The sequence below is a fragment of the Centruroides vittatus genome, unplaced genomic scaffold, assembly GCF_030686945.1.
Source record: "Centruroides vittatus isolate TY-2023 unplaced genomic scaffold, ASM3068694v2 contig_663, whole genome shotgun sequence".
Taxonomy (NCBI): domain Eukaryota; kingdom Metazoa; phylum Arthropoda; class Arachnida; order Scorpiones; family Buthidae; genus Centruroides; species Centruroides vittatus.
In genome coordinates this window covers 5,454-66,401 of record NW_027122416.1, presented here as the reverse complement: position 1 = coordinate 66,401, position 60,948 = coordinate 5,454, and the positions used below count along the sequence as shown (strand labels likewise).

At 31.7% G+C, this 60,948-nt stretch overlaps 1 protein-coding gene across 2 annotated transcripts; it reads left to right on the top strand.

Annotated features, from left to right (window-relative positions):
* Nucleotides 1-20,303: 20,303 nt before the first annotated feature.
* Nucleotides 20,304-36,258, top strand: LOC136980071 (52 kDa repressor of the inhibitor of the protein kinase). Of its 2 annotated transcripts, none has more exons than XM_067276114.1 (5): nt 20,304-20,440; nt 25,630-25,800; nt 25,890-26,145; nt 35,758-35,882; nt 35,952-36,258. In XM_067276114.1, exons 2-5 carry the CDS (start codon nt 25,676-25,678, stop codon nt 36,175-36,177), a joined length of 732 nt encoding a protein of 243 aa, XP_067132215.1. In that variant the 5' UTR covers nt 20,304-20,440; nt 25,630-25,675; the 3' UTR covers nt 36,178-36,258. The 2 variants fall into 2 exon arrangements, with proteins under 2 accessions (XP_067132215.1, XP_067132216.1); XM_067276115.1 differs by having other exon boundaries at nt 20,311-20,440; nt 25,633-25,800.
* Nucleotides 36,259-60,948: the final 24,690 nt, after the last annotated feature.

Below are 60,948 nucleotides of genomic sequence, written 5' to 3'. Positions count from 1 at the left end.
TTGTTTGGTAGTGAAGTGGCTCACTAAGCAGCTTGGTAGACAGCATCTTCAGCTTGAAGATGGAGGTATGTGGGCGGTATCTGTATTTTGGGCAAAATATGTTAGTTTGGAGGAAAATACAGACACTTGAGCCGACAAGAAGGGATATTTTGGATCTATCTGGGTAGATATTAATGTCTGCATGGTTATCCATGAAGGAAGCAGATGACACCAAATGTAACTTGGGGATAACCTTGTTTACAGACTGATGATCAGAGATAGGGTAATTGCATATGAACAGCCGTAGATAGGAGTAGAGATAGTTGTTGAGCCTCGATGCTTGTAGTTCTGATGTAGTAGTTTAGAGCCTTTTCTACAATACATAGTGGCAAAGGAAGGAGCTCCGCTAGTATCAGAGAAGCATTAGTAGAAACAGTTCTGCAGCACTTTGAAATCCTGATGGCAAACTGTCTTTGAAGAGAGAGTAATTTACTTGCTACTGAATTTTTACTAGTTACTTAACCCCAGCTAGAAGCCGCGTAAAGTAGCATTGGCTGTATTGTCCCATTATATAGAGTTTTACAAGCTATATGATTTAGTCCCCGGATGCACCTAGCACATTTTAGCAGCGTGTAGTTTATTTTCTTGGCCTTAGCCAAGATATAATCAATATGGCAACGGAATGTGGTTTCTCTCTATTCTCTCGTTTTATTTTCTATGACGTTTCTGTTTACACGTGCACTAGCTAGTCGATCTGTCAGTTTTTTGAGTCCTTTTGTGAAAATTAAAATTAATATAAAAATGAATATTATGACGTTGATTAATGACAATAATAATAATAATAATAAAAAGATTGTTAATAATTAAAAAATAAAGTTCTTAAAATAAATTGTTCATTCGAATTCATTCAATTTTTATATTTTTAAATTTGTTCACATTAAAGTGTATAAATAATAGAACATATTAATTAACTAATTAATAATTATATATTTTGGACCTAAGGTTTTTAGTGTTTTATAAAAAATTTGTTTTTTTTTATTAAAATCTTTCTATAAAATCATGCCTAAATATTACGTAAGATAGGGAAGGGGAGGGGTATCAAAGAAAATATTACGGTTTCTTACACAGGGGTGGGTGGGGGTCTAGAGAAGCCGAAGTCGCCTTTACGTAATTTATGGATAGCCCCTTACGTGTTTTGGTAGTACGTCACTCACACGTCAGAATGACGAAAACGGTACGCGGTCCTGTTTTTGAAATTTCTCACTTGTCAGTTTAATCACGTGACTTCGCTAAAGATTCCAAGTGCGTATTCTTAATTTTTGGCTCTTATTTATGATTTTCTGACACGATAAAATGACAAAGAAAAGCCGACTCTAAAACATTTAATTGTGTCAGGAACACTGCCACTAAAACACGTCTAAACGTAGGGGGGAAAAAAGTGCTTGGTTTTCTAATCGAATACTCCAGTTAATTTCTAAACACGTAACTGGTACAGCGAGGGGAGCCAAGTTTTGCGTGTTTGCGTGGCCCTTTTCAAGGTTGGCTACAATATATAGAAGGACATCGAACTGGTTCTGTTTCCCCGGCAATTCTTTAATATCGAGGTCAATATGGCGATTTTTTTTTATCTCATCCCGCATTTTAAAATTCTTAAACGTGCCCAAATTTCACTCCCCTACTCCATCTTCTCATTATAATGATGACTTCCCGTCGTGTGATAGAAAATAAATAGGAGTTTAACTGGTTATATAAGTGATTAAAAAAAAGACAAAGAAATTCAATATTTATTGTTAAATAATAAAAAATAAATGATTTTTTAGTTATAAATATTGCTCAACATTCGGGCGTATACGTTAGCTAATGAATTTATTCAATACACAATTCTTAAAAATAAAGTATAATTATCATTCAAATTATTATGTTATTATTATTAAAAATATTTTTTATTCGTTACAAAATCGCTGAAGCATCGAAAATAACGTTTTGTAATTTGTTTAATTTCCGGTGACGTAATCTTTGCGGATTGCATCTAATTATTTTCGCGAAAGGAAGTTGTACACGGTTTGATTAATTATCTTTTGTTTGTTATCCGTTATATCACCGTAATCTGGTTAGAAATACGTTAATAGCAAGTACGTTACTGGCAAATAATCATTATTGCGTAACGGAAATGACAATACTCTTGTTTAGATATTTTTAAAATATTATAATTTATTTTAATAAATTACCATCAGTTGGTGAAATTTAACATTTTCTCAATAGCTAGTGACAATTTTACAACAATTGGTAAAATGTATAATTTTTCAACAGCTGGTAAAACGTACAAATTTTCAACAATTAATTAAATTAAAACCTTCAAACAGCTGGTGAAATTCACATCTTTTCAACAATCGATTAAACAGCTGGTGAAATTCACATCTTTTCAACAATCGATTAAACAGCTGGTGAAATTCACATCTTTTCAACAATCGATTAAACAGCTGGTGAAATTCACATCTTTTCAACAATCGATTAAACAGCTGGTGAAATTCACATCTTTTCAACAATCGATTAAACAGCTGGTGAAATTCACATCTTTTCAACAATCGATTAAACAGCTGGTGAAATTCACATCTTTTCAACAATCGATTAAACAGCTGGTGAAATTCACATCTTTTCAACAATCGATTAAACAGCTGGTGAAATTTACATCTTTTCAACAATCGATTAAACAGCTGGTGAAATTCACATCTTTTCAACAATCGATTAAACAGCTGGTGAAATTCACATCTTTTCAACAATCGATTAAACAGCTGGTGAAATTTACATCTTTTCAACAATCGATTAAACAGCTGGTGAAATTCACATCTTTTCAACAATCGATTAAACAGCTGGTGAAATTCACATCTTTTCAACAATCGATTAAACAGCTGGTGAAATTCACAGCTTTAAAGATGAGATTTTAAATGTAAATCGTGATAAAAACAGAAACTTTTTTCTATTTTTATACTAAAAATCTATATTTTGCGTGCAGGAAATTACATATTTATCTATTTTACGTGCGTTTTAAACCATAAACGATATTTATTTTTATTCGATGGACGATTTTACAGGAAGTAATTTTTAGAAAATACAATGTTATATGATCTACCGATTTACATTGGAGGTTGCTTTCATAGAAACTTTTATAAAATGAATTCCGTATAACCGGATACAGTAAATAATAATTTTATTCTCGCTGACTGCCAAACGTGTCAAAGTGGTTTGTTGTTTGTATACGTAGCAAAATATGAGAATTTTTCGTTGTAACTCACAACTCACGACCTCATTAGCAAAGGATACGAAGATGATAACTTAGAAGCTTTTTAATTATGCCATTTTGGGCTTCTACTATTCAAATCTTGGTTAAAATAGCTTACTAACTGGCTGTATTTGTAATAAAGCTATCTTTAAAACCTGCTCGTGCGCGATTGCTTTAATATTGGTAAAAAAATTAATATACCCGAGCACGAATGTATTTTTGATACAGAAAATTAGAAGTATTAAATTTCATCAGCTGTTCACTACTGTAAATTCTACAACTTCTATCATTGTAATAATTATTTTATAATTTGTATAGAATAATTATATACAATATAATAGTATACAAGTTATTTCTCGAATATTCAGCTTTTAAAAGGAGTTAAATGTAAGGTATGTGCAATAAAAATAACTTGCATTTTTTCACTTAACTGCTTGTAAACTTTTAGTTAAACTTCGTAGAAGTGAAATTAATCATTTTTGAATAATTTGGACCTATTCCAGCGTAACAGCACGGGAGCAGACATAGTTAATTTTTATGAAGTCACACTAGCATCGAGAAAAAAGATTAATTGAGTCAACGAGAAGGAAATATGGAGAAATTATGACAAGTTCATACTTAGTAGAGAAGATCTGTGGAATTTAATAAATCGAAAATCTTTTAGATGCCAACCTTGACCCAGAAAAACTCGTTATTCTAGATGACATCTTAAAGATTCTCGTCCAGGAAAAAAATATTTGATCGAGTATCTCGTAAAACATTTTTCTTAACGAGTGAGTTACGTTCGTGAGAGAAACGTAAACAGGAAGAAACGGTTAATAAATAAACAAAATTATTAAAATATGCGGGAAAAGTTTTTGAGGTGCGGTATATTTTCGCGCATATTTTAACTTTACGGGTAAAATATGCACGAGTTACTTATTAGAATTGTCCTACTTATCCAAAAATGATATTCACTGATGAAGACAACAGGTCATATTTCTAGTTCTTAATGACAAAAGACAAGACAAGACGGTTAGGTTGACACAAAATTAGGCAACAGAAAATCGTCTACCACACAAGAGAACATAACATTACGCGCTATAAAATCACCTACAGTATGAGAACAACAATAGGTGACAAGTCATTAGCTACAACACAAGTTTTATGTTACACTGTGAAGAAGACACAAAGAAATAACAATAAATGATTTTAGAAGCATCTACAATCAGAAGACGAAGCAACTCGTTGTTCGTAACACGTGACTAAAAGTGACTTCTATAACGTAATTTCATCTGGGACACTAATACAAACTTGGCGAATCTGACAAACGAATAAAGAAGCAAAGTTATCCAACAATAGTTACCTATTGTTCTACTATTCGTGTCCATTGTGGAGCGTTACGAAAACGAAACTGAATTTATGTTACGGATTTTCTCTCACGAACGATAACATAAACTAGCCAAAGTTTTTACGGTCCTAGATCGATATCGGTTACGGACAAAAGATATATTCTTATATAGAATCCGTAACGAGCAATAACCCAAGGATATAGGGCAAAACAATGGCCGCCTCGTCACGAACAATGTAACAAAACTCGATTTTAACCATGTGCGCTTTTTTTCTGTAATGTTCTGATTTATAAAACGCTGTTATCTATCAGATCGTAACTTTCGAGAATTTTGATTTGTAAGATGATTATAGTCATTATTTTCCTACCGTTCCTACGTAATTCGAGTGTTTTAACCGATTCCCCCATTTGTGTGGGATGGTAGAATTTGTTTAATCCTGAAATCTACCACTTATTGTGATTTATGATCTCTTCGATAAGGTATTTTTCTTATAGAATATTGACTTATTTGTAAGTAAGAAGTGGTTATGCCCCGGGGCAACTTTTCCAGAAATCTATGTAATAAATATGTTAATGGATCGACTGGACGCACCCAAAAAATCAACTTTCGAGTGGTTTGTTAACGTGTCGCGTTGAAATTCTTGATAGAAAAGTTGTTTGTGTGAAAAGTCAGGTTCTCTTTTCATAAATGAGAAATCTTTCAACTTAATTAAACTTCCTTTTAAGTCCAAAACAACATTTTTTTGTGTCTCCTTCCTAAGATACATCTCTTGAATTTCTTTAATTTCTCAGGGGAAAAGGAAGATTTTAGTACTTTTCTTCACCAGAACAAATTTTATATCTGAAGAGACTTTTAAGAATAAAAAAAAATGTATTTTAAAGCAATTCTCTTAAAAATTTAAATTATTTCCTATTACAATTGGAATTTTTTACAAATATGTCTTGAAAATTAACTGGTAAAATTTACAACTTTCATCAGCTGTTTTAAAAGTTGTAAATTTCATCAGCTGTTTTAAAAGTTGTAAATTTCATCAGCTGTTTTAAAAGTTGTAAATTTCATCAGCTGTTTTAAAAGTTGTAAATTTCATCAGCTGTTTTAAAAGTTGTAAATTTCATCAGCTGTTTTAAAAGTTGTAAATTTCATCAGCTGTTTTAAAAGTTGTAAATTTCATCAGCTGTTTTAAAAGTTGTAAATTTCATCAGCTGTTTTAAAAGTTGTAAATTTCATCAGCTGTTTTAAAAGTTGTAAATTTCATCAGCTGTTTTAAAAGTTGTAAATTTCATCAGCTGTTTTAAAAGTTGTAAATTTCATCAGCTGTTTTAAAAGTTGTAAATTTCATCAGCTGTTTTAAAAGTTGTAAATTTCATCAGCTGTTTTAAAAGTTGTAAATTTCATCAGCTGTTTTAAAAGTTGTAAATTTCATCAGCTGTTTTAAAAGTTGTAAATTTCATCAGCTGTTTTAGAAGTTGTAAATTTCATCAGCTGTTTTAAAACTTGTAAATTTCATCAGCTGTTTTAAAAGTTGTAAATTTCATCAGCTGTTTTAAAACTTGTAAATTTCATCAGCCGTTTTAAAACTTGTAAATTTCACTAACTGCTTTGGTTAATCTTCAATTTAAGGGATTTTTTTAATTTACTTTTTGCATTCTTAATTTATTCCTTATATTCCGAAAAATAATTTTACAAGTGGACTTCCCCTACATAATTTCTGTATAATATAAACGTTGGTGTCATACAAGAAACAATTAATTTTCTTGTAACCTATATGTCTATTATACAATGTCTATTTGTGCTTCTACAAAGCCCACGTTTATAAATATTTTTCGATTTTAATTGTGGAAAGTAGAGCACGTGTCAAATTTACAACAGGGAGAACCCCGTCGAGTGGTCGTTATCTCTCCTATCAACCTTAAAAAGGACCTTTTCTGTATGCTAACTGTTTGCTTACGATTTATATTCAACAAGTAATTTACATTGTGAAAATGCTAAAACTTCAAATTTGATTGTCTGAAGCACTCTCTAATTGCAAAGACATTTATTGTAGACATTCTAAGAGTAATCTTTCTTGCACTTGTACTCGAAATTTTATTGCACAATATCTACAGTATGTTCATAAAGATTTATATTTAAATATATATATATATATATATTTTGACTCGTGGTTATGGAAATTGGAGCACGTATCTGAGGATTGTTTCAACGAGGAGACCCTCACAATGTGTCATTATCTGTCCTATCGATCTTAAAAAAGATCGTAAAAAGACATTGTCTGAATGCTGATTATTCGCTTATAATTTATATTCTGTGTACTGTGTACTTTTTGAAAATATGAAAATGTCAAATTAAAAATTGCCTGAAGGGACCATTTAATTGCAAGGACTTCTACATTTTTTTGGATTTTTATGTGTAGCTGTCAAGAATAGTCTCAGACATAAAATAATTATAATTTGCGAAAGGATTTGGCCTTTTTATCTGCAATTAAAAAGGTTATAAAGGGGAAAACTGTGGTAAATACGTGTTTAAAATCATTTATCCTCTCTGGAAATCATAAAGTGTGATTATTTTTATGGATTTTTTAGAGAAATATTTCTAGAAAAAAATATTTATCCAAAATATAAGGATTAAGTCACATCTGAGCAGAAATTTTGACCTCCAAAGCTTGAAGACTAAGATTAATGTATGATTTCCCTTCAAGTCGCAATTTAGGGGAGGTTCTAATCAATGTTAACGTATCTTTCTTGTTGATTTTAACATTAAAATCTCAGTTTAGTCTCTAGAACGACCCCGAGGACCTTCAGAAATGATGGCATTAAAGAATCTAAAAGTAATCCGGATTTTCGAGTGTTGTCGAGATGACAGGGTCATCCGGTGTTTTGTATTCTTAACAATGCTATTATTCATGGAAAAAATCATAATTAAGACATTATTTATAAGTATAACCTCGAAAAAATAGTACCTTTGGGCGAATTTTTTTATATAACGAAGCATTCCCGTTTATAAGAATATGTTCTAATTTACAAAAATCTCCCTCATGCTGCAGTAGGTAAACATTGAAAGTTGTTTGTCGGTCAATCGAGGTTGCAAAATAGCCGATTATCCAGTTTTTATTCTTTTCGAAAGTGACAAAACTATTTGTTCTATTTAGGACCGGTTTATCGATAACGGATTTTTCGCCTACTTTCACACATTGTGTAATTTCCAGTGTCTATACCCCGTAATAACGTCGTTTTGCAAAGTTAGCCAGTGGCTAACTTTGCAAAACGACGTTATTACGGGGCCTAGACACTGGAAATTACGCAACGTACACCACACGAAACAGGGAGAAAAATCTTTCTAATTTTTGGTAATTTTTCGAGTAGAGGTGCAGATGTTTCCTAGTTCCTGCGGTGGGGTTCCACTCTTCGATGTGTAGAACACAGAACAGGAAAAGACTGATAACCCCATAAATTTGGTAGTTTTCCAAATAGACAACGTGCAGATGTTTCCTTGTTCCTGTGGCCAAAGATAAGATAAACGACTGGAAGGTCGTCTCTGATAAACACGCAAGAATTTCTTATACAGGACTTTCTACTCGATTTATAAAAATAATTCTTTTACTAAATTATGTTTTCATAGATTTAATTTATTATTTAGAAGAAAAAAAACCGGATTATAAAAATTAAAATAGTTTCTAGGGTCGTGAACCAGCTGAAAAATCCTGTTAATGTTTACATTGATGCGTAGATTAATGATGATTAAATTGCAGCGGTAAAGTGGTTCTTGAATCAATGAATTAACATTTGATTTATTAAATTATTTATAACACACTTTTATAAGTCATAAATCACTTATAGAATTTTAATAATTCTTTCTGATCCTGTTATGAAACTGTGTTACTTTCAAATTAATTAAGTTCATGTATAATTTATATATTTGTCTAAAATAATTACTTTAATATGTTGTTTCGTTTGAAATTAGGTACAAGAAGGTCAAACTTAATATATATATTTAATATTTTTTTAACTATTTCAATAATAACTAAGTAGCTAATTATTATGTTAAAATAATTAATTACTTTTAGGATTAAAATATCACGCGGTTAACTTAAATTAATTGCATAATTAATTAAAATACGTAAAGTAACACGTGGTTTTAATTTAATCGATTTAACTACGAACCACGTGGATTTAAGCTGAAATTGAGTATTTTTTTATTTAAATGTGATCAATTACGTTTCGATTGTTACGTAATAATGCTACAGTTAATCACATTTAACAGTTAAAAGTTAAATGAAATCAGTTACAGAATTAATGCTGTAATTGATTATAATTAAGAAATTTAAAGCCTTTAGAAAATTACATAAGAATTTTTCGTCTGTTTTTACAGAATTCAAATTAATTACAGGATCAGAGCGTAACAATTCAATTTAAAAACGTATTAAATAGTAATTTAATAACATTTATAAGCGAATTAGTTAGGGATGACTCGTAATTCAAAATGTGTCATGTTCCGTCACAGTTAAAGTATTGGATCACTTTCGCAGAGATGAAGACAAATAGAAAAATGAAGGCAACAGGGTTACGTGATTGAGGACGTTTCGCCTGGAGTCACGTTAAACAACCAGTTTGTTTCGAAAAACAAAGGTTGAAACAGCGGAACAGTTTTGTAAAGATGCCAGATGTGTCTGCTAAAGAATCCGGTCATTAGTTGTCTGCCAGCAACGATCGTGTCGACTTTTAACCCCCGACAACTTAATTGTTGTTCGCTTCGTTATAACGATGTCGTAAACAAACTGTGTCGACTCTCGAAGTTACGCTTTCTTGATTAACGTGTTGGCCTGAGAGGTTGGTAGATCGACACTGTTACAGTGTCATGCGCGTAACCATTCAAAGTACAAAAAAAATTACAATTCTGTAGGTATTCTTCGCCAATTTTCTGTTGAAAATACACTATATTTGGTAGTATGTTCACTCTTCTCTTAACGAAGATCGTGTACTAATTAATATGAGCAGACCTGACACTTGTACAGATTGAATTTGGACCCTACAAAAATGTTTAAAGGTCTAACTAAACAACTAGTGTCCTTACGGAATAATTAATTTTATGTAATGTTTTAGGGGTGTCAGCGCCTTAACCACACGGCAATGGGCTCTGATTCAAAGTGTAGTACGTTGCAGCATTAAAACTGAGGATCCATATTCATCTTTATGGTACTTCCTTAAAGTTTAAATATGGTTTTATCCATTAAACTGGCGTTATCTATCAAAATTGAGCTTTCGATCCGAACATGATTACGTTGCTTATACAGACGGAGCGTGACTTCACGGACGAATAAACCTCTTATACGCGAAGTAAACCGAGCGTGAAATGTTTTTTATATGTAATAATTGCGCTGTTATTGTTATATAAAAAATAAATACCGATAAAAGCAATAAAGGACGTATTAAGAAATTCGAAAATCGAACTCTAAATCTCTCGTTTTTTACAATTTTCCTCGTTGTGTTTTTAAATCGGTGACAAGTAGTATAACGGGATGCTAAGATTAGTTTTCGAGTGAACTTGTACGAAACTTTAATGAAAATTTTGGTCAAGGTTGGACGAGTTATTTATATATAAAGGAAAATGTGCCCTTCACGTGCGATTTTGTGATGGGTGTTAACTGGTGGTTCAAATATCGTAATTACGGCATTTCTTCGTGTCTGCCGCATTAAACGAATGGGGGGATGAACTCTGACCTTTGTACAAGTGTATTTTTTTTTTATCAACTTTCATCTTCGCTTTTATTCTAGTAAAACCATTTTTATCTACGAAAGAAATTTTCCTTACAAAAATGCATTTTTATCCAAGAAAATCATTTTGATCTGTAAAATAAAGCGCTTGAATATGCCGACGTCGATTAAAATCCGTTTTGATACGTGCAAAAATATAATTTTATGCACGAAAATTGCTTTTCTACTCGCAAAAATACGTTTGTTTTTCTTCGTAAAGATGGGTTTTGGCTTAAATAAAAATACACTTTTTACCCATAAAAAGTGAATATTTGCTTTAAAAAAACCTACTAAAAGTACCGTAACGTAGCATTTGCACCTCTCCCTTCTATGATATCATTTATGCAAACTTATAAACAATCAAATGGGCCGATTTTTATACTAGATTCGTATCACTGTTACCATCGATCAAGATCCTAAAGTATTAACCTAGATTAGATAATATTATCACTTACGGAGTATCAAATTCTACAAAGCGGCATTCTCTACTTTCGCTATCATTCATAAGGTACTTACGTGTTAAAACTGATAGGGTGGTTTCGCCTTGTTAATCGCAGCATGTTCCGTTCGCCAGTTGCACTGGTCAGCCTCCAATCGCTGCTTATACCCCTTCCCGCAAATTTCCGGTTGTAAGTGACGTGACAAACAGATTTTTGCACCGGACGGTTAATAGAGACTTACACGAACTGCGAGGACGTTCGTTAGTACCTATCTTTCCCTAAGGGCTGCGGAAAACTGGAGCACCTTGATAACCTTAAAGTTTTACCTGATAGGCTCCGTCTGTCTAATCACCACACCCTTGCACCGCTTGGCATGACCACACCTGTTCCAATCGCTTCTATCAACAGATAAAAAGGAAAATTATGTATATAAATCACTGCTATCCTTTTACTTCGCTCCGAATTGATGAAGAGTACCCTCTAGAATCTCTTGGTGTAACAATTAATTATGAAGTTTTATGTGCCACCCCGCTGAGCTTTGTATAGTTTGCTGAATCCTTGAGCTTAATCCTGTTAAATTTTTTTCATAATTTATACTTTATGGCCGAGCTTCCTCATTGGGCACCATTTCTAAGAAATTAACAATACCAACTCGAATAATTTATCCTTTTCTTTTTAATTTTAAAATTGTTCGGAAATGGCGGACAGTTTTTCCATTATAAGAGTAACTAAAGGTGATTAATGTATACAAATGGGTGGGTTAGATATTGTTTTAACGAACTTAACCGGGGTCGAGCCGATATTTAAATTATCTAGAACAACTCTAGGAGTTTTTCAAGTTAAAATTTTACAATGTTTAATCCATTTTCGTGTCTTTATCATTAAATTTTTAGACACCGAATTAAATTTATTTGAGAAAAAGATGAACTTTGTGGCTTTCGATACGTCTGCAGCTTCATAAATTCTCATCCTCGCGAACCATTCGCTTCATCAACGTCATAAATTAAAGCATTTTTTTCCATTTTATGCCCGAAAATCTTTAAAATTTTTACGCATTTTGGTTTATTATACCCTTTTTAACGTATAAAACTCCTCTTTATTTGAATTCGGAGACTTTGAAACGTCGAGAAATGCAAAACATTCGGGTTTTTTTTCTGTGTGTATGGATCTAGCGTGTGGGGGAGGCACGATTCTGTTCACTCTGTTTGAAGCTTAATAACTCCTATGCTTTTTGTCGAAATTTTCTCAAATTTTGCATGGAGATTTTTGTGTTAGGAGGGTCGATGCTATTAAATTTTGGAGGCTAAAGGTCGATGGGGTGGGGAGGTAGAGGGAATACGTGTAACGTATCTCGAGTGAGATCGGACTCGATGATTTTACTCGTTATAAGCATTTACAGTTTTTTTTTTTTTTTTTAAATATAAAACTCATCTCTATACATAAAATTAAGATTTTCGCCATTTTATAATAATTAATAATAGTAAAATATCACAACGGATGGCGCCACACAGAGTTTAAATTCTTTTGCCAGGAAAGTTACGAAACTCGTTGGTGTATTTTTTAAATGAGGTTTACATTTAGGATTTAATCTTTAATCATGAAATTTCCATTTAACAAAATTTGACCTAATATTTACAGTTAAAGATCGTTTAAAATGAATTCTCCCCATTTATTTTTAATAAAATTGAGGAATTTTCCTCAATGATAAACATTAGTTGCACGAACGAACCGAAACAAAAATAAGAAAGAGAATTTCCTTGGTTAATGAATATCCACGTTAAGTGATCTAAATCGTTATTTAATTGTAATTTTTAAAGAAAATTTCAAATCATTAACCATAATTTACAACAATAATTGAAGAATTATTTTTTATTAATTTGCATATTTATAAAAAAAAATTTAAATATAAAAAATTACGAAAATTGCTCGTGTTTCCTTCATTGATTACTTGATTACGCTCTAAATTTTTGGGCAAAAGTGGTTCACTTAACTGACTTTCGATCAACCCTGTATATAAATTGAATATATTGTAACGTATGCTTTTATTTTAATAACACTTCAAACTCTTTTATATTTTAAATTAATCTTAATGGGAAACAAAGTTCTGTTAATTATGATCGATGGACGTGATTCGTTTCCTCCCTGCGAGTTTTCGCTCTCGTTAATTATAATTTGATGAATTAATTAATTTTAATTAATGAAACCCGAAGGTGAATTGTCGAATATTTACTTTATATTCGAGATCCACTTTATATTCGTATAGGCCTACTTTGTAAATTTATAATGAAAAATGTCCTTGGTTAGGCAGATCATGCGAGACGATAAAAGGTTCGTGCTAGCCACACACGGGCCCCATCCCTCTTTAAAAGGTACCGAAAAACAACTTTAATTTATATCATAAAAGACAAAAATTTGGGGCCTCCTGTGTCGTGAGTTCAGACGAATCGTCCTGATGGATCATCGTCTATCTGCTTCTGGACTGTAGATAATTCATTTATACTTTTACAAAAATACGTTAATTTGAATTTTAAAACGTCTGTATTTGAAATTTAAATTAACGGTTACGGTTAGAAATCCGTTACCAACGTAATTTACATAAAAATGGAGACATTTATCTAAATTATAGGAAAATAAAATTAATTAATCATATGAAACTCGTTGTGCTAACAGACAGTTGCCTTGGTATGAATGTAAACTCGAAATCGTGTGTCTAAAAAATCGGGTTGACCTGTAAAAATACGTTTTTAGATCTGAGTAACTCTGTAATTGTTATTTTAATTGTCTAGCTACCATTGAATTTTCATTTTTTTTATGTAACTTTTAGGCGAGTTACATTATACATGTTACCAAGATGGATAATATTTATCGTAATAAATTATCATATCCTAATTATTTAGCTGCTTTGGCTTATTTTGGCTATTTGAAAATTGGTTTATGATTTTTTCTTTATTGTAAACTAAATTAAGAAGGTATAAATTTGTATTTTATATGTAAACTTTACATAATTTTTGCGATTAGTATTTTCCAACCTAAATTTTAATTATCAAAATATTTAGATTTACATTAAAATGTTATTTCTGCTTCTAAAAAATGTTTTAATCATTGAAAATAAAGGGGAAATTTGGAGCAATTTCTTTGCTCTCTTTTCCTGTCCTCTTACTTTCTCTATGGCTCCAGGCTAAAACTGCACAAGAGAGTCATTTGTGAAGTGAGAATAAAAGATTGTAAGAGGAAGAACATGTCCATTTTTTTCAATGACCTCGGGTTATCTAAAGCCTCTGTTGAATATTTCTCGACCTACTTCCATCAATATGTTCTAAAATGGCGTCCTCCATCGATATTAAACATTTGCCAGTTGTCAGAAGATTTTTAAGAAATCATTTCTATTTGGGTCGATAGTTTTCTTTGTTTTTCTTCTGTGTGTACTAAAGGTATTTACCCACCTGTAAAGAAATTGTCTGTAACGAAGAACAAACACCTAAAGAGCACTTAAACGATGTACATTCTCTTAGCGGTGATTAAAAACTTTCATTGTTTTAATCTGTTTCTTTTCATATACCAAGCAACTCACGCTTTGCCTACAACTACTTTATGATTTCACTAAATTCGAAAATATATTTCCGAGAACGTCCCGTTTTAACTGCTCGGTCCTTGAAATATAATAAAACAAACGTGACGCTAACGGGTCACACAGAATTGGTGATAAATCAAGTACTAGCCTAAGGCATTAGTTTATAAATTTTGTTTAAACTAGTTTAAAAATTGTAGTAATTTCAAACCAGACGGAATTAAATTTTTAAACTAATTATTCAAATTTAAGGTTCAGTTTTCACTCGTACAAATGCCATCATCTTAATTTACTATAAAGTAAAATTCCCACTTCTGTACGAAGCCCTGAAAGTCTCGTTCCATTTTCTTTTGCAGGAAAATAAGCGTAAATTTTTAACAAATGGGCTAAAATATAATTTATTTTCTATACATTATCAAAAAGATTCGTAGTAGGTTAATGTAAAGTAGTGTTAAAAGCAATATTTTAAGTGTAAGACACATTAAAAGATGCGCATTGACCTCCGCAAGGTAAAAACGTGTGACATTCTTCTAAAAATATCTATATTCACCTATTTTTTGAGCATAAGTGTATGCCGCAACATCAAAACAATATCAGAAAGGTTATCGTCGTAATGCTGGCATATTGTTAGTACTCACGAACCAGACAGTCACGTATTCAGTTTCCTCATATATTAGGAAAAATTGTTTTTTAATGCTACTCTACGCGAATATTTTTCTTTAAAATATTCATGACTCGTGGGCTTCTGGATCTTTAAACAACATTAAATACTTTCTAAACAAGGTTAATTATTTATTAAAAGTGTTTTTATACATTTTTTAAAAAGTGCAATCCTATTGGTTCGTTTGAAGAAAACCGTTAAATTAATTTTCAAAATTAACCAATAGTAATATATTTCTCTGACAGATCAAATATATTCCGTTTTAGTGATGTATTATTTTTTTTAAATTTGGCTAAATTTAAATACTTAAATTTAATTAATAATTAAAATTAATAAGATGAGAATTATTTTTAATTCTTTCGAAGAAAATGAAATATAATTAAGTCTACAGGTTTATGCTATTGTTAAAAACTATCAAAGGTATTTGCTTCTAGCAAATTTAAAATTGAAAAATTAAAATAAATTAATTGAAAAATTAAAAACAAGTTTTTGTCACGATATTTACAACTTATTTTTCAAAATTTGGCCAATTGACTAAAGAATTTGAGACGAAATTTTAATTCGGTCAATCAAAGCGAGTTTTGATTTTTAATTTTTAAATTTCAATTAAGCTCTGTTATTGGTTTATGAGGAATGAATAAATCGCAATATAATTGAAAAAAAATCATTTCAGTTTATTAATATTTAAATGACTTTGGCAAATTAAGAAAAACCTTTTATTAATAACTGGTTGATATCTGACAGATATAATCATTACTAGTCACTATAACATCTCAAGGATAAGTACCGTTATCCTTGAAATTTTCTTCTTCCTTATTCAGAGCGAGAATTTTGGAAATGAATAATGGCTGACTAATAACTTATTATTATATCTCCAAAAAATAATATATATATATATACATAAACAGAAATGTCATATATTCGAGTGTAGTTTACCGCTCTGGGGACCCGGGATCGAATCCCAACGAGCAGCTTTAAGAATTTTTCATGGGCAGTTCTTCCCGGATATATCGAGTTCCGTCCTTCCTCATCCACCCACCCTTATGGGCATGGGAAAAAAAGGCTCTCTTGGTGTCCATATTTTTTACAAATGTTTAAATCAAAATGGCTTCTACCTACTACAGGCATCTTAGGATCCATTGTTATGATCTTGATAGACAAATTTAATCATAAGATACTTGAGGATATAATAAGTGTCCACGGGTATTCTTAGATTCAATTGCAGTATTCTTACAGACAAATGGATTTTAGGATCCACTAGTCCGTAAAAATTCTAATATCCATTTGAATTTTAGAATCACTGGACTCTACTGTACACTAGATCCTGAGGAAAGTACTAGACTGAACCTTATGACTAGTGGAACATTATGATAAATAACAGTTATATTATTATATTTACATGACAGTCTTATCACTGAGTCTCTTAGGATTCAATACTACAATTATTAATTAGTCAAATTATTCTAAGTTACCAGTTGGGATTTTACCTTGAAAACTTAATTCAATTAATCAAGAGCAGTAAGAATTCTTTCCCTTATGAGTTAGACAATATCTATAACAAATATCATTTATTTTTCCTTATGAATCATTTTAAATGTGTGTAAAATTAGTTTTACTTAGAAATTACAATTAGACCTTGATCTAAAAATTAGATATAGAAAAAACCTAATAGTGTTACTGCTAAATTTGAAGATAAGAGATGATCGTCGACAGTTTCCTAACTAATTTACATAAGACCTATAACTGACCTAAAGCATAATTTAGATCAGCAACTTCATTATTTGTGTTGTTGCTGATCTTAATTATTCGCTGTATCATGCATAATTAATGGGGAATTACTCTACTGTTATTGTTACAAAAAGTATTTAATACCTTTAATAACAGCTTCACACCTCATGATCTACATAGGAGTGATGCAGAAGATATATAGGTTAATATTTTCTCTTCTTCTGTTCTAGTTTAGGAGGAACTTCATTGAAATGAATAATTACTGTGCATTGTAGCGGCTGCTTTTTTATTTTAAAAAATGAAAGTTTATAGCGCTTCCTGGTTTCTTTTGTTAAAAACATTAATAAATGTCCTAAATAATGGAATTTAAATTAGTGTTTGAAAGAATTAACTTCTTTGTAAATAAAATAACAATTGTTAGCGTGTGTGTATGCGTGTTTTTGTCTTTAAAAAATTACAATTTCTTGTTCACGGAATTGAAGTCTGGCTCGTTGCAAACATATTTATTTTCATTTTTTTTTTTAACTTTTACACCTTTACTTGAATAGAGACGAAGCTAGCGTAAAATACTTTCGTCATTCTTTCAACCATGAAATTTTCTAAGAAATCTTCTGTTAATTTTCGTGTAAAAATCTCATTAAGTTGTCGGATCTTCTTCAGAAAGGTTTGGATATCATTCTTTAAATCTAGAAATAAACTCAAAATTATTGTAATTTTTTTTTACTAAGCAGACAGCCTTGGATAAAGGAATTACACGTCTCGTTGACCTTAAGGATGTTGTATTAATTCAGCTTTGTTTAACTTACAACTCGCTGTATTATGTTAAATTCCCGTAACAGGAAAGTCCCCGTATCTTTTGTGTATTAGTAAATGGTATGTCTAATGCGCATCCTGAGTGTTTTTTAATTAATTGCTTGTGTTTTTCGAACGAGAAAAAAAAGCATTAGACAGGAGAAATGCGTATATAAACGCGTTGCGAATACATTAAAACGATTTCCTCACTCGAATGGGCACAATCTGCGGAAAACAATTAAATTAACAATTTTTCCATTCAACAAGTTAATTAAGACGTGAACAATTACACAGGTTTTTGAAATAAATAATTGGTTTCATTGAAAAGTGGAAGGTGTTGTTAACGTTTGATGTAATGCATATGCTTGGAACTTTAAATATGGCGTTTACGTAGGAATAAATTTTCTACGCTTCGTACGACTTTCGAATTTTCAGAATTACGTAACACGTGATTTCTGACCGTGTAACACTGTGTGAAAAGTTAACGAAACAGGAATATGAACGTAACATACACAAATTAAATATTTCTGTGTTTACCAAAATCTCGTATACGACCCTCGGAGTTAATAAATCTAATTCTAACCAAACTTGATTTGAAAAATGTTGAATTTCATAAGCTATCTCGAGCAGGTTTTTGTCAATTGGTTCGGTTAACTGTTTTAGTTTCTTGTTGAAATTCGGTGTTTTTTTAATTGTTAGTAGTGTGTCAGGCGTTATCGAGATGTTTCCTTTCATTACAGTGTGACATAAATTACATGTCAACGTGTAAGATTGTCATTCCATCAGAAACGTCTGGCCTCGAATCAAGTAAGAGTCTGTCCTTCTCTTTTATTTTATTTACTTTTCCGGCTATTATATATAACGGAGGGAAAGTATGGCGATCGGACAAAACGTGATCCCCCACATTTTTACATTTTGTACTCGGGGTCCTTGAAACATCAAGAAATCAAAAAATTTCAGGGAGTTTCTCTGTATGTGTGTGCCACGATTTTGTTCACCCTGTTTGAAGCTGAATAATTCCTGTGCTTTTGTGGCAAATTTCTGAAATTTTACATATTATGAAGATTGATAATATTAAATTTTGGTGATTAAAAGTCGAAAGGGTGGAAAGATAAAAGGGGGTCGTGTGTCGTATTTAGAGTAGGATCGGACTTAATGATGATTTTACTCGTTATTAGCATTTACAATTTTTTATAAAAACCTATCCCTACCCTCGGCGTTTTTCCATTTTATTATAGTAAAATACATAAAAAGTTGTTTAATAAAATATCGTAACAGATGGCGCCACCAAACGTTGCTGGGAAAGTTAAGCAACTCGTTACTGGATTTTTTTTATAGGTTATCGAGTGATCTTTCACATCCTAAGGTAAGTACTGTATTTAATGATAAAAAATGTTTTGTTATTTCTCATTTTAAACACAATTGCAGGCGTATTGAATGGCATGGTAATTTAAATAAACGTATGTTGAAGAGAGCAGAGAAGGCGAAACTTAAGCTGTTCAAGTAATACAACTTGCATTTATGCCAAATAAATAAGTGCATTTAAATATTTACGCTTTTCTAGACTAGAAAATTGGAATAAAAGCTGTAAAAAACCTCCAGAATTTCATTTAGAAGTAGAGATAAAGAAAGTTACCCAGTCCCTGATGTTGGTATTTCTGCCGAACAGCTATGTTATGCAAGAGAAGTGGATTTCCTTGGCTCCTTTAAGCCGTGTTTTCCGCCCAACACATTATAGATTCGGCAGGGAAACCAACATCGAGGGACAATTTTCTATTTGGAATAAACTTGATTCTACTTAATTTGCATTTTTCAGTTTACGTCTGTATATATGTATGTGATTACAGTATCAGTAACGAATCGATAATTACTGTACATGATATAATTTGACCTTCATGCAAGGATTAACAATATGTGCGAGGGATCTTGTCAAGCGGCGTAATGTGCAGCGAATCAATTAAAATTCATCGGAGGACCACTTAGAATCGAGGTCTAGGTCTTTACTCGCCCGTCGGATAACGCGCGATTTCATACACGTGTATGAAAACAAGTAGGTACACAACAAAATATGCAAATTCTCCTCTCAAAACTCGTCTTTGACCTTAATTATGTTCATTATAGATTAGCATGGCCCTTGATGAGGTTAGTCAATTCAATAAGGGATAGAAAGCGGCAGTCCGATCGGAAATTCCTCCCCGTGCAAACTAAGAGGACCTTTTCCCCATATCCGTCACGGGTCGGCCAGGCCCACAATGGCGGCACCCCGGTGATGAGGCAGATTGTTCGTGAAAGTTTCACGGAGTTGCTCGTCCCGATTCTATGGCTAGTCCTCCAGAATGGTAAGCCGATGCTTGAATCGCTTCCGCCATCCGGCCGTCGCACAGTGGAGTACGACTAGCAAAATGTTGGCCAAAATTCAAATTTTCGAAACGCCATCTGGTCACGATTTAACTGCTACTTAGAACTGCACAATAAGGGATTTATTTATTCATCACCACTATTTATAATTAGCTATTGCAAACAGTAATTAATCGTGATTCCACTCTAAAGTTTCGGAAATTACATCGGTTATCACGCTATTGGTTTGCTTGCTAAGCCGCTTGTAACATAGAAACAGCCATAATAATAACATTGATATACTGTACTCCTTAATTTATGAAGTTTACTTAACAAATATGTTCACGTTATATTAATAATGCATATAAGGTAAAACATAATTTAAAATTTTGACGGGAAATTAATTGTACTATATAAAATAGACATAATTAATATTGCAGCAGGCGGCGCTTGTATTGATTCGATTCAAAATGGAGGATAAATTCGTTCTATTTACTTTATGAAATGTTTACTTAATTCAACGTTAAATCACATGAAAAGCAGTCAAGTTAGATCTGATTCGGACGAAGAGACAGACGTAAGAAAGAAATATTCATATTTTTATAGATTATAACTTTGAATTTTGTAAAGATTCAGTTTATGAATTACTTATCATACAAATACACAAAAGTTTTGGTAGAAGTACATATGTATTATATACACACATTATAATCGTGGGCGTAGCCAGGAAGGGTCGTGGATGGGCACGGCTCCCCCAGTTAACCTGGTGCCTCTCCCCAGAAAATTACAGCCCCCCCAGTTAACCTGGTGTCCCTCCCCAGAAAACTATAGCTTCTACTAGGCCCCCCCATAACAAAAGCCTCCCTGGCTACGCCAATGATTATAATATATATGGCTATGCACACATATATACTATAATGTATATATATACACACACACATAATACAAGCAAAGCTTTGGGTACAAGTTATTAACCTAAAAGTAACTTGTACCCAAAAAATGTCAAAATTTCTTCAAAATAAAGCTAAAATCCCACTCTTTCATTTGAAAGTAATGTGAACAACTTTACATAAAAATAATAAACTTTACATTTATCTTCAGGAAGTAAATTTATATTTATATATTTTTTTATAATCTTAGGATACAGATAAGTGATTTTTGTAATTGTATTTTTCCTTATTATTCTATATGAGGAATTTAATTTGTTGTGCTTTTGATTTTATGAATTTGTTACACTTAAGAATGTTTACTATTGTCTTGCGTCATTTAGATTAAATATGGTTCGTTGGCGAGGTCTGATCTCGTCCGGATGCCGTCGATGTCCTGCCTCGGTTATACGAATGAAAAAAATGAAAGGAATTGTGAATCTAGGAGTGATGCCGCGAGCGATGTGACCCTCCATAATATTTGTTGTTTCTTTTGGTTTAGCTAGTCGCGTCCAAAAATTGTTCCTTAGTTTTGACTACAATAATTGTTAACAACCTTAAAATCTGTAAATTATACATATATTAGTAAACAGTTTCATTTTACAGTACTATGCTATAGTGTGCGGAATCAAACGATTGCATTAAATATGTCCGAAAATAGCATCGTGTTGACAATGGGTGTGTCGCCTTGTAAAGTGGTTTTACTGTGGCCGGATAAACAAAACAATGAATTGGACTATGTTTTGCCTTATCTGGCTGTATTAAAACCATATAACCATATTTGAAGTTTTGTATTTCGTAGAAATTCACTCCCGGACTGGTGGTTTCTTTCAAATTTTTTGTTTGTAGGAGGATAGTTTGCAAGCAAATAGATAGGGTGTTGCCAATACTTGGTAAGAGTTGATTTGTTCGTTAATCGTACCGATTAATCGTCGTGTGACAATTGTACAATAATTTGAATAATTGGTAAATAAATATTCTATTGAGAAAAGCATGATTGTTTTTAAATGTAAAATTATTAAATTAACATAAAAAGTGAATGACTGCTAAAAAATAAAATAACTATTAATAATGATAATTCAAGATAATCGTGACAACATATTTGATTCCATTAGAAACTGTTAGCAAATGATTTTGTATCTGTGTTTTCAGTCTGAAATTTTTATTCAAACAGAAAATTTCATTCACTCTCATTCAATTAGCCAATTACAATATCTGACTAATTAACTTTCAGTGCTCTCTGCATATTTTTGAAAAAATTGTTTGCTTTCAGGCAAGAAAAATGTTATTACATTGCCAATTATTTTATATTGTTTTCTTAAGTACTTTGAACTCAAAAGAATTCTGATTTGTGGAAGTAATTGTGATGTATTATTCTACACGTTTACTTTTTTACTTCATAAATTGTCAACAAGTAACAAAATAAAAATGACTGGAATTGAATTTGTATGTAATTTAATTTGTTAATTCGCTAAATTATCCTTTAAATGTACATGAATTAATGGTACCAAACAATAAATTTTATTTGAAATTGAGTACTTTTGCTTCCGAAGACATTTAGTTCTTTTATAAAAATTAAATATTAAAATGTCTAACATATTGAAAACTTCAAATATTAGATAAAACTATTTACACAATGATTTGAAATCATTTAAAATTAATAATTTATATTAAATATATTAGGAAATCTTTTGCGTCTTTAAAGTTTTATTCCGGATTGACCTGGAAAAACAAATTTTAATTATACTTTAAACATTAAAATTCATTTAAATTTTAATGTTTAAGTTGTAAATTTTCATATTAAGTGTTTGTGGATTGTGAATTGAAAGTGAACATCAAAGACCTTGAAAATAGTTTTCATATTTGTTTATGAAAATGATGGAACTGACTTAAAATGAAAAAATTTTCTAATTTTTCATCACTTGGGGGAGGAAAATCGCTTGTCTTTGGATATTTCTTCATGTATTAATATAAAAAAAAACTAAATATTTACTGTGTATTGTTTTTTAATATTTAATAAAAGTTTTTTCGTATCAAAATTCATTCTGTTTTTGATTTTTGTTTCTAAAATTTTTTTGTAAACGCTTAGAAATTCTATTTTAATAATACATTTATTAGTTTAAAAATATTTCATTATTTATACATTTTCTGTAAAATAATTATTTAATTTAAACAGTTTTTCTGTAGTGAAAACTTTAGTAAAAAGTCTTTTCTTCAAAAAAAGCTGTTTATTTTCGAATTCGTTCAGGAATTTGTTCGGCTTAATTCTGTATACAGTAGTAGTTATGATATTAACACACAAACCAACCAAAGCCGAATTTTCGGGCTGGAATCGGCTATATTAATAATAAATTATGAGATAATTTGGTATTAGAGGTAGGCATTAGGCACCATCTCTTGCTAAATTTAATAATTATAATTTAATTAAATAATTTAGAACAGACTGGAAAAAAAGAATCGGCCTGAAGCGGGACTCGAACCCACAACTTCTGCTCGCCGTGCACATGCGTTGCCAATTACGCTACCCGGACCTCCGGTCCAATCTCCTCTTCCGGTAAATATAAGCTTACATTACGACCGTCGACGGCCATTACAATACATTTATCGGTCGGTTTATTTTTTTAATATATCGGGTTGACTGTTGACGTTTGTTTATATTAACACATTCTTAACTTATATAATTTATATATAATAACATAATTCACAAATTTATTTATTTATTTATTTATTAAGAATTTTCAAAACAGCTACAAAAAATTGAATCTGATTAAATATTTTTTGAAGATGATAATGAATTCTAAAATAAATTATTAAAAACACTATTCCTACGATATTTCCACATGCTCTAGCTGTTATGTTCATCTTTGAATAACATCAATGCCTGTCAGTAAAATTCAACAAATTTATTGAAATATTTTTTAAGTTGTTATGAATTTAATGGATTAGTATGAGCAAGTTTCTTTTAATGTAAATGAAGTAAAAACATCAAATGATTTTTGCCTATTATTACATATATATTATTAGGTTTCATATTTAATGGAACAAAAAACATAACAGATTGCAAAAAATATAAAAATTTTTGAAAAGTATATTATGAATGAAATACTGAACTTTTTTACTGATTTATTAAGAATATTTTGTAAAAAACATTATAGTCAAATCTTCCCAAAGCTTCCTTAGAGTCTGTTTTGCATGCACAGCTGTTTATGTAAAAATTTTAGTTCATCAAAAATGACAATAACTGTTAGTTGCAAACTTGTAGGCCTAAGTAAAATATTATAAGTCTCGGAAGCTTAAAAAATTTCTGGGAACCGACCTTCGAAAATTTACCGGGATACCCCATAACACCTTGATTCCACACTGTTCGTGTTATCTCTTGTGAGTTTTACTTTCTTAGAGTTCTTGCTTTTGGAACTTTTTTAGAATGTTCGTGGTCCAATAGTGCTTCTGAGCCTTGTCAGAAGGCTCAAAAGCACTGTTGGACCACAAATTCTAGATAATGTGCCTGAATTTGTGCTGCAATAAAGTAGGAATTATATATGAAAAATTGCAGATTGGAGGTTGTACTTTACTTTTGTTTGATTGCCAAGCATATTTTTTTTTTATAATTACATTTTGACTATAAGCAATACTACATTGTACAATATTCAAGGTTGAATTTCTCTCTAATATATATAATTCTTTGTCTATAATGCTTTATCGAAATACGTTCAACATCTATAATTAACTTTATTCTTTTAATGTGAACAGCATTGCTGATATTGTTATTGTTTATTTAACATAAGGAAATGTTATAATATGTGTTTGAAATTTATCATTATTTGCATGTAATAATCGTCATTTTATAACAATAAATCTAACAAAATAAATAGTTTCTTGACAAAATCTTTGTTATAGAACAGCAACTTCATCTTAATTACATTGTTATTTAAAAGGATATTTTTCAAGTTCACAATATGCATTCACTTAAATGATTATTCATTATAAAGTTTACTTGGATTTTACTGTATAAATTTCTGTTATCTAAGATGTATGGGGTAATTCAAAAACTTCTACCATCAATTAAGAGAGAAATTTCTGGAGCAATTTAAACAAAATATGCCATATAATTGTAGTCCTGCTTATACTCCAGCTGTTTGAGTCCTAAAATGGAAGTAGTTTTGTACTGGATGAAAGGGAATGAATGAAAAATACAAATCAACTGCTTGAAAGTTATTTATTAATTAAATCACAAGTTTTTCACAATGTTGAGAGTGGATTTTCTAAGATTTCTTCTTGTACTTCTTTACGTAGTTCACATGTACTGAAGTACACTTTTCGGTAAGGATATATACTATGTGCATTGTATTTTTGATCTCAACACAACTATTGCTGAGGAGTGTAGTGTCGTTCATGATACTGGTAAGTGTGGTAATTTCTCTTGAGTTTGCATTTGTTGTTTAAACAAGATTTCTAATGAATCCTCAAAAAAATCTAAGGGGTAAGATATAAAAACATTTTAGGAAGAAATCTGAAACTATTAAAAATTGAATGCTTGTTCACATAGTTATTGCTCAAGATGTTTGCAGAAATTCAAATTTAAACCATAGGTAAAACTTTGAAAAGTCTATGTATTATGTTAAATCAATTCATAACTGTAGCAAATATATATTATTGACAAGCTGAAGTAAGGATATTTATGAAAATATTTTTTCCATTGTTTGTTTATATCTGATGAATATCATTTAATTGTATTTGCTTTTTATATATTTAAAAAGTATAATAGGGTTTCTTTTTTTATTGTTTCTGTCTTGTCTTCTGTTAATTGCACTTTATTCTCTTTGCACCTTTCATGTTTCAGTAGGATGTTTTGTAACTGCCTTTAATGTCGTGAGTTTTGAGTGGCGATGAGCGATACGGAGAAGAAGTTCGTTTTAAAAGGGCCGAGTTTCTGCTGTGCGATCGATTGCACAAACTCTTATAATAAATGCCTTGGACTTTCCTTTTTCCGCTTTCCGAGAGACAAAGAAAGGTAACTGTGGAAGTAATCCTTAATCCGTTTTACGTCGGAGTTAACTAAGAATTAACAAAAGTTTAATGCAAGATTAACTTTTCATTTAGATGCAGAAAATGGATTTTGAATTCCGGAAGAGTAGACCTTCTCGACAAGACTACGGAATTTCTGTATTCGACTTGTCGACTGTGCGAACTCCACTTCGAGGACACCGAATTTGCAACCATAGAGAGAAACAAGCTAAGCATAACTGCCGTTCCCACCAGATTCGGCCTTGCCACTCTGATTCCAAGATCAAGTGAACCTAAGAGTTTTAAGCCGAGAAGACCTAAAATTAGATCTAGAAAGAAAGTGATTGGAGAGGTAAGAGAGATTTTGATTATTTTACACAGGAACGTTGAAGTTTAAATTCGATATTCCGATACGATATGAAACAATGATCAAAATATTTATTTTGACAAGACCAAAATGGAACTAATAAAATTTGCATGTAATGTGTAATTATTTCATTTCTAAGTGTGTATTAATAATATATAAACTTCTTTTGGACAAAAGTAATTTTAAATGACGTTTTAATAAACTTTGATGGTGTAAATATTAATTTGTTTTTTAATGCATTCGTAACGGCATGAGTTGACTAATCGTGACAGAATGTGTTTCAAACAAATGTAAAATATTATAGTAAATTACCAGTAGCTTGATGTAAATCAGTGCTGATGTTATATTTTTAAATGTAGTATTGTGGTGTGTGTTTATATATTTCTGATGTGATTTTGCATGAATCATCAAGCAATATTTGTTTTATTTTTGTGAATGGTTATTTAAATGAGCTTTTCATACTTTTTTTAATTGCATAAAATGCATCAATATATTTATGAAACTACAAATTAGTACTTATTTATCTCTTATCTTACAATATTTTATGAATTTAATATTTAATAATTGAAAATTGTTTACAGAGAAAATCAGTAGTTGTTGGGCTGCAATTTTAAAATTGCAAACGTACATTTTCACTGTCGTCCATCTATCCTTAATTAGTCTTGAGAATGAAGTCGGATGAAAATTGTGGGCAGATATGGAAAGTTTGGGCTGGAGGCTCGAAATAACTATATACAAACTTTCAGTCTGGACCAGAAGTCACATGATATTTTAAATGAAAAGGTGATTAAAAATTGCAGCCCAACATTGCGACGATGTCACAATAAATAATTGCTTGTATAGTTAAGGATTTTTTCAGTGTCACAAGTAATCAGGATTTGAATTTTATCTGAGCTTAATATAGTTTTTATAGAATGTAATTTCAATTACTATTCCTCATATTATTATGAGAAGGTTACAACAACATTACGAAAAGTCAGGCTGATGGATTTTAGTGGTTTCAGTTTAGAATTTATAATGAATTCATAAGGAAATGAAAATTAATCCACTTCTGTATTTCAAACTTTGTGCCACATTTCACTTGTATTTAGATTTCGAAGACGACAAATACAAATGCAATGTTTAAAGTGTAAGCTCTCTATTTTAATTAAATTAAAGGTGCACTAAAAAGAATCCAAGATTCATAAAAACATTTTTAAATTAACAAGTTATTTTTCAAAATGATTTCAGAATCAGTAAAAGGTCTGTTACTTCCTTTTATTACTTTTCATTTTCCCATACTGTGTCTGGCTGCTGTTTATCTCTTAATATGTTAATACCAGTGATGTTTAAAGTTTTCAATCAGTGGGACAAATTGCATACAAGTCATAGGGTAGGCAGCCACAAATATATATATTTCACACATACTAGAAATGGGCTTTATTCTGTCATAAGTGCTGTATCAAATAAATCCCCAGGCTAGTATAACGTGTTCCAAGGCTAGATTTGGCTTGGATCCATAGTTTGGGCATCTCTGGTTAATACAGTAATTCTATGAAAATAATATATCATTTTATTTGAAATGCAATCCAATACAGTCTCTGTCTATGTTTTTTAATGGTATTCAGTTATAAACTATATTCGTTTACTATAATACACTTTTGGTCTAGCTCGATATATACTTGTGAGCACTGTTTTCCTATTTATTCTTTATTTCCATTATGATTGGATCTCGGTACCTTGCACTTGAGGCAAAACTGATTTTTGCCACTCCTGAATCTAAAACAGTTGCCAATAGAGTACACTTGTACTTCCGTCACTGTTGTATGAACTATAAGTTTAAAATACATTTATGGGACTTCATTATATTCAGCTTATTATTATTTTCTCTTTTTGAATATTTCTTTTTCTCTCATATTGCCACTTGAGATGGGCAGCTGATCATCTCACTCATCTAGGTGGCCCTGTATATTAACATTTTGTATCAATGTCAGTATAATCTGCTACTTCTCCTATATTTCTGTGTAGTAAACAAGTTGTTGCTTGCTGTTAATTACAAATTACCATTTTCATACTGTTTAAATTATAGCAAACTATGTATCCTTATTTAGTATTGTGTTTTCAAGCCTGACAGTGCCTAGCGGAGTCAGGCACATACTGTGTATGTTTTCAATAGAACCTGAACCTGTAGTAAACAAGTCAATATTCAATGTTACAAAATATATTTTACACAAGCAAAAACTGGATTTATGCATACTGAAACTTATGTTTATATAAATTAAACTATATTTTTGGTAAATAAATAAATATTTTAAATAATATAATTCAGATTAATGTGTCATCTCTTATCCATGTTAACTGATACCATATAATTAGGTCATTCAATATGGATAATGTAAATAATAATCCATCAGATCTAATTGTAATGGGCAAAAATTGAGAATGCTATACAGCAGGGATGGCCAACACATAGACCGCGGTCGACCGCAAATTTTGAAAGTAGCCCAAAGCTAAAGTTGAACAATTTGCTTTCACTTAAATTAATGTTTAAAAATCTTAATTCGATAATTTATTCTTACAATAATAGACTGTCTGTGCAACGTACCCATACTGTTTTTATTTATCCCAATGAACAATGCAAATGAATGTTAACTTTTAAATTAACTGTAGTCGCAACGCATCCACATATAAATGGCAATAGCATAAAATGGCGCAAAATCATGTCAGACAGTAAGGTGACAGCCCCTGGCTTCAATCCACTTATTACTCCTTGTTTGTGCACTTGTATTTACTTTCAATTTTAGTGTTTTTTTTAATTTATTCATACAGCAAACAGAAGCAGGTATGTTAGTTGATTAATTATTGTTTTAAATGTTATTAATATTTAACCCTATTATTTTAGAATGAATAAACCGAGTACATGGTGGAAAAAAATAAAAACTTATCATTATTTATTTATCATTATTAATTATTTATTAAAATATCTATGAAAAATTTGAAAAATCTTAAAATATTTTGCCCATATTCATAGTCGCCTGCAGACTATATGTGAAATCTGGAAGTTAAAAACCTAGTAATTTCTGAATTATTTCACCCCAGTTATAAACGGCTTAATCAACAGCATTCCACACCCGGGAAATTGTTGACCCTTGACTGGCAACGATCGTCCCCTAACTGTCAACAAGCCGTTATTCCTTCGCAGCAGGTAGATCAACTTGCACGATAGTTTACAGTTAGCGTCCGAACTCGTTATTCATTTAAATCCCGGGAACACCTATGGCCCTAAATACGATCCGTTATCGATCACGTGACGGGTTTTCTCATCAAAAACCTATAAAAGACGCTTCCTTCCCCCCTAAAGGGCTCTCCGATCGTCTCTCGAGTACGACGTGCGCCATCGACCGAACCTAAAGTTTTCTAAAGTTCTCAAGAAAGTTTTCTAACGTTTTCTAAAGTGCTAAAGAATTCTAAAGTTTTGAGTGCCGTCTACGACCATCTACAACTCCATTCGCCGGACTCCGTCTATTACGGAATCATACTATTACGGAATTTATAGAGGTATGGACAAATAATTGTAAACTCTCTCTCTCCGGCCCCCCTCTCCTTTTTGTATATGAGGGTAGAAGAATAGTTTTATTCGTTTAGATTTTAATAAATCTTGTTTTGTTATAAAATGGTGTCTTTCTTGACTGTCGGCTTCGCCTTATCGTCGACCCCGTCCTTCCTCCTCATCCACTCGCGTAACGCGTGACGCGCCGTCAACGTAACAGCCATCCTTGACAAGTGAGTCGCCGGAACGGAAGGTACGACACCCTCTTACCTCCCCGGGATCTCACATATATTTTACTGAAAAAGTAACCCCTAAGAGATAAAAGTTTGGCCACACCTGCTATACAGGGTGTCTACTTAAATATCTATCTAGGGACAAAAGAAAGCTTTTCAGCATTGGTTTGATTAGGTTAAGTCGTGGACTACAGTGGGCACAAATACATCAGATATTACATCACCACGACATGAACCCGTTCTGCTGCCATCTGCAACCGGTGTGACATGCAAAGAATGCCTCGTGGCAATTTGAGTAGTGCAACACAATGCTAAATTCACAGAATGACGAACCATAACTTGTTTGGCATATATCATAGGCCAACTAGGCACTGTTTTCCTGGAGTGGAACATATTGAAGTCACAATGTGCATCACTGGACAGCGCATGCCGCATGATGCACACATAGAAGACACAAAGTGCATTTTACCCTAAATGTCTGCCATGAAATTTGAAGTGAGATCCCTTTTAAGATACACGAGCCTCGTCCATCTTTCCACCCTCACGACCTTTCATTGCCTAAATTTAATAGCATCAATGCTCCTCATATACAAGCCATCATGCTAAATTTTGTATCTTAATTGAAGCCCATCTTGAGATATTAAGCGAAATATGCATACATACACAAACATAAATATACATTCACGGAATTTTTTGCCATTTTTTGACTTTGGATTCGGCGGTCTCAAAACATGGAAATCTGCGAAAAATTCGGAGGGTCAAATTTGACACTTTCCTTTTTGGGCTGCAATTTGAAAATACTGTAGACCTATAAATTCCCATTATCGTTCCTCCGTTGTCTGCCCACTTGTCTGTCGTTCCGTAGTCTCGAGAACGGAGTTAGATAGATAAAAGTCAAGACCAGATATAAAAACCTTAGGGGCAGTTGACCCCGATTAACTGTATACGAACTTGTGATGCAAACCGGAAGACATGTTTCAATTTTAAAAATCCTCCCGAAAGGTCTTAGATAGATGACCGGCTCGACTACTATTGCTATGATGTACAGGGGCAAGACATTACGAGTTTGAGGTTAAGAGCATATATTTTTTTAGAAATATCTTTTCTTCTGTTATTCCTTCATAAATATTTGATTCTCACCGAAGATTTCTACCTTTAAAGTTAGTTTCAATGGGAATTAACGAAGTAGCATAAATTCAGTTTGTAAAATTTTAATATCTCTCAGGTATGTGAAAAATATGACTGAACTACATTTAAGGTACAAAATAGTCTAATTTGTATCTAGGATTTCAAATTAAATAATCCAAATTAATCTTATGATTTCAAAACATATATTTAATTCTGAAAAACATACCATAAAATGCAAAATAATAAGCTTTGGTATTCTTAATAATAATCTCTTGTAGCTCCTCTTCACTACGAGCATCTGCTACAGCATCTTTATGAAGGAATTGTCTTTGGCTCAACTTTTAAGGGTGAACCAAATATGGCTTCCTAAGGACTACACGTAATGGTTTGATGATATGATGTATTGTTTTTGAGATACATAAATCGTAAGACTAGTATGCATAATTATTGGATTAATCACTTTCACTGTAGCATATGTTATAGATAATATAGAAAAAGTCATTCAAAAAGTAAATTACTGTATATCAAGAAAAGCATTTTGTTTGAAGATTTCTACATATGTATATAATCATAAATATTCAAATGGAGGGATAATCGACTTCCTTTTCGTTCTAACTTTAGGTTTCTTTCGAGGAATAGAAATTTCTATTGTTTGGGATGTTGCTTCCCTTTTTCCCTCGGGTGCAAATTAGTGCATTCGTAAATATAAACAGCGAGGACCAGACCTACTTTCTAAACGAGGGGTAATTGTTCTAAACGTAAAAAATTTTTGATAATAAAATTCAGGCATTTATGAAATCTAACTTTTATAATAGTTACTTATATAATTTTTCTAATAATCCTTTCTAAACCCGCTAGTCTCGATAATCGCAAATGCTATTATTCGAAATATTTGCAACCAGTTAACCAAACGAGATTGCACTATCGTACCCTTGTGTATGAATCGTCTAATTGCCACAATTCTTTTGTTTTACGACGAGTGGCAACGTTTCACTTTTGGAAATTCGCGAGGTGCTGGGCACATGTAAGTAGCAGAGTAGGGAAAACGTGGAGATCTGACAATTAAACGCGATGCTAAGACAGAGAGAGAGACCGGAACCATTTTCAAGACAATGGGCCGATGCAGTTAGTCACTTCAGGTGGAAAAATCTACAACATAGTAGTGGGAAAAAGTGTGGACAGACACAGGTAAGCTCTGCTGTTTAGCAGGCATCACCCGCTTTGGGTAACGGAATTTACCCCTTCATCTCCCTAAAAACAAAGTATTAACGGGATTGTTTGGTATTTTTTTTTTAAATTAATAATGTTATGAATGTATTTAGGTGCGGATCGAATTAATACGCAAAAAACGACAAAAACGCTATTCTAAGACGAATGCCACAGCCACGTGGTTCGAATCACGTGTCGTGCGGTCACTTGGATGTCGTCCGATTATTCTCTCGAGCTTCACCCAGTTTTCTATTAGATTATGGTACTCGTGAGAAAATTTTAAAATTAAAAATCTTGTTTTTAATTTTAAAAAATGTGTCTTAATTAATAAATGAAACTTAAACACAGATTTTTTGAGATCGTAGATATTTGTTCCATTACTGACTTTCTTAGCTGTTACATTTAACAGAGGGAAAGTATGTCCAACGGTCAAATATGACCTCCAACCCCAAGATTTTTACGTTTTTTGACCCGGGAACCTCGGAACGTCGAAAAATGCGAAAGAAGTTCGGGAATTTTTCTAAATGTTAGTTTGTTAGGGGGGTGCATTTTGTTCACTCACTTTGAAGCTTAATAACTCCTGTATCTTTTGTCAAGGTTTCTAAAATTCTGCAAAGGTTTGTCTATTAGGGGATCGATACTATTAAATTTTGATGGTTAATGGTCGAGGGGGTTAGGGGATAGAGGAGGATTTCGTGTCGTATCTCGAGTGGCCTCGATCTTAATGAAGATTTTACTCGTTATTATCATTTATAAGTTCATCTCTATATCAAAATTAAGCATTTTACTGTTTTATAATAATTAACAATAACTTTTTTAATTAAATAAAATCGCATAACGTTTTTGCCGGGAAAGTTACGCAGCTGGTTCTGGATTTTATTAGTATAGCTTTCAGACAAGGATGGGTCCTGTCTCAATATTTCGAGGCCTCGGTCATAAACACGCACAAAAAATTTTACCAATTAAACTATGCTGACCAGTCACGTGATGCACCTTTACACCTGCTAATTGTCAATAAACTAGTCCATTGCCTAAGGGGAATGTCTTCCTGGGTCGGTCGGACTGTACGAACTTTCATTAAATACTTTAGTATACACAATATCCGATTTATTAATTTACTTATTCCAGTTTTATATAAATATATGTAATTTTCAACTGAAATAAACAGTATAATACAAGATTTATCAATGCAATTATTCATAGATATAAACGTTAAGATTTTTGTGATAATTCGTCTTTACACATCAATATAATAAAAATGATATTGTATGAGCGTGAACCATATTGTCGTGACTTGTGTATTTATAGTAATAATTTAAATACGTTAAGTGTATATATTAAATTTGTTATTTTATTCCATTTGCTCGAGCTCGTGTACTTTTTTCTGCTTAGAGAAAAAAATTCCAGGGGGCGCTTAGTGCCGGCGCTGTTTTGAAAACGACACGTTTTAGTCCACGTTGCTCTGCTACGTAAGTCACGTGTATTTGTATCTATCTGTCGATGTTTACCTTTTCCGTTTTAGGAATTACGAGATAAATTTTTGCTTAAGTTTGGGATTAAAATACTTTTTTTGAATTTTGGAAGTATTAGAAACGACGACATTAATTTGCATAATGTGTATGAAATTGTAAGGCAGTTATCACGCAATAAACTGTACGTCAAAAAGAAATTTGATATATATTGTTAGATTTTATCTCTTTTTTTCTGCTAGAAACTATTCAAAGTTTAGGCTTTGTGATGAGAATTACTGTCAAAGTGAGTTTTTATTACTCTATTCACCAAATCGGCCCTTTTATGCTTCATTCGAATTGTAGCTGAAGTGCATTTTTAATGTAATAACTTTCGAGTTAATCTTTCTTATTGTAAATTGGATGAGAATTATTTGTAGTAGTGATGTAACGAATATTCGGTTACTACCCGGTATTCGGCCTATTTTTCACTATTCGGCCGAATACCGAATATTTAATCACTATTCAGGAGTAAGAAATAAGGAAAAACTAAACAGGAGTAAGAAATAACAAAAACACAGTAAATTAATCATTTTTGTAACTTTTATTAATGCTGAACATTAAACTATAATTATTAAAGTTAATAAGAAATAGCATCTAACTCTAGTATTAAATTATTTCGTAATTAAATAATAATATAACCTTTATCTAACCCGATATCTTATGGCATTGATGGCGTGTAGGTTAGAATGTATCGGGCATTAATGTTATTGTTTAGTTAATTATGTTATATTCGTATTCACGTACATTTTAATATTTATACGATATATTTGAACTGTTCCACAACTGGAGAGAAACCAGACCATATGTCACCACAAAAGTATATCCTTAGGGTACTATTCAGTCTACAAATACGTAGTAAAAACAAAATTTTAGTGTTTAATTAAAGAGTTAAAATGATCGATTGCAAATAAAATAACTTATAAGTTATAACTTACATCTAAATACCAACAACTGCCGAATCATATCGGGCTATTTACGGCTATTACATAAATTATAAACCAATTTGGCACTAGAGGTAGATGTTAGGCTCCGTCTCATATTAACTTTAATAATTATAATTTAATTAATTAATTTAAATAATTTAGACCTAATGGAAGAAAAAATCGTAGTGACAGCGGGTCAATAGAGAGCACGGTGTGCGATCTTTGCCATAATGCGGTTTGCGCGCTAATTTTCGTACGTGCGTTAATCAAGCCGAATAGTTAGGCCGAATATTCGGCCATTCGGCAACGCTCCTGGCCGAATATCTGGTATTCGGCTGAGGCTGAATATACTATTCGTTACATCACTAATTTGTAGATTAAAAATTTTTAATATCGAATGAGAATTGTTGCGCTGCACGATTCCTAATTTCTGCGGACTCCCCGCTTTTACCGTCGCAAATCGAGCCAATTTCTCACGGATTCGGTGTGGAAAATTAAGGTTCTGTCTCTAAACGATGCTCGAATTGTTTAATGTGAAATAGTAAAAGGGGGTGCATAAATGTGGCATTTTGTATGATAATAGAAAATTTATGCCTGTTGTAAAAGTGGACGTCTACTGTAGTTTATATTAAGTGCGTTATGTGTGAAAAGGTAACTTTTGATTTCTTTTCTCGAAGCTATACTTCAAAGAGGAAAAGTGCCGTTTTGTTTTTGTCAATTGACCGCTTTTGACCGATTTGACAAATGCATTGAGAATAATCACAAATTTCATTTGACATCATCAATATGGAAGTCTTCTTGTAAGAAATCTATTGCAACTTTTATATAAATATCGATTGCACGGGGTGGGCCATTTGATTTGTTACACCTTTGTGTAATGCTTGGGCAACGATACCTATTATTTAATACACTTTAAGATAACAATCCAGTTTTGAGACAACACTGTGTTCTTAGTTACTCCCATGCAAATCATGAAAATTTTTCTTTTTAATAATTACTTTTATAATATCTAAAATAATTTTCATCATCACAATTAACTCTTTTTTTTTTTTTTTTTTTTTAAGGATGATGCCCCTCAGAGGCAACTAAGAAGGTTGTCGGAGACCAATGGAAAGTTTATGGAAAACTGGAATCCTGAAACCAGTAACAGGGAAGCCAGAAAAATGAACAGGAAGATATACAAAGACAAGTATTATTATTTAATTATTTTATTTATTTATTGTGTGAATTGGAATGAATAGACTGATGCCTTTTTCAGCGTCAGGTCGCTCAACCATTATGACGAGAAGGGTGTGCACGTCCAGAGCAAAAAGGATTTGTGTGACTGTCTGGACGAAGACTGCCCCGGTTGCCACTATCCCTGTCCCAAGTGCGAATCTCCAAAGTGTGGCCACGAGTGCCGGAACGGCAGACGCTGGATATACGAAAAAGTGGAGATCGAGGGGACCGATATCACCACGAAAACACCCCTAAAAACCGCGTGAATTATGTTTGATTTATTTGATTGCTCGTAACCGTGATTCCCCAAATAAATGCACGATTTTTATCAGTGTCAAACACCTAAACCGAGTAAAATAATTTTGTTTACACTTCACACACAGTTTGATGGAAAAATTACAAACCTGATAAACTTTATTTTAATTTGTGAAAGAAGAGCCTGTGAAAGTTTTCTGTATTCTAGTCAGAAATGCATTCTCTTACATATCCACACAGAAAAAATTTGTTCCGTTCATCCCAATACTCTGTTCATGTATAATTGGGAAATAAACAGGAGGTAAACTTGCTCAAATTTGCATCCTCATTACAAGACGGAGACTCCAAAACCACAGTTTAAATGAACATTTCTAGTTGCTTAAATGGCCCTCTTTGGTCATAATCCCAAAAAATAGTAAATCCTTAAAACACAAACACATGACAGAACACTTCATAGTTCCTTCTATACAATAAAATATTTAACAACAATAATAGTCAATATGTATGCACTGTACATAATGCACACATATTGACTAGTGATGCCACGAATATTTGGCTACTATTCGGTATTCGGCCTATCTGGCTACTTTTTTTAATATTCGGTATTCGGCCGAATACCAAATCACGAAGAAAAAACCCACATTACTCGAAAATGTATTTATTTTAAATCACAAATTATTACATTTAATACTTAAAATCCATCAGTGGTAAGTTGTGATAAATGAAAACAATTTTTTCAGCATTTATTGATAGCAAACGATATTTCCTGATAAACTATATCTGCTTCTGAAAATAGCCTCTCACTACATACACTACTGCTGGGAGACGACAGATAAATCTTAACGAATTGTCAGACTTGGATACTGTTTTGTGCTTGCTGACAGCCACTTGTAAAGGTCTGCTATCCAATCTAGGCAACAGTTTTCATATAAAGATCAATCTCGTTTGCAATAGCATTTTTCTTCTCCACATTCTCATCATTTTGCATATTTTCTGTAGCGACTTCCTTAAAACAGTTCCAGAAAGTGTTGTGTATTTCAATGGTTTTATCATTTTCATTGATATTTCTTTTCTTACAAAGTGGAGAAGAATCATCATCGGTACTAATAGACTCATCACAACTAATTTTCAGAGCTTCTAAAAGAATTTTTTGTTTTTCTCTTTGCATTTGAACTGATTCCAGGAAACTGGTTTTGAAATGCAAGTCAAGTGGCAACCAGATATTTGCCATTCTCATCAAATTTGAACCGTGTTTCAAGCTCAACTTGTAGTGAAGATCTCAGAACAGCAAATTTATTGAGAATATCTGCAGTCTCTTCCTTCCCCAGGTATTTCAACAATGTGACAACATGTGGAATCACTTTAGAGATGCAGGAAATACCCAAGCTGGTTATTTTCGTAATCTCTGAACGGTTTGAGGAGTTTGATACATTATTCCATTAGCTCCCACTGAGAAGGTGTTAAATTGTTTAAAGACTCGTGATCAGTTATGTACAAAGAAACAGCTCGCTTTTGTTCTAATAATCGCTCCATTAAATAATATGTAAGCATACGCTGGAATTCTACATCTTGTACTAATTGGTGGTTTGGCAAGTTGGTGAATGCATTTCAGGTTTTCTTGTGCTATACCAGAGTGGTTAAAATGGGTAACAATTCGTCTCGCAGCAACTACCATGTGTTATTTCCGTTTGAGACTTTAGCTATTCCTCGACAGCTTGTTGCAGTGAATGAATAAAACAATTGGCAGAATCATGTTCTGCGTCTCGTACAACACCTTTCATCATATTGGCTCCACTGTCATGGACAAGTAAATGGATCTTGTTATGAGGAATATTCTATCTTTCTGCAATAGCATTGAGTTCTTTTGCAATATTGGTACCAGTATGTGAGCCAGCAAACGGCTTCATCGCTAAAATGCCATGTTCAAGAATAAATCCTGGAGATATCCAATGTGCCGTGAAACTCAAGAAACTCTGGTTATTGTGCTGACATATCCACATATCAGATGTCACTGATATTGCTGTTGCTCACAAAATACTAGCTTCAATTTTAGAGCAAATTCTATTATATATACCGTATTTTACGGACCATAAGATGCTACAGACTATAAGACGCACCTGAATTTTGGAGGCAATTTTTCGAAGAAAAGATGCGTCTTATAGTCGTAGCTCTTATGGTCCGTAAAATACGGTATATATAATAGAATTTGCTCTAAAATTGAAGCTAGTATTTTGTGAGCAACAGCAATATCAGTGACATCTGATATGTGGATATGTCAGCACAATAACCAGAGTTTCTTGAGTTTCACGGCACATTGGATATCTCCAGGATTTATTCTTGAACATGGCATTTTAGCGATGAAGCCGTTTTTTTGTGGGACAGTGTGTGCATTTACGTTCATTTCATATCTTACTTGCGATTAAACAAAATAAAATTAGAATTGTACTGTATTAATAAATTTAATTTTGTTTATTTTCATCTTTAAAGTCACACCTCGTCTTATATGCGAGTAAATACGGTAAATGTTCAAATAATGACATCTAAAAGGCACAGAAATTAAAGCATTTACATAAGGTTTAACATTGTTAGCTGTAAGAGATTGTTTGAGACTGGTGAATTTGTTAATATGTCTGCAGCTCATATAAAAAGAGCAAAGCTTGCCAGGCTTACAGAAGGCTTAGTTTAAAGAGGATAAAAAGGTGGATGTATTAATTTTCAATTGTCTCTGTGGTCTTAAGCTTAGCTTTGTTGTATACTATTTTCAAGAGCTTAGCTTCTACTCAAGACCAATGTTCCCTCTAATTTTTATTGTAGCTGAGCAGAACATGTACAGTACTTCTCTGAGCAAAAAGTTTTTCTGAGCACATATATATATATAAAATCTTATTTTTTCCTATAAAAATTAAAATAATTAATTATAAAGTAGAGATTAAAATTCATTTTAAAACATACTTCCATACAAAATATTATCTTTTGTCAATGATTTAATGTATTTAATCGAAATATACGTAGCAATAATCACGTTGCAGACAGAGTGAGAAATAAGTAAACAACAATTCAAATCAGTATGCATGCTCTCCTGTGCGGCAACAATTTGAGCAGTGCGCGGCCATGCAGCTTAGAGGGAACATTGCTCAATACGGTGTTATGCCCACTTCTGAAGTGTACTGTGCCAGAGCTGTTGTTTCTTTTTCTCAATGTCATAAAAATGTTCTTTGATACTTGATAACAGTGATCTGTAGATACACCCAATATATGTTATGGCTATGTTATTGTCAAATAATGTATTATATATTTTTGGGGTCCTTTGTTTAATTATAGCATCCTTTCCATTTGTTAAAAGGTTGAAAATTGCAAGTTGTCATTTAAATGCTATCTTACAGTTTATATCTATCTATCTTCACAATGAACCTCTGCATTCTAGGGTCATAGTCTAGCATAATGTAAGGCTGTATATTATCTGTTGCATTAATGAGGATAATTGTAAAAATTAGATATTTTGTATTTTCTTTCTATGCTTTGATAAAGTTTATTAATCATGTCAGGATTATACCCATGTTCTCTACAAATTATTTTTTTAATATAATCTGTTTCTACTTACATTGCACCCACCCAGCAGATCTAGCTTATGCATTCTTCTAATAAACAGCCCAAAGATTGTCTCTATACCTCCGGTGGTCACACAAATTGGTCAGTATTATTAGTCAATAGTACTGCAATTTTCCACAAACCAACAGAATGGCCCGACTATTTAATCACTAGATCCGAGAATCGGATGGCTCCGTCACAAGATTGTTCCAGTTCAAATGTCAGCCCACAGCTATTGCTGATGAATTCCTATAGAAAATCAGTAACATTCAGCTCGAACTTCCATATAATAAATCTGTCATCCACATTCTATATATGCATTTGATTACAGAATTTATTTGCAAGTGCCGCACATTGTTTCTTACTACAATTTCACAAAGATCTTCAGAGATGGGGCCGACCACATGTATACCCCATTTTGTACATAGGTATAATCAAGTTGAAAGAATAAAAAGTAACAAAATGTGTGGGCAAGATCCAAGGTGAGGTGAAGAAACACCATCTAATATATACAGAAGAGAGCATCACACAGTGCACAAAAACTGCTCGTGTTTAATCAAGAGGAACATCGAGTTAAAGTCCAATACCATCATGTGCTTATGTCCCATTAAGGGATAAGAGATTAGATATATGCTGCCAGAGACTCTATTGATATCCTTTAAGGTAGGTCTTGGAGAATGTATTTGTCATTAGCTTCAAACAATCTCTTAAAACTAACACTTCAAACCTTATTTGATTGCTTTTTTGCACCTTTTAGATGTCATTATTTGAACATCATGCAACAAAATTTTAAAAAGCTTTGAATGTCTCAGAACACAAACAATTCTTCTAAATAAGCTATCCCTTTCCATGCAGTTATATGCCTTTAGGCGTATGTCACGTGACTTGCCATTAATTAATTGGTGATGCGGCATACGCCTTTCGGAGTAATTAATCAAAAAATTTGATTATTTTGCGTTATATTCGATTTTCCAGCAATCTTAGCTTTGATTCGCTATTCTGTAGGTCGATTGACTTTGTTTAAGCCAAAAAGTGTTTCGTGACCACCCTGGGCCATAAATATTTCGGTAAAATAGACCCTCTCCCTGCCAAGTAATTAGAGACATAGTGTAAATAATGACAATAACTTCTCCCCCGCTCTAGCTAGAGAGCTGCGGTTTCTTTTATTTAAAAGAAGACAGATGTATTTAACTAACAAATGTACAAAGTTTAGCGATTTTCTGTAAATTAATTATTTTTTTCTTTTGTTCATAAGCTTCAAATTTTAATATTATTTTAAATTTCTATTAAACTAAAAATTAAACAATCGTAAACTGTAATATGTTCTTAATCAAACGCAAAAAACAGATTAAACATAACGTGATTTTAAAGCGAAATATCGCGATTTAAAAATTATCCAAAAAATGCGCTGCATGACGAATTCCACTCAATTATTTGCTGTAGATCGCCAGCATGGAAAGGGCTATTTATACCTAAGGTGGGCCACTTAAATGGCCGAAAACATTAGTTTGAACTAATAAACGACATGCTATTATATTTATATATAGTAGTTATATGTTTTATCAAAGGTTATTTATGTATATCCTTTTGTTAGCTGTAAATGCCATTTTAAAAATTCTTACTGATCCATAAGTATATAGATATACAAGAATAGGGAATTGTTTACCTTATTTCAAAGATTATCGTTTACAGAAACTGCAGTTGTGGGTATAACAACCACAATACATCATAGAAATTAATATTTTAAAAATTGTTTCTGCCAATCTGAAAAATAAAACAAAAGAATTAATTTTAAATATATGAGAGTTCTCATACTTCATTGCCAACTTTCACCTAGTATATTAATACTACTAACAAAAATGTAAGTTATTTGTATTTTTCTTTTATTTCCAGGACCTGAATAAATGTTCTTAACTGCAAGTGTTACAAAATTTCAAAATGAAGCTGTAAATAAAACCCATTGTGACGTATCATTGTAATTTAATGCTCCAATGCACATTTTTAAATGAAATATGAAATTCCTAGTAGCAGAGGATGCAAAAAATAACAACAATGTGCCTTGCAGAAAGCAAAGGCCACCCTTACTTCTTAAAAAATACCATCTTTTCATCGGTGGGAATACAAAGAAAAACTTCGTATTCCCACCGATGAAAAGAAGTTTTTTGATTTGCAAATTCCGCGTGCGAAGTTTTCTTACATTCATATTCAAACACAAGTTTGTATTTTTTCTTCAGTGTAAGCATTGTTAGCTTTCGGACACTCATTTTTAACAGAAATGTGAAACACGTGCTACAAATAACGCATGTGGTGAGAAAATGCAAAATCAGATTCTGCTGTGACGTTGATACAGATTGTATATTTTTTTTGTTTATCTGTTATTATTTTATATATAAAAATACACCAAATGTTAAGACATTTTTATTAATATGTATATATTAATAAATAAGTCGACTCCCCTCCTGAAAAAAATGAGTTCTCACCGCACTGTGCGGTGTGAACTCATTTTTTTTCAGGAGGGGAGTCGACTTATCAAACGTCTAAACGAGTGTGGGACAGCAAAAGTATGTCGATTTATCCAGTGGTGTCGAGTAAACCGGAGTTTTTTAACATTAATAGCGAGATTGAGGCCAAAGTTTTAAACGCGAAAACGTGTACGTCGGATGTTCGGCGCCACTTTCCTGTAAGCCTATAAGTTTGACAATGGTGTTTGGAAAGTCAGTGGAATCACGCTCGACATTCCAAACGCCATTGTCAAATTTCTAGTCAAACAGGAAGGCGGCGCTGAACGTCCGACGTACACGTTTTCGCGTTTAAAACTTCGGTCTCAACCTCGCTAATGCCTATGTAAGTCGGCCGGAACCACAGAAAACTGACTACTTAACCAACAGTGTCGAGTTATACCTATGACGACTTATGCGGACTCGACTGTATTTCTAAACATATTGTTTGTGTATTTGCCAGTGCTACGAACGTTCTTGTGTCAGTTATAAGTAGCGAATGTTCAAATTTGTACCAAAAAATATTTTTGTTTTCTATTATTTATAATGACAAATAAACTAAACTAATTAATTCAGAATTCTTAAACAATTCTTTCTTACTGATTATAACAGAAGTCACGCCCATAAGAATTTGTTATAATCGGAGAAAACAACGGATCAGACTTTTTACTTTCAAAAGAAGCATGCCATCTGTTCACGACTGTAAAAACTATCAATTTTAGATAAATTTGGGTATTATTAAGGCTATAGTAATTTTAAAATGTTTAGTAATGATATAAATGAATACGTAAAAAGTTTTTAATGATTATGACAAAAGAGTAATAAAAATACTTTTTACTTGTAATTATGAGCCGAGTCATTAATTCAGTTATTTCCCAGATATTTAAATAATTAAATTCTAATAATGTTCATTTTACATAATAAAAGTTATTGCTAGTAAAGCAATAAATCGACAATACACGTAAAACTATTTTATCGGGAACTTTCCCATTCGTCAATTTGTACGTAACGACAAAGTTTATATTCATACTGACCAATTGGATTTAAGTGTTTTGCTGAGTTTTGTGTATATATAATGCACGAAAAATGTTTACATTATGGGAATTCACAAGTTTGTCTGCTGTATACAATCGGTAAGTAGATAATTTCTCACGCACGATTCATCTTTTAAACTTTTTCATAAAAATTCTTCGTTGCCTCTTTGATAATAACTTTTAATAATAATTTCTTATCTGCAATGGCCATCTTCGGTAACCTAAATAGTATTTTTTCGCTTTCTTCGGTGCTACAACAGGTTTGTCTTTCTTCTTCACATACCTTTTTCCTCTGTACTGGTAGCTTTCTGTTACCTCTTTCCTCCTGTGCCCTGCTGGCTTCCAAGAAATCGGGCTCACAATTCTATTTTTCTGTTTTCAGAAGAAAGATAATATTGTCAAATGATCAAAAATCTTTTCAAAAAAGGCCACTACTAATCACTGTCAGAACGGAAGTAAACTACTACCAATAGAGTCGTTACCTCTGATAAAACCAACTAACAATTATCTTTCAATGGCCAAGAAGGAGTTTTTCAGTATGATTGGAAAAATACATTCTCTATTTTGACTTTAGAAACGCCACACGTACAAGTGTTTCTCTGAAAAACAAATAATTATTTTTTAAGTAAAACATCTATTTGTTGAAATTATTATATTATTAGGCTGCAATTTTTAAATTGCAGACCTATACATTCGCACTGTTGTCATTCTGTCCACCCGTCCTTCGTTAATCTCGAGAACAAAGTTAGATACAGAAATATCCAGACCAGAAACAAAAATCTTATTTTGAAATTAATTCTAAAATTAAACTATGGCTAAAAATTGCAGCAGGATATTGCAGTAATGTTGCAATAAGTAATTGCTCGTTTACTCTTATGTTCTACAGAAATAATAATGATTTATTTCAGTCCGAAATTTTTCTTTTAGCTATAAGAATCGATACTTAAATTTTATTTGAAGGTACTTCTGAGAATTCTCCTTGTTTTCCGAGCAAGTAATTGACTAAAAACTCTACGTAAAAAGTACCATACGTAACTCTGAATTGCTGAAAACTCAGTTCTCTGCTACAAGTGTTCACATTTCTGTTGAATTTTTGCAAGTGAACTTCAAATTCTACCCTAGCGCAATTAAATAGACTATAAAGTCTTGAGAATATTCAAAATTCGGCATGGCAATATATCAGTGATCTGCCAAAGAGGGTTGCATTCCGGGAAGAATTTTATGGGAAACTGACTCCTATTTGTGTGTCAGACACGTGAAGAAAACGCAGAATATTAAGCTGACCAGTCCGCACGTCATACGTAAACCCACTATCACTGTTCAGTGATTTTATCTATTTGGTCATTGGTCGACTCGATTTGTAGTGAAAATGCCTGCGTATATATTAACATAATCCCACGTTTATATGTAGTACATGCGTGCGATTGATATTTAAGTACATATTCGATCACTAAGCATACATTGAATACATACTGAATTGCATCAATTGTATTCGAATGCCACAATCTCGCAGGTCAAGCATATGCTTTACAAGTAGTTGCAGGCTGAAAAAATAATTCAACAAAAAGTAAACCCTAACTACTGACCATTACGGTGTCTTGCATTTCTGATGGTCAAATTACTCTCAGATTTCAATTATACGTACTTTTAAATGATTTAATTAAATTTACTGTTTAAACTTCGAACGCATTCAACACTAAATACTCAAGTATTAATTTTGTTTGTTAATTTATATTATTTAATTAAATTTAATTTGTACGCAACACAGCTTACAAAACACAATGACTAGTTACATTATAGTGATGTTAAGTGCCTCAAAGTGCTCTAGAAACACATCAGATCTCCGAAATTAGAGTAATTATCGTCTATTCCAGTGGTTCCCAAACTTTTTTGATTCTCGGCACCTTTGCTAAATTCAGATTTTCTCAAGCCGCCATAATGTCAAATTCTAACAAGTACAAATTTGCAAAATAGCCACTATTTTTTTAATTAAAGAATTAAGACGTTAAATAAAAAATAAATAAAACACGTATTTAAGGTGACAAAAATGTAATTGAACAACTTCAATAAATTATAATTAGTGGGATGCTGTACCACTCAGAAGGGATATTCATCTTTTACTAATATCCAAAGTTCAGTTAATTCCATGTTGCTAAAGTTTGTTTTTCAACGTATTGTCGCAAGACAACTCAATAAGCTTCTCTTCTTCTGCAACATAAATTCAGATGGAACACTGGCATCCGTGAAAATTTATCGATATTATCATTTTAAAAATATTTCTCAAATCGGGTGATAAGCTGTGATAAATGTTCTTCAAAAATATAGTTCATGCCTCGAGAAAAATCGACTCCACTGGAAGTCAAACACTGTTGCAACAAGGAGAAACATTCTTTTCCTCCGTCTTCATTTATTTTTCTTTTCCATAGTTATAATCTCTTTTTATAAAAGCTGATATTTTCTCAATCGACTTTAAAGGTGCATGTTGCTTCCCTGCAGGGCGAGATTTAGAGCATTCAGCTTTTTAAAAATATCACATAAGTATGCTAGTTTTACCAAAAAATCTTCGGCATACTTGTGGTCTTCTTCTTTAAGAAAAATATAAATTTCCTGTAGCAGTTGACAAAACATTACCTCGAGAGAGCCATGGCTCTCTAGTGGTAATGTTTTGTACTTTCTCAAACTGCTGTAGTACAACAAAGACATGTGCTTAGATCCCACATCCTCACATAGTTTTTTGAAAAATCTCGCTTTCAACGCCCGTTTTTATAAAGTTTACTACATGTACAGTACATACTACATATTCTGGTTCAATGCAGGACTCAGATATTTTGATGCGAGTGCTTACCCGTGAACAACGCAATGGGTCCTCCACAGTGCATCGAGGTTTTTGCTTTGAAAAAGTGCTTGCAATCCTCCATAACATCCAAACAGAATAAGCACCCTCAGTAAAGATACCAATGCATTTGATCCATTCCAAATTATTTTCGGAACTAAAAATATCAAGGATCTCGAACAAGATGTGAGCCTGAGCATCAGCAGTGATACTTTCACAGAAGAGAAAGTCTTCCACAATATTATCATCATCTATAAACCATACATTGCAAATAAAGTGAGCATCATTATTATCTGTGCCTTCCAGCTGCGACCCAAATTCTTTCCCTTCTATTTTTTCAATAACTGAACATTGGAGGTCCTTCGCTATGTGCTGTATTCTGCAACTGAGTGTTATTGGACAAAAGCATTTTTGAAAGCTGCTACCCAGCAGACCCACCGATTTTATGATCGGTGGGTCTCATAAAGTTCACCATATCTACAGCAGCCAGTAGAATGAGTTTTTCTGTGATGATATGAGGCCTAGCCCTTTTAAGCTCACGGGGGCGTGGTCTCAAGTAGTTTACCTGTGACCATTTCATGTTAAGGTCATCAAGGTCAATGTACTAGTATTATTTTAAAAATTCGTATAAAATCAAATTTTTATAATAGAAGTATGAAAAAATATCGCTAATATGCAAGTATTAGTAGTTTTGTTTGGTATGTTTTTCAATTGCTTGTATCTTGTACTTATTTTTTAAAAAAATTCGTTTCTGTTGCTTACATTAAAAACTTGTAAATTTACTGAAATTCAATCTAACATAATTACTTATAAATCTTATAATTCCTGTTTAGCTATATGCTATTTAGATGGAGAATTTTGTTTTGTACATTTTCATGTATATTATGTAAGTATAGTTATATATCTTCGCAAATTATAACACAATATATGAAACAATACTCTGACCTGTAAAAGCTGATTAAGTGAATTTTTGATCATACTACTGGTGACGTGAAATTTGTCGAATAATAAATTTTTATACTAGAAATATGACTATCAGTCCTTATAAGTATTATATTATTTAATATTTTTAACTTTTAGAATGTCAGAAGCGATACATTTAATTTGTTTTTTTGTATGAGAAAGCTGATATTTTGGCTATTTATAAAGGTGTTTCGAATGTAATTAATTTAATTTTAAGTCTAATTAATGTACTATCTGATAGTATACTATTTATTTACTTATATATATAAGTAGTAGTCAAATGACACATACGAATGACAAAATTCTGATAGGATAACATGTATGACACATTCTAATAACAAAAATTTCAATTCCCATAGGACAACATGTATGACACACACTAATCACAAAAATTCTCTCATACGATAACATGTATGACACATTCTAATCACAAAATAAATAATTTTTAGATCGATGTAATGTACGACACAAAATTTTTCAGATTATTTTCTTAAGTAAGTACATTTATAAGTTAGTTAATATGGGTAAACAATTTTTGCACCGTAAGTTGGTTGATATTAATTTTTAGACTTACCTTGTCAAGTAAATAATTTTTTGCACGAATCACACACAATTTAAGTGTGTTAGACCTATCTTGTTATATCACCCGTTTATAAATAATTTTTCAGATTATTTTATTAAGTAAGTTGGTCGATATTAATTTAAGTGTTAGAATTTATTTTACTTTGTCAAGTAAATAATCGCCACTTATAACGCGGGTAAATAATTTTTCGCACGAATGAGGAACACAAAACTGTCGAGTATACTAAGCAAATTATATTTATTATCACGAAAGATTACAAAGAAATTGGATGCATTTTTCTCTCAGTTTTCATTCCAGTCAATTGAGGGTGGTTCCTTATCTACAAATAAATATTATTTGAGTACATATAGTAATTGGGTACAAAACAATATTCGGATTCGTTTTGTGACTCATCTGTAAGTTTTCTAAATAAATTTTGCACTCATCTGTAAGTTTCTAAATAATATCTGTAAGTTTTCTAAATAAATATATTATTTAAAAATAAGACAAATTTTTGCACTCATCTGTAAGTTTTGCATTATTAAACTCTGGAAACTTTTATTAATTCATATTTAAAAAACTCTTATTTATCTAGAAAACATTTAGTTTTTAAACTTTGCACATGTCATCTTTGTAAGTTATTTTAAAATAAAAACTCACCATTAGCAAGCATGATTTTTCCTTGGAGAATACATTTAAAGAGCTAAACAGGAGAATAAAATTATTTTAAATAATGCTTGTCACCGGTTTTAAATAAATAATTAAAAGTTAATTTACACAATGCTTCAAAAATATTGGTTTGCAGCCAATCTTCTAAACGTTCTTGGCCATAATCGGGCTGCGTCCAGGTGATCCCAGGGATCCCCCGGCCAATGAGGAGGCACTATCTCCTCGTCAGCCCACCATTCGGCAGAGCCTCCTACTCGTTCTTCATCGGCGCTTTCTGTAGTTTTTTTTAATAATTTTAATATGTCTTGCTTATCTTCATTCTGTATATAAATGATCTTATTGTTTAAATTAATATAAATATTTTATCGCGTTGTGTATATATATAAAATAAATTATCTAACCGTCTTTCCTGCTGTAATTGTTTTAGCTATAAAATTTGAATTGTAAACTTCCCTCCACAAGTCACCGGCTATTTTTTCCCCCTTGGAAGGACTATTATTTCTTTATATTTGGATCTTTTCACTCTTTCGACTGCACGTTCTACGCAATTTCTGTCCACTGTATCTCTATTCTAAACATTTTATTTAAAATTATTTTTAATAAGAAATAAAAAATAAAACGCTTACCATTATCAAGACGAAATTTGGAGTTGTAAAACTCACCGGTTTGCGCAATTATTTATACTCATTTTATTTTCCTCTAGGTTAATTTTTTTTTGCATTGTATATTAAATATTCTTCCTTGAACAATTTATCATTCTCGGACATGCCAAAGTTATTTCCGTAAACAAGATCTGTTTCTCACGGGTTAAATTCTGGCATGTCAGATATTTATTTTTGTTAATAAGGTCTTCGCAACAATGAAACTGCTACAAAAATGAAAGGAAATTACCTCCAAATAAGTATAATATAAGAAAGGCTTTGATGCTATGAATGAGTATTTGCAGGAAAATGCCTAATGTTTTTAAAAAGGGCGATATGTATTATTAGAAAGTGAGCTTTCAAAGGATAGTTGAAAATATTGTGTGTAGAAGAGAATGATATTACGTAAGTAATTTATTAGATAAAATTAAATACTATTTATGCCATATTTGTAAGGAAAAATTTAATGATGATGATGATCTGCGTGTTAGAGGCAGGCAATATGCTCACAATTTGAATTATCGATTAAAAAAACATTTTCCTCGAGTTATGATTTGCATTTCTTCCAAATTAAATTTACAACATTTTCATTAGATTATTATAAATTCATTGGCAGTCTCTTAATTCTATTTTAACTAAGAACTTGAAGTTTGCTGACACACCCCAGTTAGATTTTTCCTGGTGGGGGCTCCATCCAGGTTGAGAGCTGCGGACTTCCTAGTTCTAACCGGTACAATCTGGTCTGCCTCCCGCTCTGCCATATATACTCAGACTGTCCAACACATCTCCTCTACTGCAATACAACTAAGAAACATGTCGTCGGATGGTGGTAAGAATTTATTATTATTTTTATTAAATAGTATAATTTAGAAAATGAATTTAATGCGAAACAGGGTGTTGGTAAAAAGATAGAGAGCCAAAACAATTTTTTACATTTTAAATGCTTTTATTATTTTTCATTGAATTACAGCATTGATTATACGTTACAGTAAGAGAGCGCGCTAAATACAAACGGTGTTTAACAAATTTTTTTACAAATTCATCATTATAAACTTTATCAGTTATACTTAATTCTTTTAAACATTGATTTCTATTCATTTTATACAGAAAATACAAACAAAAATACCCGCAATTCATCAAATATAAACTCTGATAAACATTATTATTCCAGCAACAATTTTTAGAATTTCGTTTTATAAAATTAATAATATTTGGTTTTGTTGGTTTAATTCCGTAACTATCGTAGTAAAAACAGGTTTTTCCATCAAAGAATGCTGCTATCCAATGACTACCGGGTTTATTTTTTTCATCTAAATTAATTATAAACGATTTATACTTAGCGATGCAAACAGGTAAATCATCGGATGCAAAAACTCCTCCGAAAGTTTCTTTTATTTTCGAATCGCTGGATGCCAGCCTCCATAACACGAGGGTATTCATCAGTTAGTAATCAATGAAAACAGTTCGCGAATTATCGATTTCTAGAGTATTATTGTATTCAAGTAAACAAATAACGTTTACAGTTTCTAGTAATGCCGTCATGAACTTAAATTTGATTGAGATGTTTCCTAATTGATTTATGCTCTTATGTGATTCTGAGGCGGATCGATCCAGGGTAAGGTCGAAACAATATAATGCGTAGCCGTCTTTATAATCCTTGTAACATATATTTGTAAATTTATGGTGATTAATACATCCTATATCTTCAAATAATGATATAAAATTTCTTGCGTATGTATTATTTATATAGTCAGAGCAATACGGTTGTGGCAGGACCATTTGGTTGTCTTTTAATAAACACATATAATTTAAATTGTAATTTTTAAAATTGAAAGGATTATATCGTACATTTCCATTAAATGCCGAATTAGAAACTAGACCGATGGTCATTCTGTAAGGTAGTTGGCCGATTACGGCATTTGAGATATTAGTAGATTGTATTCCGCTACTTAAGGTAAAGACTTTTATATCGGTTCTTCGAAATGGCATTTTTATGATACCTGTTTGCAGCACTTTTTCTATTCCAATTTGAACAGATGAACTAACGTCTACTTTATTAATTTTTAAAGATGCATTTTTAATAATTATTTTATAATTATTAAAAATTAGAGCAAAATTGTCTTTAGATCTTTCTAATTTAATTCTTAAATCAACGTTATTAATTAACAATTTAGGTTGATTCGACAAATCGATATGAAGCCTTCCGATTAAATCTATTAATTTACTTTGTTTAGCAATATTAAATCTTTTAGCCAATCCTTCGTTATTATCGTCTAACGAGTCCATATATTGTGCAGTATCTTTATAAAATAATGCGCTCGTTAAAAAAGTTTCTTGCGCATCTTTTGAATAAAATAATAATGCTTCTAAAATAGATTTGTATTGATAATTAGTCTGCGAAATTATTTGTTTATCATTTAAAAACACACTGCATTGAGAAAATAAACTATTTAAAAAATAATTAACAGGTGCAACCTTTTCTTCGGCAGAGACATCCGTTCTGTTGTTTTTAATAATTTTTGCTTGAACGTGGAGATAAATCGAATGCAAGTCAATATAATTTTCACCAGAACCGGATATGTAAAATTCTATCGGAGCACGACTATCCAATATTACTGCTATGGGATGAACAATAACTTCTGTAGTATTGTCGATGGCCAGTTGCGTCAAAACTGCTAAATAAGTCGAGCTCGCTTTTGGTACAAGGGCATGAATTTGGTACCATTTTCTTATTCCGAAAATATATCGTGTACTTTCCGTCTTTTATTCTGCGACTGCTTTAGTCTCTTTGGTCGCTTTCGTTTTATACCCGATCCGCCTTGCACTTTTTTAACTACATCATCCTTAATTTCAGAGCCAATATCTTTTAGATGCGATTTTGCCAATTCTTTAAATGATTTCCCCGCAATTACGTCCGATCCAACACCCGACGCAAAATTTAATGCTTTGCATCCCAGATATTTTCCGATCCTGCCCAGGATTGGTACGGATTTCCGAAAGAGATCCCCGAAAAATCCATAACCGCGCTGTATTCGAGGCCCAGCAAAATAACCTCGTCCTGTCAAATATAAATCGGGAGTCCATAACGTACCTCCTGCTTGATTACAGTAGTAATTTATACAAACTTCTGGGTCGAGCTTCATTTTGCACTTCTTAAAGACAAACTAACACTAGAAATAAAACTAACTGGTATTTATAACTGTTTAAAAGATAAATTTAATATTGTTTTTCCTCCGTAAAGACGATCTCTTTTCCGCTTGCAGATCTCAGTTCGATTTCGATTGTTTCGATAAAATTTTTCCTAATAGGAAAATACAAAGGTTTTGAATAAACTTTGACTATCTGATCTTCTTTCGTGCCCATAACGGGTATAACTCTTAATAACGGTGCTGTTATATCTCCTATGTGATGAGAAGAAATAATATTCAAGTAAATAAAAATTTCTGAAAATCCAACCGGCATTTCGATGGGATAACGACTTATATATTTGCCGGGTGCAAATTTTGTAGGTGTAAATCCAAGAAAGTCTTTCAATTCATCTCCAAATTCTACAGAAATATTCGACAGAACTTTTAAAATAATTTTATTATTGGGTAGCAACGCCAGTTTTATATACTTAAAAATGCTAAGAAATTTTTCGGGAGATGAGTATAATCCGATAGGAATAAAGATTTTTTCATCTTTATAAACTTTCTCAATTACTTCTCTCTTTCTATTTTTCTCCACTAAATTAAAATATTCATTAGAGTAGTCCTGAGTTGACGGTCGAAAATTATGGGTCGAATTACCTTTTAATACAGTATCTTTGTTAGGTAAGTTTAGCATATAAAGTAATTTCGACGAATCCTTTACTGTGATAAAAGTAGTATAAGAGAGCGAGATTCTGGGATAAATTGTTAAACTTTTAAAACTTTACAACTTTTATCGTAGTAACGCTCAACATTTCAGGAAAAGACATCGACCAGGGGCTAAAAATCGCAATAACCGTTGAATCGCTCGAGGGTTTCTAGGATATTTGCATCCCAAAAGCTCTCCTAGACATCAAAACCACGCCCATTTTTGTTGCCCCTTCGGATATACTTTCCGGCAAAATTTGAGCGAGCGTTTTTAGAATAATTCGTTATTTTTTTATATATACGTCGCTGTTTTTTATATATTATACGTCGTTGTCTTAAGAGAATCAATATATTTATATATATAACTTTATATATAAAAAAAATCTCTTAAAGTTTTTTTTTATATAGATCTCTTAAGAGAATCAATATTTTAAAGTTTTCTGTATTTAAAAGAATTAATATTATATATAACTTTAATATTTAAGATATTTTTATATAAAAGTATTTTTTTGTTAAGCTGGCACCATCTGTTGGCAAAATATTAAATTTTTGTTAAGTTTGCCCCATCTGTTGGCAAATTAATGTGTGTCACGACGACGACGATTAAATAAACGACGACGATGTCAATTTCTTTTTTTTTATTGCAAATAAGAACAAAATAATAAAATATAAAATAATTATAAGTATAAGAATTAATTATTTTATATTAAAATAATAACAGAGTATGCCTGGCAGAGTTCTCCTTTGAACGTGTGAAGTTCTTTTATGATCAATAGCACCTAAAAAACAATAAATATTATGTTGCATATTTAATTTTTTAAAACTTTTATTAAAAATAGTTTAAATTAGAAATTTCGAAAAACTGAAAGTAGTTTTTAAAGAAAATCTGCAAGGAAAAAAAAAGCAAAGGGCATTAGTTGTTCTTCTTTTTCAAGACAAAGAAGATTGCCAAACAAAGAAAGATGACTAGTCATTGTGTGTAAATGTAACTGTTGCTTTTAGACTTACAATTGTTTTAAATATAAGAGGCAATCGATAGGATTAAGCGATGTATCGCTATCAGCCGCGTTTATAAGAACAAATCGAAATGACGGCAAAAGTAAGAAGTTTAAGATTGAAATTATAAAAAAAAGCAAATTAAAGTTATAAAAAAGTTTAAGAGTTCGTTGTAGGAAGGTTAAATTTATTCCGAATATTTTTTTAAAAAAAACTAAAGAATTTAAATTGAGCTAATGCCTAGACACTCATCTTTCTTTGTCTCGAAAAATCTTGCAGAATATTCTTACATCTATTATTTAAAATTTATATAAAGTTTTTGAAAAAACTTACCTTCTATTGATTGTCTTCAAATAATACCAATTTTCGATAACCCATTTTTATTATTATTCGATTGTGACTTTGATGAAGAATAATTATATCTTTGTTAAATTGTGCATTTAAATTATTTAGTTTAGAATAGGTTTTTCCATTATTATATATGCTGGTTTTTTTAAATACATTTATAGTAATTTTGGATTCAATATTTAAAGGAGTTGCCGCTATTGGTTTGACTAAGTATATGCTATCGGAATATCCAATGATTCTGAAAAATTACGAAATACTTTTTTAAAAAAATACAATTAAATAAAAAAATTTTCTTTACTAAAATATAAAAAAAGATAATTACCATTTCTATCTAAAATTCTCCATGCCGTTTTGTAGAAAAAGCAGACTCGATTTTCTTCCTCGATATCTTTTAGAAGCTGCACAGAATCCCATTGTTCGCTAACCATATGGTTTCCTGTAAACGTGCGACCATCGAAATTTAATATATATTTAGTAAAATATTTCGTATCTAAAATGGTAACAATCGTAGGGACTTTCATCTTCCCGGTGAAAAATTGGCTAAAAATGAAAGTATTTATACTCTAGGTTTTTTTTTAATTATTAATATATGCGTTCACTTTCGCTACTCTCCATGTTAGCCTACGGCATCAAAGTCGCGTCTTATCTGTTCCCCTCTATCTTTTTACATTCTAGGTCAAAGTTAGGCCTCCTAATTCAAAGTCAAGAATTCGAGGTGACCCGATTCCCACACAAAGCGACTAATGTTTTATAGTTTCAATTAAAAAAAACATTTTTTTTTTAAGTTTTAAAAAAAATTTTATTTGAGTGAACTAACGCTACATTGATTACATTTAATGAATATATTTGGTGGTATTTTACCTAAACGAAAATTATTGCGTACAAAAGCGATTACATAGTTATCATTAAAATATTTAGTATTAGGCTGAAGTATTTTTAAGTCTTGGTTTCTCGATATTTTGTAGAGAAAAAATAAACAAAAGTATCCGCACGTAGAGCTATAGGGACCTTGGAGCGTTCTTCGATTCCAGCGTAACTCCTTGGAATTCTGTCTTATGAACTTTATAATTTTCGGGATTTTTGGCGCTAGGCCGTATGAGTCAAAATAATAACAAGTTGAATTTCGGAAAAATAGAGCTATCCAGTGTCGTCCGGGATTTTTGCTGTTCTCCGTATTAACGATAAAGCTTCTCTTCTTTCCGATTGTTTGAGGTAATAAATCCGACGGATAGACGCCTCCGAATGTCTTGCTAATTTCGGAATCACCTAATGCCAGTTTCCAGAGCGTAATCGTATCCATTATTTGTTTAGTAGTCGACGTAAATGTTTCGCGATCGATCGATTTCTATTGTATTACGATATTCTAAGAAGCATATGACGTTAACTGTTTCTGGCAAAGGTCTTTTGAACTTTAAATCGAAACTAACATTTCCATGCGTCAACACAGAGGTATGATTTTCGAATGCAACGCGATCGGGAGTTAGGTCGAACACGTAGAACATGTATCCTTGAGCGTAATCGGAATACGATATATTAGCAAATTTTCCGTAGGGAATTCCCCCTATTTCTTTGAATAATGTTGTGTAACTTCGTGCGTAGGATTTTGCATCGAAGTCTGGGCAGTACAGATTGGGCGGGATTAAAATCGAATCTTTTATAACAGAAATATAGTTTAAGTCGAAATTTTCAAAATTGAAAGGATTTAAATCGATCTGTCCATTAAAAGCGTTATTTCACACCAATCCGATTATAATTCTTTTCAGAATTTGACCGATTATCGCATTCGAAATATTTGAACTTAAAATCCCTTTACTTAATGTAAATACTTTAATATTAACTCGTCGATAAGGCATTTTAATTACAGAATTTTCTAATGTTTTTTCCATTCCAACTAAGATGCTAGGACTTACTTCTATTCTATTTATTTTTAACGTAATATTTTTTAGTCGAATCTGATAATTATCGGCTGTTGCCATTAGAGCGAAAGCGTCTTTTGAACGTTCCAATTTTATCCGGACGTCTACGCCGTTTATCAATAATTTAGGTTGATTAATAAAATCAAAATGAAGTCATCCGTATAAATCTAATACTTGGCTTTTGCTGCTTTTCTTAAACCTGGCGACTAATCCTTCATTCTTGCCGTCTTTAATCGGGTTGGTTTCGTTTAAAAATCCGGCGGTGTCTTTGTAGAAGAAAGAGCTGGTTAAATAGGTTTTTTGCGCTTCTTCAAAGAAAAATAATAGATTTTCTATTATCGCTTTATATGGGTAATTAACGTGCGTAGATATAGTTTTATAATTAAATATCGTAGTACATTGAGAGAACATCGAATGCAATAAATTATTCACAGGTGTTACTAAGTCGGTATCGAGAGTAGAAGTTCCATTTTGTTTAGCAACAGTAACTTGCGCATTAATCGAAATACTGCTCAAATCTATTAAGTTTTCTCCCGAGCCGAGGATTAGAAATTCTATAAGAGATTTCTGATCAGTTATCGAAGCGATGGGATGTAGAATAGCCTCGGTAGTATTTAAAATCGCCAACTGGGTCAGAATAGTTTTAAAAAAATCTAGTTCCGATTTTAAACACGGGCAGGAGAAAGGATTCATTTTTTTAGGAGAAAATATCCACTACTTTCCTCTTCTTAGTATTCTTTCGTTTTAAGCTTTTTCTTAGACGTTTTCGTTTTTTACCCGATCCGCTTTGAATTTTTTGAATGACGTCATCTTTTATTTCTCGACCTGCTTGATTAATTCTCGATAGAGCCGAGTCTTTTAACGATTTTCCCGTGAGTATATCCGATCCAATATCTTTTGCTATATTTAACGCTTTTTTTCCAATATATCGACCCGCATGTTTTAATATTAGTATTGCTTCGCGAAAAATTGATCCGAAAAATCCATAACCACGTTGAATCGGCCGACTTTTAAAGTACGGTCCTCTTCCCCATTGAGGAGTAACATAAGGGGTGTGAGGAAATATAGAATCGGGATATCCTCCCGTCTGCGAACGATAATAACTAATACAGTCCTCCGGTTTAAGCTTCATTTTATCAAATAACCGATTCGTTAATGAATCCGGTTTTTATATACTTTTTCGACGAAAACACAATACCAAAAGCGTTTTTCCCGAAGTAAATATGACGTTTTCACCTGTTGATGTGCATATGTCTACGGTTATAGTCTCGATATAATTCGATCGAAGAGAGAAAAATAACAGAGTATTATAAATTTTAACGATTTGTTGATCTTTTTCTCCCATAACTGGAATTACTCGGAATAGTGGGGCAGAAGTATCGCCTACGTGATGCGATTCTATTAAATTAGAATATACAAATATTTCTGTTATTCCAGCGTTTAATTCTAAGGGATAAGTTCCCACAAATTCTCCTTTGGAATATTCTAATCGATCGAAGCCTAATATATCTTTTAATTGACTATTAAATTTTACGGAAGTTTCTCGAGGAACTTTCAATAATAACTTTTTATCGGGAAGCGATTTAAAACTGATTGAGTGAAATGATTTAAGAAATTCTCTTTGTCCATATAATCCAATCGGTATACGCGTCGTATTTTCGACGTTTTCGATTTTTACTTTATCTATATATCTATTTTTTTCGATTAATGTAATAAATTTTTCTTTAAAATCGGTAAAAGATGAATTATATCGAATCTTTTCATCTTTTCCTCTTACAATATATTGTTTTTAATACTCTAGATTTAGAGCCGAAAGAAATGTAGGAGCATCTTGATTTATGCGTAATTCGCAATCTTGAGCGATCTGAATCGACACAAAGCCGTCTTCTTTGTTATAAGAAAATTTAATAAGACCATCCTTTCCTAATTCTTTTAAATTATTCGTAATAGTCTCGAATATATTACTTGATTTGTTCTCTCCTATAGGATATAACGGAATTAGTGTAGTCAAATCATCAGTTTTTACTTTAATCAACTTCGTCTCTTTAGAAATTATGTTGTAAGTATTATTTTCGCTAGTTATATTAAACCACGAACGAGGTATTATTATCTGGGACAATGCCGCTTCCCACGACCCGCTTAAATTTATTGGTGGATTAATTTTCGATGTGAAGGACGATTGAGTATTTTTTGGAAAATAGTCCATACTCGCCGTACTGATAAGCATAACATAAAATCTATCCATTTTTGACTTTCTGCAGTTCTTCGTTATAAAATCGACCCGTAATCGTCTGGTTGTTGTAATCTTTTAACACATAAGTGACAGGTGTCGTCAGAAATCGGTTTTTTATATAGAAAACCTCTTTACTCCATCCTGCCAAATATCCTCTAGAAAACGTTTTACGTTTCTTAGAAATTCTAACTTTATCATTAATTTTATATTTATATTTTATTTTCGTTTTCGTTTTACCGTAAAGTCGATTAAAAATTTGTAAATGGTGTTTAGGTTTCACCTCGACCGGAGGCATTCCTATAGTTTGATGTTTACTATAATTATACGCGTTCACCAAATCCTTTAACCCTCTAGCAGTCGTGTAGCGGGGAAGCTGTTTACAGACCTGCACTAAAAGACTCGGGGCAGGTTGAAGGTCATTTGAGTGAATGTACTTGTATTATTTTAAAAATTCGTATAAAATCAAATTTTTACATTAGAAGTATGAAAAAAATATATCTAGTACGCAAATATCAGTAGTTTTGTTTGGTACACTTTACATCCGCTTGTATTTTTTACTTTTTTCAAAAAAAATTCGTTTGTTTTGTTTACATTAACGACTTGTAAAATCGTGTCCAATCAAATTGCAGGAAAATCATTTATACTCATATTTTCTGTTTGGCTATATGCTATTTAAATGAAGAATTTTGTTTTCTACATTTTCATATATATTATGTTTGTATAGTTATATATCTTCGCGAATTATTAGACATTATATGAAACAATCCTCTGACCTGTAAAAGCTGATTATGTAAATTTGTGATCATATTATTGACGACGTGAAATTTGTCGAATATTAAATTTTATACTAGAGATATGACTATCAGTTCTTCTAAATATTATATTATTTAATATTTTTAACTTTTAGAATGTCAGAAGTAATATATTTAAGTTGTTTTTTTCTGTGAGAAAGTTGATATATTGGCATTTATAAGAGTTTTATGAATGCAATTAATATAATTTTAAGTCTAATTAATGTACTATCCGATAGTATACTATTTATTCCTGTGTATATGCAAATATTAGTATATTATATTTATTGTAAATTATTTTTATTTGAATTTTAATTTCATTTTTTTTAACGGTCTTTCTGTTCGTCAAACTCTCTACAGTGCTGCCAGTCTTCGTACGCTTTTACATTTACGTAAATTCTTTAATATATAATAGATTTATTATAATATATAATTAGTTTATTTAATTAATCGGTAGATATTAGTAGTAAATAAATTACACATTTTTAGCTATATTATAATTTTTTTAAAATTTTATTTGTACAAAATTCATTTATGTATTTTTATTTTAATATGTTTTCATTGTAAAGTATTATTAAACTGAAATTTTTATTTTATTATAGAAAGTTTTACACAACGGTTAGGGAAATTTCTCTTTGTCCTTTTAAACACAAAGGGATTTAAACGGTTACTCGTCAGACTAGTTTGACGTAGCGGAAATAGAGTATTTACGTGGTCTTGGGTGGTGACGTATTTCGTGTTTCGTCATTATAAACAATAATTTCACTTAATTTTATATTCTTTCATAATTGTTTGAAATGGTTTTTCTTAATAGATAGATTAACATATTTTTTATAAATAAACTGAATTTATAATTTATATAATTTATTACTGTGTTGATATTTTCGAAGTAATAAATTATTTAAACATCGAATCGACTCCGTTATTATGATAATTGTCTTTACATTCTTAAAAAATAACAATAAATTAAATTTTTTATTAAAAATATATTTTATTTACGATTTTCTGAATAACGTTTAAATAATTTAAATTGTTTGCGATAGATGGCGGGTTACTCTTACTTAATATAACTGATTTTTCAAACGATAGATGGCGGGTCACTCTTTCTTAAATGATTTTTCTAACGATAGATGGCACTCCATATGTTTATCTTGAAAACATAATTACAGTATATAAGATTATTCTATTCGTGGAACACAGTTTTAAGTAAAATATGTCATGTTCTACTAATTGAAATGCTTTTTTAATGTTTATTATTTAATTTTTTAATATATATATAATTATAATTGTTTAAATGTAAAAATATATCTATTCTGCAAACCAAAAAAAAAAAAAAAAAATATTCTGCAGAAAATCCTGCAAATAAGTGTAAATCAGAACTGACATGTTCTGTTCTGTAATAATAATGTCATATATTCATTATTTGCAAATATTTTAAATATGTCAGAGTAAATATAACACAATAGACAATAGAAGCTTACAGAAGAATTCATTTTGTAAATAAAATATTGTTATTAATAAACAATTTGTCATTTTACTTTTGGTAATAATATTTTATTATTAGTCTATGAATGTACATACGTACGGTACCTTACGATTCGTATGGATGTTACTAATATAGCGTATTAGTTATTGACACATGTGGATGATGTGGATGGATGGAGACGGGCTAGAGATTCGCAAGAAATTTTTCAGTAATAAACCTATAACTGATTGAGATATGCGAACTAGCATAGGGATTTATTTGCATGTTAAATCAAGCCGGTTAACTCGAATTCATCAAACTTTTGATAACTCGGAAGGGGTATTGATACAGTATTTTCATAAACTCGCAGGAATTATAATTTATATAATGATATATATTTATTATATGT

Bases quoted from the DNA above. Each gene is read 5' to 3' on its own strand.
- LOC136980071 (XM_067276114.1), top strand. From the start codon at position 25,676: ATGAGCGATACGGAGAAGAAGTTCGTTTTAAAAGGGCCGAGTTTCTGC. The intron at 25,801-25,889 runs GTAACTGTGGAA...CTTTTCATTTAG, and splicing joins TTTCCGAGAGACAAAGAAAG to ATGCAGAAAATGGATTTTGA. The intron at 35,883-35,951 runs GTATTATTATTT...TGCCTTTTTCAG, and splicing joins AGGAAGATATACAAAGACAA to CGTCAGGTCGCTCAACCATT.